This window comes from Hordeum vulgare, chromosome 7H, assembly GCF_904849725.1.
Source record: "Hordeum vulgare subsp. vulgare chromosome 7H, MorexV3_pseudomolecules_assembly, whole genome shotgun sequence".
In the NCBI taxonomy this organism is placed as follows: Eukaryota; Viridiplantae; Streptophyta; class Magnoliopsida; order Poales; family Poaceae; genus Hordeum; species Hordeum vulgare.
In genome coordinates, this window is record NC_058524.1 from 4,416,063 (window position 1) to 4,486,768 (window position 70,706).

Here is a 70,706-nt window from a genome sequence, read left to right on the forward strand (position 1 = left end):
CTCCTCGAATTCCGCGGATCCGGTCGCCCCCTCGTCGGAATCGCCCGCCCCCCGCAGCTCCGATCCCCGCCGCCGGTGGCCCCCATCCCCCCCGCGAGGCGAGGCGAGGCGAGTCGGCGGTCCGTCACTCGGCCCCCCACGCGCCGTCGCCGGCTCCACGAAGGTAACCGCTTCGCTCCGTACGGGCCCGATTCAGGGGTCCGGTCGTACGAATCTCAAATTCGCGGGGTAATTTCGGCGCGGTTCGCTCAGTTACCGGCGAATTCTGTCGGAATCTCGCCGTGCTCTTCCGGGATTGCCGGCTCGCTCGCCGGATTCGCCGTCGACCGTGGAACGGCCACGGTCTTCGCGCGGTTTCGCCGCTGATCTGCTCACCTGTGTGGCCGATCTGACGAGCTTAGGTGCCGTGCCGTGTGGCAATTAGGTTGTTTTTTTTTCCTGCCCCGGATCAGCGAGTTGTAGGCTCCATCGGTGCCAACTGCGAGATCGGCTTCGGTTTCTTCCCATGCGTCTAGAGGAGTTGGGTCGATGTGATGTTGCTCGTCCAGGAATGACGGTATGTGCGTCAGTACATGTTTTGCAGTTAAACAGCATGTGAAAACCCATCCTGCTATTTGCAGGACAGATCAGCGTGCTAATCTGTCGAGCTTCCGGTCTGATTTCACCATAAATCACAACCTTCCAAGTTCAAGCTCCTGTGACGTGCATCCGACAGGCTAATTGTAACCTTCGTGGCGTGTTCTAGACTGCTAGGGAGAGTCCAGCATTTACCACGATAGGTGGCAGCCATGATCCATGCCAGGATTATTTTTTTCCTTTTCTCGTAGGTATGCAAGTGGCACACCGCATACCCTGCATCCAAATACTACATGTTAGTGCTGTTTTTTGCGGCCATTAGCACACTAATATGAGTGTTTTGTGGAACAAGCACACCGCCGCTTGCATCCCAGTGTTCCATTTATGGACAGGTTTGCACTTTTAACTTGTGTTGTAGCAAATGCTGAATTCGGCTTGTTCACTGCACAGAAAGGCCACTTTGTTCAGTGCTGTTCACTTTGCCGCTAAGTTTGGCCGTTTACTAGTGGATCAGATTTTCCTTGTTACCGTGTGCCACGTTTTAATTGGATGAAACAACATCACATCATTCATATTTTTGAATTTTTGTCTGCTCAACTATATGATGCTTTTGTCTGCTGCTGAACTATATGATGCTTTTGTTTTTCTTAGTTTTTGCATGGAACGGATCATCATTCATATTTTTGCTACAAGTTTACTTGATATACATATATATATTCCTTGTGTGCGTTGAATCTTCGTTTCTAACCTGAAGTTTCTTCTTTTCTTGATACAGGAGAAGATCCTTATGAGTTGGTTGGCTGTGAATTCATATAAATTCTGGTACTGTGAAAATGGGTCAAAAGGTGGCAGAAAGTTCGTGACGAGATTAACCATAGACGATTGATTGAGGCCTGAGTGGATTTAGGTAGGCTTAAGTGGCTCTTCAACTTGAAGAAGTTGCTGTTGCCTTAGTATATGCTCTTTACAATGAGGAGTACAGCCACACACTCTTAGATTTGTATTTTTTCTTAATTGGATTAGTACAGGAAGATCAGATACAGTGAAAAGGGAGCGCAGTCGTGATGGATAGAGCTGGAGGCAACCAAGCAGGCCAAGTGTCGAAGAAAGGGAAGAAGAAGCACGCAAAAGACGAGTCGGACCGGCAGAAGCAGGCTGAGAAGAAGAGGCGCCGGCTGGAGAAAGCACTCGCAAACTCCGCAGCGATCATCTCGGAGCTGGAGAAGAAGCGGCAGCAGAAACAGGAGGAGCAGAGGAGGCTGGACGACGAAGGGGCCGCAATAGCCGAGGCGGTCGCTCTTCATGTCCTCATAGGCGAAGACTGCGATGAACCCCGTCAGCTGATGTGGAACGGCCATAGAGGCCGCGGCCATCGGGACGATTTCGTGGATCACGAACGGGCTCCAGGCGCGCAGCGAGCAGGAGGAGATGCCTATCCATGTGGAAGCCGGTCACCGCTGGCACGGGCCTCTCGTTCCCACATGCCCCAGTGGAGGCTCACCGACTGCGGCATGTCTGGGCCGTTCTCGTTCTCGTCATGGGAGCGGATGGGCGATTTTGAGGGGCTATACTGCGAAGGGACACCCTGCCAGACAGACCAAGATACTTACTGCCACGGCGGCCTCGTAGCAGCAACCCAGGCCGTCTCGCCATTCGGATACGTGTCGGAGGATCCATTCCCTGCCCATGGAACAGAGGGGGCTTCCTCCATCAACATCATGCTGGGCGGCACCTGCAGCAACAGCCTGAACATCTACAGAAGACAATTCTAGACCATAGTTACTTTCTTCCTTCTTACACCAAAGGTCATCTTTTCATTTTGTTGTGATACTTAGCTTTTGCGTCGAGGAACCGAAAAGTGGATATAGGATATATAGGAGGGGGGCCGTCTTACTGTCGAGTCGAAGAAGAAGAAGAAGGGTGTGTATTTGGCGTCAGTTGCAGACAGTGGGTTTTTGTGATGAATTATTAATACATTTTTTTTCGCTTTTACCTGAGGTTGATGTGCATGTGTAGCTCAATTTGCACCGGATGGACATGGGATTTGGTTTTTGGGTGGTGCAGGCCGGTCACAAGCTGTTCTGGGTTTGGCTGGTCGGCACCTCGGTGTGGTGGCATTATTAATGTTGTTGTTCTTTTTGCAGTGTGAGATTTGCATGGTGTGAGTGTGTGTGTGGTGCCACTTGATCTTGATCTTCTTTTTGCCCACCTTTCTGTGGATTATCCCATTGTGGATTGGATGGGGTCTCCCCAAACTTGGCACTAGGATCATGAGCATGCATGCATGAAAAGTAAGTTGTGTCGCGCGTGTGTAGGACGAGCTGGAGTTGCATGCATATCCGAATCTTATTGAGCATGCACAGCATTACCAGTAGGCCATGGGGTTTGATATTTCTGAATTTTGTCTATTTTTCCTGATTTTTTTTTGTGTGTGTAGGTTGGAAAAAAGTGTGTTTGTCTTGTCTGCTCGATATTCTAAATTTTCTTTTTTCTCTTTTGGTTTTGGTTCTGCTGGTACAATGCATCATGTGTTGTTCATGTGTAGTGCAAGTTATGTTTTGCCAAGATCATCTACACTTTGGAAAGACATTCCCTCTGTCCTAAAATAAATGTCTTAACTTTAATGTAACTTTGTACTAAACTTAGACAACTTCTCGGTCCATATTGAATAAAAAAGATGGAGGGTAGAATTCCTATAAGAAACTTGTGCATGGTGCCTATTGCAAAAAAGAAAAGAAGAAAGACGGAGGGTAGAATTCCTATAAGAAACTCAGACACCATTTTGTTTTTCTTTTCTTTGTTGTAGCTATGAAAGGAACAAATGTATCAAAACCTGTCTCGTATATAGGAGAGAATTGACGGATTAAATAATTGAGAAGGTAGGAAGGAACAATACAAGATGCTTTCATCTTTACTGTTAATATGTTTTGAGCTTGAGAATCAGCAAAAGGGTTAAGCAGTTATACATTAAATTCATAATTAGTCTTTTTTTTTTCTTTCTTGAAATAACATGATAATTAGATATATATTTATTTTTGGTTCGAGACAAGCATGATGATTATAGTATTAAATTGAATTAAATTAGCGCTGGGTGGGTGTTTGAAGGAGCGGGCCGGTGCCGGTGGCCTTGTGAAAAAGAGCATGTTCACTATGACGGGCGTGCAGTGAGCCAGTGACCTTGTGAAACAAACAGAGTTTCAGATTACACTAGATTAGATGATATAAGAATATACTCCTCTGTTTTAAAATAAATGAAACAAATTTGTTATAACTTTTAATTTAAAACTTTACACTAAAATTAGTACAATATAAAATTAAAACAATTATTTTAGGAGGGAGGGTAGTTTGGACAACTCCAGCAGTAATGGACCGATGCGCTGCGCTCCTCGTGAGTGGCATCGCCAGCAAAACGTGCCGGGCCCACAACACAACAAGTCACCCGTGAAGTTGAAGCCGAACCAAACTCCGGCATGCGTCCGTGACCACTGCCTATACTTGGCTTTGGCTCCATGCGTCTGTGTTTTACACATAACCAGCCGGGCGAGCGAATACAACCCCGGCTCCTCTTCCCCCGTGATTCCTAAAAAAAAACCCGGCCCAAATGACCGCCGGTCAATGATCGGTCACCAAAAAAAATGAAACGATTAAGAGAGGAGCCTCAAATGATAGAACTGACCTTCAAATCTCTCCTTCCTCATCACGAGTCCCATGGAGTATGAGTCCCATCATGACCGGTGTGCCCGTCGTGGGAAGTAAAGGACAAGTGCCGCCAAGGCACGACTCGCTGCTGACATGACGATGGCGGAGGCGGTTGATGCTGCGGTGCGGACAATCGCAAAACAGGAAGCCGTCCGCGTCCGCATTCCGAAGAAGCGACAGAGGAGGATCACGCACGCCCTTGCAGAAAACAGAATCGAAAAGTCCGTGAAATGGGCGGACTTCCACCAATGAAGGAGAAGGAGGACATCGACGGTGAGGATAATTCGAGCAACGAGCAGATCCGGTTCGATCCGTACTGCGTCTTTGATCGGTACTTCCGCGAGAAGGACGACAATGGTGCGAGGAAGGGCGAGGGCAAGCGGGGATCATCGTCTTCATCACAGCCAAACATGTCAAATTTTGATAGTCCGATGGCATGTTGTACGTAGTAGCCGGACGACATGTATGCGTCATTGACGTAGTTGCATGAGATTATATGAATTTGAGGTATGCTAACTGAGGTGTCTGGTTGTGAGAAGAGAAATTTGAGGTGTGATTGATCAGTGCCCGCGGACGCGTCCGGACCAACATTTCTCGTCACGTCGTCGAACCCGGCCCACGCTGGCCCATCCAACCCCACATATATTCCTCTTCATCCGTTCGTCGGACCAAACTCTAGCCACTTCACCCTCCTTTTCAGTCTGCTTCGCCACCCGAGCTCACATCCGGTGATCTTCGGCCTTTCCCGGCATGACAAACAGTGGATCTGACTCTGACTAATCTGGATCCATTGACCGAGGTGTCATCCCGTGCAGGTTGGAGGAGGCAATGGTCGTCTGCATTGCACTATGCCGCTCTGAGGAGGACATCGCCCTATCGACAGCAGGACCTGTCCGACGCGACTCCATAGCGTCGGCTCAACGACGCTCGGATCCTCTGGGGGCAGGATAATCTTGGGTCGGCGGCCTTCAAATCTCTCCTTCCGCATCATCAGTCGGGCGGAGTACGAGTCCCACCGGGACCGGTGTGCCCGTTATGGGAAGGAGAGGATAAGTGTCGTCGAGGCCCGACTCGCTGCCGACATGGCGGCAGAGGAGGAAGCCATCCGCGCTCGCATTCGGAAGAAGGGGCAGCGGAGGAAGACATGCGCCCTCACCCGGAAGTAGAATCAACGGTCCGTGAAATGGATGGACTGCCACCAATCGAGAAGGAGGACAACGACGATGAGGACAACTCCGGCGACGAGCATATCCGGTTCGATCTGTACTGCGTCTTTGATCGGTACTTATGCGAGAAGGATGACAATGGTGCCAGGAAGGGCAAGGGAAGCCGGGGATGATATTCTCCACCATGACCAAACATGCCAAAATTTATGAGTAGTCTATTGGCATGTTTCATGTAGTAATCGGACGACGTGTATACGTCGCTTACGTAGTTGCATGAGATTGTATGAATTTGAGGTATGCTAATTGAGGTGTTCGGTTGTGAGAAGGAGAATTAAAGGCTTGACCGGCCAGTGCCCGCAGACGTGCCCAGGCGAGTTCGCGGGCATTTGGGGAGCGGGATTAGCCAAGTCCGGTTGTAGATGCTTTAACCGCTGCCTAATATATATCCCTCCCCCCTCCTCTCTCGTAGCCGTCAGGGTGCGTCGTTGGGCAAAGCTTGTCTGACGCCGGGGACAGCAGGGAGGCCCAACAAGGAGGCCCTGATTGAGGGGACCTGTTTGTGTTTGTGGAGAAATTGAAGGGATGATGTCAAATGACAATGGAGATGTGTGCTCCAGTGACAGTCTTTATCAGGTGCTGCTCAATAAGGACGTTGGTGGTTTAACGCGGCGATTTTAAATGGCAGCTTGACCAGGTTAGGTCATCGAAAAAGAGGGAGTCGCTGCATGGTCCTGGGTGGTGGTGGGCTCGACATCAGACGGGAGAGGCAGTCACAAAGTTCGTGTGTATGAATAATGTTCCCCCTCTTCTTTCTCGCTTCGTTGTTGTGTTTGTCGCCGACGGAGGGCATGTCCGTGACAGTCGTTTTTTCGGTCTCTGACATTTCTACATGTTGTTATCAGCTTACTCTTCTTGTGAGAAGCGATTTGCTTCGCAGATCGCGACTCCCGATATTTCTTAGTCTGCATTAATAACTTCTCGGTTGTTGCTTTTACATACTTCTAGGATTTAAAATGTTTTGTCTGCAGAGGTGGAGTCGAAAGGCGGCATTAAGCTATACTCAGGGCGCACTGAGAGGGATGCGGGAGAAAGAAGAGTTCCCCATCCTAAGGATATAAATATAATTTTGGTTTTTCTTATGTTTGTAAGAATTCACGGTCCTTAATATATGCTCTTAGGCATTTTCAATGCTGACCCATAAATTTGTTCCAGTTTTCGTCCACGGACAGTGGAGGACCAGTCCGCGAACACTGATGCCCTTTGTCGAAGCGTATTAGGTTTGCGGCTCTGACTGTTCGGGCGGGAAGCGCTCGTAGGAGAGGGATGACTTTGTCTTTGATTTCTAGGAAAAAGTGCGTCAGCATCGTCAAGTAAACCGATACATGGCTGCATTGGATGACTTCAGGGATCCGAACGTATGAGACGGTTTGAGTGCCGGTGTTAGGCCCTTTTGAAAGAAAAAAAGATAATAGTGGAGGAATTCAATTAATGTCAGCAATATATAGTCCATAAATAGCATATAAATACATTAATGACACCATTTTGTAAAGACTCTTTTGTAAAGTGCAATTAGTGCATTGAGATAGTGCCTCTAACTCAACACCACCAAGGCGGGCACAGATCTCCTCCTATAAATAGAAGAAGGAGAGGTGGATCTTAACATCACAACCCAATCCATTCCTCCAAACAACACAACATAGACGACGGAGACAGAGAGATCGAGGGGAGCAGCAGCGATGGCGTCGGCGCAGGTTCCTCCTCCTCCTCCTCCATGAATGTTTTGTGCCCTACCACCGCAACCAGCCTCGCCTCTGCTTTTCATGGCCGCCGTCCATTCATTCATGGCTTCCTTCTTCCTTTCCCCCCTTTCCGTTTCTCGTACGCAGCACCGCCGTCCGGTCCTGCAATTAAAAGCTTCAGTATGAGCAGTTACCAGTGCAGTGCAGTGCATTTCTTCCTTGATTTCCATACATTTCCCCCTTGTTCTTCTTCCTTTCTCCATCGACGGCTTGGTCCTGATGATGTGCTCTAATGGCCATGAAAATACAAGGGGAAAACGACATCTTTTCTGCTCCACAGGCACACAGAATTGTCCATGCTTCCAGTTCACTGTCTGCTCAGCAGATAGTATTATAGTTGTACATCAGTACAGAAGACATGTTGTACTTACATGCTTTCAGAACTAATCTTCCCTGCTTGATTGTATTTATTTACACTCCATTTTGTTCATCTCTCCACCGAATCAGCAGCAAGTTCTTAGCTGATTGTTTTGTTCCCTATTTGTCTTGCTGCATTTCGTTCCTGTTTCAATTCAATTCATTTCAATCCAACACTTAGTCGCAGATCTCTGACGGAGCTCCCCTCCCTCCTCCCGTGCAATCACTTGCAGATCCTCTGCTTCGCCGTCCTCCTCCTCCTGGCCACGACGGCCGTGTCCGCGCGCCGCCACGCGCCGCCGCAGGCGGGCCCGGCGGGGCAGAGCACGTACATGGCGCCCAACTGCCGGGAGCACACGGCGTCGCTGACGGACTTCGGCGGGGTGGGCGACGGCAACACGTCCAACACGGCGGCGTTCCGCAAGGCGGTGGAGCACCTGTCGCAGTACTCGGGCGAGGGCGGCGGCGGCGGCATGCTCTACGTCCCCGCCGGCCGGTGGCTCACCGCGCCCTTCAACCTCACCAGCCACTTCACGCTCTTCCTCCACGCCGACGCCGTCATCCTCGGGACGCAGGACGTGGCCCAGTGGCCGGTCATCGACCCGCTGCCCTCCTACGGCCGCGGCCGGGACCACGCCGGCGGCCGGTACGCGAGCCTCGTCTCCGGGAGCAACCTCACGGACGTCGTCATCACGGGGAACAACGGCACCATCGACGGGCAGGGCGCCACGTGGTGGTCCAAGTACAAGTCCGGCAAGCTCAAGTACACCCGCGGGTACCTCATCGAGCTGATGCACACCGACGGCGTCTTCATCTCCAACGTCACGCTGCTCAACTCGCCGGCGTGGAACATCCACCCGGTGTACAGCCGCAACATCGTGGTGAGCGGGGTGACCATCCTGGCGCCCGTCAAGTCGCCCAACACGGACGGCATCAACCCGGACTCGTGCTCCCAGGTGCGCATCGAGGACTGCTACGTCGTCTCCGGCGACGACTGCGTGGCCGTCAAGAGCGGCTGGGACGAGTACGGCATCGCCGTCGGCATGCCCAGCGAGCACATCTCGGTGCGCCGCCTCACCTGCGTGTCCCCGACCAGCGCGGTGATCGCGCTCGGCAGCGAGATGTCGGGCGGCATACGGGACGTGCGCGCCGAGGACATCACCGCCATCGGGACCGAGTCGGCGGTGCGGATCAAGACGGCCGTCGGCCGCGGCGCGTACGTGCGCGACGTCTACGCGCGCCGGATGAGGCTCGACGGCATGAAGCGCGTCTTCTGGATGACCGGCGACTACAAGTCCCACCCCGACGACGGCTACGACAAGGCCGCCGTGCCCGTCGTGGAGAACATCAGCTACCAGGACGTGGTGGCCACCGGCGTGTGGAAGGAGGCGGCGAGGATGCAGGGCATCCAGGGCGCGCCATTCAAGGGGATATGCATGGCCAACGTCACCATGGAGATGACCAAGGAGAGGAAGGTGTCGTGGAACTGCGCCGATGTCGAGGGCGTGTCGGCCGGCGTCACACCGGCGCCATGCACGCCTCTGCAGGGCACCCACGGCGGCGCCTGCCCATTCCCCACCGACACGCTCGCCGTCGACCAGATCACGGTGCAGCAGTGCTCCTACTCTGTCAGTAGTACTCCTGCATCCTCTGCTTCTTCAGCAGCATCAGGGACAGCCAACTAGCAGCTAGTCTGCCTAGTCAAGCTTATCAGCTGCTTCTTGATCATGTAGTAATGTATTGCTGATGATGTGGCCAGCCAAATGTTTGCAAAGTAAGTAAGCAAGCAGTAGATCATTGGAGACTACTCTCCAAGGAAATGAAATACAACAAGAATAACAATCTTCCAGCTCAAACTGTATCTGTATGCCAACTTGGTGTTTCAACACCTCTTTGCAAAGTTGTTTGATGTTCAGGTGTTCAGAGTCATAGATTCAGTGAACTGATAAAATCGATAAAATTGACCCCTAGACGAAACAAATTCATAAACTGAACTGCGTTAAAAAAAATTCACTCAACTAACCCTTTTATATGGCGTCCGAGAGCCGGACGTCACAGTACACTATGTAGCGTCTAGCATATGGGCGTTACACTTCTGACCAGCGTGGCACCCGGGGCCATATTCCTGGTTGTGTGGCGTCTAAGAGAAATGAGGCGCGTAACTGAAAGGAGCCATGCTACCTTATATTAAAACTGATGTAACTCTAAATCCGTACATCCGATAATAACGTGACTTATATGAATATTGTGTATTTTTCTGTGTTCTACGCAATGGTGACATTTTCAGCTATATTAGGACAACTGTTTTGATGAAAATTCTGTTACATAAATGCATCATAATATAACTGGCCGAATTTGTTAAGACTCACAAACTTGGCATGATGATAGCCATTGACCTATAGCTCCTATGCATTTGCATATTGCATGAGTTTTGCGTTACATGATGTATACGTCCATGTCATGTCAATGCTTTTCATGTTAATCATCTTTAACATGTTCATCTCTTGCATCTAAGTGACTAACATGATATAAATGAAATTATGTGACAGAAAGCCGCGTTTTATAAAATCCATAGTAAAAGTGACTAACATGATATAAAAAAAATCTTACGGAAAATTACATAACATGATATGAAGAATGGTTGATTTATCATGCATTTTACAAAATGCAAAGTTATGTTGACATCCAAGAACTTGGTGATTTTAACGAGTGCCAATATCGCGGAACATTGCCATCGATACTTTAATGTCTTAAAACATAGTGACACAGATATTTAATGGGTATGAAAATGACATTAATTTAAAGTAGACATAATATTTTCCAACTTTAATAATTATATAATAATCATAGATGCCATGATTATAGCATGTGCTAAAAAGTTGAGTTGGTCCAGTTTGTACACGAAATGCATTAATTTTTTTGCGGTGATCCTCTCAATTTTTTAGCATATGCTATGTGGTTGAAATGATGATACCATCCCAAGTTTCAGCCTTTTTAGAGTTCATTTGTAGTGATTTTCAATTTCACGGTCATTTAGTTCTAAAAAATCATTAAATGCATGAAATATTGCAAATGAAGTCAGAAAGGGTTGAAAATTGTTGACGTGGCTTTGAATGGTGCATGTTGAAAGCACAACGAGTGTGGAGTTAAAGTAAGTTTAAAAAAAATGGAATATCTCTGTAAACCTAAGTTTTTGTCTGAAACCCTGATAATTCGAAAGATTGTCCAGTTTGTACACGAAGTGCATCCAGTTTTTGCCGTAACCCTCTCAACTTTTTAGCACAAGCTATATGGGTGAAATAATGATACAATGCCAACTTTTAACCTTTTCAGAGTTCATTTGTAGTAATTTTCAATTTCACGGTCATTTAGCTTAAAAAATCATTAAATGCATGAAATATTAAAATGAAGTCAGAAAGGGTTGAAAATTGATGAAGTGACTTTGAATGGTGCATATGAAAAACCCAAAAAGTGTGGAGTTAAAATAAGTTTAAAAAAATAAAATATCTCTGTAAAGCTAAGTTTTCGTCCCAAACCCTGATATTTCGAAAGAGATTGTCAAGTTTGTACACGAAGTGCATTCATTTTTTGCCGTAACCTTGTCAACTTTTTCGCACAAGCTATGTGGACGAAATGATGATAACATGTCAGGTTTCAGCCTTTTCAGAGTTCATTCGTAGTGCTTTTCAATTTCACGATCATTTAGCTAAAAAAATTAATATACCATAATGTTCAACACTAAATATTGGTTCCTATGGCAACCATGGTAGGCTGTTTTGTAAAATTTTAGAATCCTCAAATTCTGAAAGGAAAAAACAGTTATCCTTAAATTTAGTTTTTTTTTAATTTTTGATCAAACTACTTATACAATAAATATTAGTGTTACTAAATTATTATTATTATTTAGAATAATAGTTTCAAACTCAAATGGTGAAACGTGTGACATCATGCTCAAGGACTTAATAGGATTGATATGATACATATAACATAAGTTAATTGAATAATTAGTTTATTTTTTAAAACATTTTAAATTCTTTTAGATTTATGAAATTCTAAAAGAATAAAATTCAGATTTATAAATTATTATTATTTAAATAAATGATGTCATATTTGTATTCCTCACATTTTTCTGATAATAAAGGATATATTATTTGTTGAACTTAGATTTATAGATTTAAAGTTATTAATGATGCCATATTAAATGAATAAATTATTTATTTTTTATGCTTTTTGGGAATTATTTGAGTTTTTAAATTTGTTGTCCTTTTTGAAGTTTTTTTGAGTTTTTAATTAATTATTGTTGTTTATTTTAATAATTAATTGAAATTTAAAAAATTAAATCATGTGACATCAAGACATAAAGGTTAATAGGATTGATAGCTTACTATTGTGAGGAAAACAATAACTACAGACTTGGAAAGTAGTGAAGATAGAACTCGAAAGTTAAGCGTGCTTGGGCTGGAGCAGTGAGATTGGGTTATCCACCGGGAAGGAAATTAGACAATTTTTTTTTCAAATAAAATCATTTTTTTGATGGAGATTAAATTGTTAAATAATTCATTTTTTAAAATCGGACTAAAGGTCCTATTGTATAATTCAATTTTGTTTGAAAATCGGACTAAAGGTCCTCCAGCCCCAGCAACCACGTGGACGACCTTTAGTCCCAGTTCGTAACACAACCGAGACTAAAAGTTTCGACATTTTGTCCCGATTGTTTTGTTCTGCTTGGAAAACCGGGACTAAAGGTCCGTTTTCCACTAAGACACTCCTATCAGCCATAAAAAACGCCACCATGTGATACTATAGCACGAATTTAGTACATGCAACCAACGCTGGAAAAATATCCCCACATGAATATGGGTTGATTAGCGGATAACACATAATCACACCGCGAAGGACCGACCAAATAACCTCATTAAAAATAAACGTAGAACATACTCCATCGTCTCCCCCACCTGCCAAACTAAATACTCCATCAATGTAAAAATATAAGGCTTATTAGTTTTTTGGAAAGTCAAATTTCTTTAATTTTGACCAAATTCAGAGCCAAAAATATCAACAACCATAATATTAATAAAAAATATGAAAATTCATTTCATGGTGAATGTAACACTGATTTGATATTATAAATTATGGTATATTTTGTTGGGAACGTCGAATGGGAATCAAAAAAATTCCTACGCTCACCAATATCAATCTATGGAGATCAACAACTACGAGAAGGTAGTGCATCTACATACCCTTGTAGATTGCTAAGTGAAAGCATTAATTAAGAAACGCGGTTGATGTAGTCAAACGTCTTCATGATTCAATCATGATCCGTCCCGTGATCCAATCACGACTGTCCGATCAAGTGTCAACGGACGACACCTCTGCGTTCAACACACATGCAAGTTGATGACGTTTTCAACACACGTAACAATAAGGAGTGTGTTGCCATTGGTTATGCCTTGGTAAACTAGAAATCAAGTTGTTGTGAGTAACTTATTGTTTCAGCATATACAAATTCAGAATTGTCACTCTGCACTAATCACTAGTGTTTATCCTAGGTCTTGCAAGACAGACTACCAAGTCACTACTACCTAGGTTTCAAAATAATTGAAGTTCTGGATTTGTCTTAAGTCAAATTTGTTTAAGTTTGACCAAGTGTATAGCAAAATATATTTTTTATGAAATATAAATTCATACAATTATATAGTTGGTTAAACGTAAACTAGTTGGACTTAGGGCAAACCTAAAAACATCTATTTTGAAACGAAGGGAGTCCTTTGTTACCGTATTATCAAAGAAGAAAAGCAGATGCATAAAAAGATAAAACATAAGAACCACTAAACCAGACCAAACTCGACCTCACTACAGCTGCCTTGATAGTACAAAGAGAAATAGCCGTACTAAAAGTAAGCAAATCAACCTTTAATGGGCATAATTGTCATAAACATGAAATGCGACAAAATAGTTATAAAAGATGATATACCACATCCGAATCATAAACCAGACGAGGACCGACGGGGACGGATATCAAGATCATGGCACTATGTATAACAGACAATCATACAAGTAAGAAAACTATCTAAATCATACAAATAAGAATTTTTTATAAAAAGTATAAGAACAAGAGGCTCACCAAGGTGGTGCCGGCGACGGGACGGTGCGGCCAATCGACGATGGTTAGGACGGGGACATGAAGGCACTAAGTAAATCATACCTACACATTGCATATAAATAATAAACTACCATAAAATTACTTCCAATGTAAAACCCACAAATCACTATACTTAAGAACATTGCACGAGCTAATCTAGCAATGAGAGATGAAAGGGCACAGTAGCTAAACTTTGTGAACACTTGGAGAGATGAGGTATATCAAATCTTGAAAAAAAAATGGAGGATGATCTCGAGCTAAGGGGAAGAACAGAAAGGGAAATGGAGAAAACGGAAAAATGGTTTATATAATCATCCGGGACTAGATATGGCACCGGAGGGCGCTGGGGGCGAGGTTGGTACAAGCATGCCACCACCCCTTTAGTACCGGTTTGTATCACAAACCGGGACTAGATATGGAAAAATGAGGCCCAAGCGGCCAGGAAGTGCAACGGCCCGTTATCCTTCCACCACCGTTGGTAGTGGGCACTTGTCGCTGCTCTGTGAAGCCAGCCTCACGGGCGGGCCAGCAAACCAAGCCCGCAGCGCTACAACAACGTCCACATCATCTTAATGCCCCCACTCAAGTTACAAGTTCTCGCTACTGAGCTCGGCGAGTGAATAGAGTGGAGACGGGTATTTAAGCTGGTCGAATGCCTCGTCGGTTGGCAAGATGGGACTAAAGATGGAGGGGGGCTGTGCTTCCTGCTGCGATTCAGCGTGGGCTTTTGCAGTTTGGGCAGTTGTCGTTTTGGGCTCATGAAAAAGGGTTTGGGCAGCCCATTCGTGGATTTTATTAGTGCTAATTAGCATAGTGAACTTGCTTAGCAGAAACGGAAACAGTCTAAAAGTGCAGCACGGTTTAAACTGGGACTAATAAGGAATATTTTACTTGTTAGAATCCCAAACGCATGTCCATTGGGAAAATATTATACAGTCTCTATGTCATGCATGCTTGGGTTATAAGATTATTATTAGGCCAGCTAATAAAAAGTCCTACGTGGAAGGTTTTTTTTAACATCTCAACAGCCCTTTATTAGCTACCAAGTCACTACTACGTTGATTTCGAAATAAACATAAACTAGTTTGGCTTAGGGCAAACCTAAAAACACCTATTTTGAACCGAAGGGAGTCCTCTGTTACCATATTATCAAAGAAGAAAAGCAGATGCATAACAAGATAGAACATATGAATCACTAAACCAGACCAAATTCGGTCTCACCACAAACTGCCTTGATAGTACAAAAAGAAATAGCCATACTAAGAGTAACCAAATTAACCTTTTATGTGTAGTAAAATTTTGAAAAAAGTAATGGTTCGCTGGAGTAGGCTGCGAGGCCCAAGCGGTCAAGGAGTGCAGCGGTCCGTTATCCTTCCACCGTTGGAAGCGGGCAGTTGTCGCTGCTCTGTGAAGCCAGCCTCACGCTGTGCCTGCCACATTATGGACCTTGAGGCCCAGCTTTCGCATGGGCCCCAGGCCGTCCACTACGCAACTTGGAACGGGTGGGCCTGCAGTAGCACACCCAAACCAGGCCCGCAGCGCTACAACAGCGTCCACATCACCTTAATGCCCCCACTCGGGTTACAAGCTCTCGCTACTGAGCTCGGCAAGTGAAGAGAGTGGAGGCGCGTATTTAAGCTGGTTGAACGGCTCCTCGGTTGGCGAGGTGGGACTAAACAAGGAGGAGTGGAGTGCTTCATGCTGTGACTGAGAGATGTTTTCAGCGTGGGCTTTTGGCATTTGTCGTTTTGGGCTAATTAGTAAACGTGGCCATGTGGACGTGGTTTGGGCAGCCCATTCGTTGATTTCAGTGCTAATACGGATAGTGAACCTGCTTTGCACAAATGGAAACAGTATAAAAGTGCAGCAAGATCAAAGCATGGGACTAAGATTTTACTTTTACGGCATGTAAAGCTGCCTCCACATATACTATATGAATGATGCATCGTCAAGTACACCATCGGATGCAGGTGGCTCAACAGGCACTTCTCTTTTCGAGGGGACGTTTATCACAAGCATTTTTGGCATCAGCGTGAAGCCATCGAGGAGTCTCATGAACTATGCATCGTCAAGTTGAGACGATTAAACATTAGACAATGAGAGCGAATCGTGTGATAAATAACCCGGTGATGATCAAAATAAGGACCAAAGGGTAAAGGGATCCAAGACAAGAAGAAGATCAAAGCACGAAAAGCAAGAACGAACCACACCATCATCATCATCTATGAAGCCCACACCATGATGTGCACAGGGTAGACGGTTTACAACAAATCCTAACATGTACAGAGTCGCTGACATTTACTTGTGACCCAGAACAGGAAGCTGCGATGTAGTCCTGAGGAGCGCCGAAGCGACGATGTGCGCAATCCTCAGCTTTATTTGCCCACGACGTGGCGCTGGCCGAACCCCGCTCTGCCTTTCACCCTTGTAGACACTGATGAGATCGCCGGCGCAAACTTTCTCGCCCATGGTGGAGAAGGAGATGTCTGTCTCTGTGAGCTTCCTTGCTTGGTTGGTTGGTTGCTTGCACCTATGCTTGATGTCTGCTCCCTACATGGTCTCGTCTATTTATAAGGCTTCAAGCTGCTTTATCTGGATGGAAAGAGATGACAGCTAATTCTTGCTCCTTTGTCGTATCAATGGAGGGGCGCTCCATTGATTCAATGTATTTGGATGACGTTCTTTTCTTACAAGTAGTGTCTGTTGGTATGACAAGCTTCTGTTTTGTCCCAGCCATGGCTTGGGGCTGTTTGTTCCTGTGTTATCTGAACAAATCTTTGACCCTTAAACATACACTGTGTGCACCTGTTAGATTAAATGATTTGCCAAATCTTGGACAGGTGTGGTGTCTGGTACTACATGTTTGTGAAGAGCAAAAAATGGTTGCCAACCTGTGATGTCCCTAGATCCACAGCATTAGTAATCTACCTATGAAGAAGCATCTGTGGTTATGCTTGTTAATTAGAAGGTTCCTCGCAGCACTTTGTTGCTAATCATTTGCATTAATTGTCCAGTCTGATGATGCAGCTGCTGCAGTCTAGTGGTTGGCCTTGACTGGTCTTGGTATGGACACCTGTATGTATGTACCCCTGCCCACATGGAAGACATTTTGGTCAACCTTTTTGTTGATAAATTAATACATGCTTCTCTCTACATTTTGTTGTGGTGGCACTTTTTTTTCGAAAAAGAGGCCTCGTCCCGGCCTCTACATCAAGTGATGCATACAACCATTTATTTTGTTGTGGTGGCACTTTCCTGCTAATCATTTGCATTCCCTGAATCAACAAAGTAAAGTCTGGCTAGACATATCGGTTAACCTTTTGTTGATAGATTGATACTGTTAGAATGATCTTCTCCCGAGTAGGCCCACCGTCCCACCGGACCCTTAGATCTGCGCCCTGATCGGGGGCGCTCAATCCACTAATGTTTTTTTTTTGGAAAAGGAGGTTAAGACCCCCGGTCTCTGCATCAATCGATGCATACAACCATCTTTATTACTTATTCAATAAAAGTGTGTCAAGACCATACATCAAGCCACCTGAAGCCTCCACTCACACCTAGAAAACGCGATAATGTGGAGTGCTCTCACTCCCCATATCTAAAACCGGTGTTGTCATCGATCCATCCACATAATGTATCGAAACTAACAGCCGGTGCAACAAATCTAAAGCGTACACCACACGCACACGTTTTAGAAGCCGCCATCATCATCGAACCGCTGACCCGTCTTCAGGAGAGAAATCTGCATCATCCATGCCAGTCCGGCCATCCGTCGACGCCACCATGGCGTCCAACGGTGCCATCTCCCTGCGCTCATCCATCCAGACGCGAAGACTCTGTAAGATCTGTCGTGCGTTGCACCTGCCGAACAGGCATGACAAAGCGTAGCACCTCTCGGTCAGGCATGACCTGACATCACCACCGAAGCTCCGTGCAGGACGAAGACGCTCCACCTCCTGCCTCAGTCTTCCAACGCTTCTCCACAAAGGATGCTCCCTAGAGAGGAACGACGCTGCAATACCGTCATCGTCCGATCTGGAAAACCAGATCCTAGGGGTTCCCCTGGAGCAGCACGAGTGGATCGACCTCCCTGCGCTCATCCATCCAGACGCGAAGACTTGTAAGATCTATCGTGCGTAGCACCTGCCGAACAGGCATGACAAAGCGTAGCACCTGTCGGCCAGGCGTGACCTGACATCACCACCGAAGCTCTGTGTAGGACGAAAACGCTCCACCTCCTGCCTCTGTCTTCCAGCGCTGCTCCACAAACGATGCTCCCTAGAGAGGAACGACACCGCAGTACCGTCATCGTCCGATCTGAAAAACCAGATCCTAGGGTTTCCCCTGGAGCAGCATGAGTGGATCGACAATAGTTACAGGACGAAGCCTTCATCAAGGTAACGACGCAGAACACCGCCATCGTCCGCGGCCGGCTCGGTTTTCACCGGCAACTATGTCTCCCCGACTCACAACCAGTACCAAATCCTGCGACGAGCCCGGTCACGGGATCCCAAGATCCGCCGTCACTGGTGCCGCCGCAGAGACCCACCACCTGGCCCATCATCCCCGGCGGAGGGGACTCTGCCACCACCATGGTCGGATCCGGTTAGCCGTCGCCGTCGCCACCGCCAAGACCGGATCCGGGCTGAACGCCGCCGCTGCCATCGCCACCGGCCACGCCCAGCTCCACCTTCATCTTCTAGCCACGTCCAGCCGACCGGCACGCCACGCCCAGCCAATCTCCACCCGCGCCGCCACGCGCCGCCGTCGGGAGCTGCTGCGCCGCCGTGCCTTGGATCCGCATGACGACGTCGCCGAAGCTGTCGTCCCGCGCCGCACGACATCGAACGAGGAGAAGGGAAATCCCCGCCGCTGCCTACGCCGACCGGATGGGCGGCGCCGGCCAGGCTTTGCCCGGCCGCGTCCTTAGGCGGCGGCCAGGAAGGAGGGAGGGAGAGGAGGCTGTTGGAGGTGGCGGCTGGGGAGCCCTCCCCGTCGCCCACGGGAGCGACGTGGAAGGGTCAGATGCGATCCGAACCCACTAATGGTTGACGTGCCAATTATATACTCTCCCGTTCTACAATATAAGAGTGTTTTTTAAACTAGATTTTATATTATGAGATAGTGGGAGTAGTATTCAGCTTCTTGCTGTACCAAGTGATTAGGCTGTTGGATCTCCAAGTTAGGACATTAACAATAAGGAGCGTCTTGTCCATTGGCTATGCCTTGGTAAACTAGAAATCAAGTTGTTTTCAGTAACTTACTGTTTCAGCCTATACAAATTAAGAATTGTCGCTCTGCAGTAATCACCAGTGTTTATCCTAGGTCTTGCAAGACAGACTACCAAGTCACTACTACCTAGATTTTGAAATAATTGAAGTTCTGGATTTGTCTTAAGTGTAAGTTGTTTAAGTATGACCAAGTGTATAGCAAAATATATTACCATGTAGAACATCACATTAGTCCCATGATTTTTTTTATGAAATATAAATTCATACTACTCCCTCCGTTCCTTAATATAAGTCTTTTTAGAGGTTTCATTAGGATACTACATAGGGATGTATATAGTCATACTTTAGAGTGAAATTCACTCATTTTGTTTTGTATATAGCCCCCTAATGAAATCTGTAAAACTACTTATATTTAGAAACGGATGAAAGTATTATATAGTTGGTTAAACATAAACTAGTTTAATTTAGGACAAACCTAAAAAACAATTATTTTGAAACAAAGGGAGTCCTTTGTTACCGTATTATGAAAGAAGAAAAGAAGATGCATAAAAAGATAAAGCAAAAGAACCGCTAAACCAGACCAAACTCGGCCTCACCACTGCCTTGATAGTACAAAGAGAAACAGCGTAGTAAGAGTAAGCAAGCCCACCTTTTATGTGTAGTAAAATTGTAAAAAAAGTGATGGTTCATTGGAGTAGGCTGCGAGGCCCAAGAGTAGTAAGAGTAAGCAAGCCCACCTTTTATGTGTAGTAAAATTGTAAAAAAAGTGATGGTTCATTGGAGTAGGCTGCGAGGCCCAAGAGTAGTAAGAGTAAGCAAGCCCACCTTTTATGTGTAGTAAAATTGTAAAAAAAGTGATGGTTCATTGGAGTAGGCTGCGAGGCCCAAGAGTAGTAAGAGTAAGCAAGCCCACCTTTTATGTGTAGTAAAATTGTAAAAAAAGTGATGGTTCATTGGAGTAGGCTGCGAGGCCCAAGAGTAGTAAGAGTAAGCAAGCCCACCTTTTATGTGTAGTAAAATTGTAAAAAAAGTGATGGTTCATTGGAGTAGGCTGCGAGGCCCAAGAGTAGTAAGAGTAAGCAAGCCCACCTTTTATGTGTAGTAAAATTGTAAAAAAAGTGATGGTTCATTGGAGTAGGCTGCGAGGCCCAAGAGTAGTAAGAGTAAGCAAGCCCACCTTTTATGTGTAGTAAAATTGTAAAAAAAGTGAAGTGATGGTTCATTGGAGTAGGCTGCGAGGCCCAAGAGTAGTAAGAGTAAGCAAGCCCACCTTTTATGTGTAGTAAAATTGTAAAAAAAGTGATGGTTCATTGGAGTAGGCTGCGAGGCCCAAGAGTAGTAAGAGTAAGCAAGCCCACCTTTTATGTGTAGTAAAATTGTAAAAAAAGTGATGGTTCATTGGAGTAGGCTGCGAGGCCCAAGAGTAGTAAGAGCAAGCAAGCCCACCTTTTATGTGTAGTAAAATTGTAAAAAAAGTGATGGTTCATTGGAGTAGGCTGCGAGGCCCAAGAGTAGTAAGAGCAAGCAAGCCCACCTTTTATGTGTAGTAAAATTGTAAAAAAAGTGATGGTTCATTGGAGTAGGCTGCGAGGCCCAAGAGTAGTAAGAGTAAGCAAGCCCACCTTTTATGTGTAGTAAAATTGTAAAAAAAGTGATGGTTCATTGGAGTAGGCTGCGAGGCCCAAGAGTAGTAAGAGTAAGCAAGCCCACCTTTTATGTGTAGTAAAATTGTAAAAAAAGTGATGGTTCATTGGAGTAGGCTGCGAGGCCCAAGAGTAGTAAGAGTAAGCAAGCCCACCTTTTATGTGTAGTAAAATTGTAAAAAAAGTGATGGTTCATTGGAGTAGGCTGCGAGGCCCAAGAGTAGTAAGAGTAAGCAAGCCCACCTTTTATGTGTAGTAAAATTGTAAAAAAAGTGATGGTTCATTGGAGTAGGCTGCGAGGCCCAAAAGTAGTAAGAGTAAGCAAGCCCACCTTTTATGTGTAGTAAAATTGTAAAAAAAGTGATGGTTCATTGGAGTAGGCTGCGAGGCCCAAGAGTAGTAAGAGTAAGCAAGCCCACCTTTTATGTGTAGTAAAATTGTAAAAAAAGTGATGATTCATTGGAGTAGGCTGCGAGGCCCAAGAGTAGTAAGAGTAAGCAAGCCCACCTTTTATGTGTAGTAAAATTGTAAAAAAAAGTGATGGTTCATTGGAGTAGGCTGCGAGGCCCAAGAGTAGTAAGAGTAAGCAAGCCCACCTTTTATGTGTAGTAAAATTGTAAAAAAAGTGATGGTTCATTGGAGTAGGCTGCGAGGCCCAAGAGTAGTAAGAGTAAGCAAGCCCACCTTTTATGTGTAGTAAAATTGTAAAAAAAGTGATGGTCCGCTGGAGTAGGCTGCGAGGCCCAAGAGTAGTAAGAGTAAGCAAGCCCACCTTTTATGTGTAGTAAAATTGTAAAAAAAGTGATGGTTCATTGGAGTAGGCTGCGAGGCCCAAGAGTAGTAAGAGTAAGCAAGCCCACCTTTTATGTGTAGTAAAATTGTAAAAAAAGTGATGGTCCGCTGGAGTAGGCTGCGAGGCCCAAGAGTAGTAAGAGTAAGCAAGCCCACCTTTTATGTGTAGTAAAATTGTAAAAAAAGTGATGGTTCATTGGAGTAGGCTGCGAGGCCCAAGAGTAGTAAGAGTAAGCAAGCCCACCTTTTATGTGTAGTAAAATTGTAAAAAAAGTGATGGTCCGCTGGAGTAGGCTGCGAGGCCCAAGAGTAGTAAGAGTAAGCAAGCCCACCTTTTATGTGTAGTAAAATTGTAAAAAAAGTGATGGTTCATTGAAGTAGGCTGCGAGGCCCAAGAGTAGTAAGAGTAAGCAAGCCCACCTTTTATGTGTAGTAAAATTGTAAAAAAAAGTGATGGTTCATTGGAGTAGGCTGCGAGGCCCAAGAGTAGTAAGAGTAAGCAAGCCCACCTTTTATGTGTAGTAAAATTGTAAAAAAAGTGATGGTTCATTGGAGTAGGCTGCGAGGCCCAAGAGTAGTAAGAGTAAGCAAGCCCACCTTTTATGTGTAGTAAAATTGTAAAAAAAGTGATGGTCCGCTGGAGTAGGCTGCGAGGCCCAAGAGTAGTAAGAGTAAGCAAGCCCACCTTTTATGTGTAGTAAAATTGTAAAAAAAGTGATGGTTCATTGGAGTAGGCTGCGAGGCCCAAGAGTAGTAAGAGTAAGCAAGCCCACCTTTTATGTGTAGTAAAATTGTAAAAAAAGTGATGGTCCGCTGGAGTAGGCTGCGAGGCCCAAGAGTAGTAAGAGTAAGCAAGCCCACCTTTTATGTGTAGTAAAATTGTAAAAAAAGTGATGGTTCATTGGAGTAGGCTGCGAGGCCCAAGAGTAGTAAGAGTAAGCAAGCCCACCTTTTATGTGTAGTAAAATTGTAAAAAAAGTGATGGTTCATTGGAGTAGGCTGCAAGGCCCAAGAGTAGTAAGAGTAAGCAAGCCCACCTTTTATGTGTAGTAAAATTGTAAAAAAAATGATGGTTCATTGGAGTAGGCTGCGAGGCCCAAGAGTAGTAAGAGTAAGCAAGCCCACCTTTTATGTGTAGTAAAATTATAAAAAAAGTGATGGTTCATTGGAGTAGGCTGCGAGGCCCAAGAGTAGTAAGAGTAAGCAAGCCCACCTTTTATGTGTAGTAAAATTGTAAAAAAAGTGATGGTTCATTGGAGTAGGCTGCGAGGCCCAAGAGTAGTAAGAGTAAGCAAGCCCACCTTTTATGTGTAGTAAAATTGTAAAAAAAGTGATGGTTCATTGGAGTAGGCTGCGAGGCCCAAGAGTAGTAAGAGTAAGCAAGCCCACCTTTTATGTGTAGTAAAATTGTAAAAAAAGTGATGGTTCATTGGAGTAGGCTGCGAGGCCCAAGAGTAGTAAGAGTAAGCAAGCCCACCTTTTATGTGTAGTAAAATTGTAAAAAAAGTGATGGTCCGCTGGAGTAGGCTGCGAGGCCCAAGAGTAGTAAGAGTAAGCAAGCCCACCTTTTATGTGTAGTAAAATTGTAAAAAAAGTGATGGTCCGCTGGAGTAGGCTGCGAGGCCCAAGAGTAGTAAGAGTAAGCAAGCCCACCTTTTATGTGTAGTAAAATTGTAAAAAAAGTGATGGTTCATTGGAGTAAGCAAGCCAATCAACACCTCTAGGAGTACTATTCCGAAGCTGTAAACGTCGCCATGGACTGAAGCTTGGCCACTTTGGGCATACTCTACAAAAAATATTAGCAGTAAATGTTAATGTAAATAACAACTGACCATACAAAAAAGCAAGTTTGTGTATTACTCCCTCCGTTCCTAAATATAAGTCTTTTTAGACATTTCACTAGAAGGCTACATACGGAGCAAAATGAATGAATCGATAATCTAAATTATGTCTATATACATCTGTATGTAGTCCTTTTAGTGAAACCTCTTAAAAGACTTATATTTAGGAACGGAGGGAGTAGTATACATACCAGGAGCAATATACCCTATAGTTCCCTTCAGTCCGACCGAGGTATTTGAACTTGAATGTCCAACTAGGCTTGCAATGCCGAAGTCTCCAAGATAAGCATTCATATCATCGTCAAGAAGGATATTTGTTGGCTTCACATCACAATGTACAATTTGCCTTTCACAGTCGTAGTGTAAATAAGCCAATGCGTCAGCTACGCAAACAACTACAGTTGCTCTTTGAGCTAAGCTCAAACATTTCGGAGATCTATCCGAAATCTTGTGATGCAACCATGTGTCCAGATTCCCTTTAGGCATGAATTCATAGATTAGAGCTTTGAAAGCTTCACTGTTATTGTCTATTGTCGAACATGCTGTTAAGATTGGTAGAAGGCTTCGATGTCGGATGCTTCTCAAAACATCACATTCAGTTACAAAACTTCTATCTGCACATTTCAAACTGAGGTCAAAAACCTTGATAGCTACTTGTATCTTTGACTGAGTTAACTTTCCTCTGTACACTGAACCATAGCTTCCTCTTCCGATGAGGTTTGCCTCTGAGAAGTTCCCCGTTGCTCGACTTAGATCATTGTAAGAAACTCTTGGGAATTTCTTACCAAAAGAGAGAAAAAGCAATTTTCTCCTTTGTGATCTTTTCTTCCCGAAAATTGTAATATAAGCTAGCATTGTGATTGACATGAAGCCAAATAATGGAATCAAAGCTCTAATCAAATAGTACTCTATTTCTGATCTCCGGGAAACAGCATGACACAAGGGCATGTGGAGACTCGCTACTCCTCCACAGAGTCCCCAATTGCCACCGAGATAAGTAGATGCGGCATTTTCAAATACTCCATTTCTTGGTATTTCTCCTTCAAGATGATTGTATGAAAGATCTAGCTCGCTGAGCTGTAGCTCATTTAGTGATACCGGGATGGCTCCTGACAAGCTGTTATGGGAAAGGTTTAGCATGCTCAGGCTCTGTAGCATGCGGAAAGATATGGGAATGGTCCCTACAAGAAGGTTTTGGGCCATTTGCATGGTTTGTATGTTTTGACATTTGGACAGAGTATCAGGAATTTTCCCGGTAAGCTTGTTTGATGAAAGATCTAGACTAACGAGTGTTGTAAGGCTCCCAATCTGAGTAGGTATGTTAGCCTGAAGGTTGTTCTGATTAAGGTTCAAAAGCGAGAGTTGTTGCAAGTTCCCTAAGGTGGGTGGTATAGGGCCTTCAAATATATTGTTTCCTAGATTGAGTTCTGTCAACTGAGTAAGCTGGCCAAGGGATGATGGTAACGACCCAATGAAGCTGTTCACTTGGAGATTAAGACCTTGTAACTTTGTTAGCTTCCCGGTCCATTCTTCAATCGTACCCGTTAAATTGTTATATTCAAGTCCTAGAAAATATAAGCTCCCAAGGTTCCCTACACTTGTCCGAACCATGCCTGAAAGCTTGTTTCCACCAAGATATATTTCAGTGAGGCTACTAGAGAAGTTACCTATCGTATTGGGTATAGTTCCCTGTAGCTGATTGCCAGCCAATGACAACACTTCAAGACTGGTACAGTTTGTTAACCCATTGAAGAATTCCCAGCTCTGTTTGTCAACAGCTTCAAGATTGTTTTGCTGAAGGTTTAAATAATAAAGGTTTGAAAGTTTCCCTAAAGAGCTGGTAATTTCGCCAGTTAAATAGTTGGTTCCTAATTCTAACCTTTCCAGCCCTAAAGCATTTCCTAGTGAAGCCGGTATTTGACCTTCAAACATGTTGTGATTCAAATAAAGCACTTGGAGATTTGGTAGATCATCTCCTATGTTAGATGGTAGTTTGTTGCTTAGCATATTCGACTCCAAGCCTAATATTTGAAGAGATTTAGAAATATTGAAGAGACACTGTGGGAATCCACCTGACAACCTATTTCCTCCCAGGCTCAACCTCGACATATTTGTCAGTTTCCCAAACTCATGAGGAATACTCCCAGTTAGACTATTGTAGGAAAGGATAAGTTTTTCCATGCTAGTTATGTTGGCGAGGATTGGCGGGATGGCTCCTGTGAGGTTGTTGAAAGAAAGGCGCAAAACTGAGAGGTTGGGGAGGAGTCCTACTTTTGGAGGAATTTCACCTATTAGGAAGTTTTTAGCGAGGTCTACTTTCCTTAAGTTGGAGCAGTTGCTAATTGCATATGGGATGCTCCCATGCAGCTGGTTCATGCTCAGATCCAGGACTTGGAGTTTCTGCAGATGGTCCAGAGGAGGTAACTGGCCAGAGAAACCATTTGTGGATAGGTTCAAAGTTGTGAGGAACGTAAGGTTCCCAATGGAGGAGCTTATCTGGCCAGCCAGGTTCAGACCAAAGAGTTGAAGCGCCACCACGCGCCCTGGATGTGTTGGGCTGCACTTGACTCCCGGCCACAGGCAGTGGCTGGAGCTGGAGTTCCAAGAGCTCAACCATCCAGAGGGATCGGAAATGATCTCATGCTTGAAAGCCTCCAGCCAGAGCACATCTGTGCTGTTGTCAGGGAGCGGTGCAGAGCTGATTTTGATAGCACCCAAAGAAAGCAGCAATAATGTCGGAAATATAAGCGTGGTGGGTTTCCCGAGTCGCCTTGGACGCATTGAGGCCATTGTTGCCTGCAAAATATATGAAATGTAAACATCATGGCGTAGCGCGACGGAGGCACGGTGCTAAGTAAGTGGAAGGAAAGCTTACGGGCACTAACTGATGCACATGCCGGGGGGTTACCCTCTCTTCGCGAAAAAAAAAGGGGGTTATTTCAAATCAAGCTTTCTTGAGTTTGACCAAGTGTAGGAAAACATACCAACATGTACAACACTAAATTGGTTCAATTAGATTTATCATATCAACACATTTTTATATATTAACATGTATGTACAACACCAATTAATATGTGATATTGTGGATACACACATTTTTCCTTGTTTTAATGGAGGCAAAGTAGTTAAAATGGTCTTTGGCGTGCATGTTTCTTACATGGCTTCATTTGTTTTTCCTGTAGTGTTCATTTTGAATAAGATAGAAGAATACAAAGAGTTCAATGAGTTACAGGAATTAGGACAAAACTAGAATTTCAAATAAATTGGAGTAATTTTGTCGTGTTCGACTTTGCTTCATGCAAACGATGGCTAATCGTTACCAACAATTACGTAAGTATAGAACTGGATGATGATAGACATTTACATAGTACAATAAGCTTAACTTTATGAAAGTCGCTCTTGATTTGGAATAAGCCAATAAGCATACCGCTCGATCAGTAATACAATAGTACTATGGAGAAGAGAGGAAAGTACCGTTGTTTGTGGCCGGACCGCAGAAGAGAACGCGGCCGCCTTTTCTGGTCCGAAGTGCAGTGTTGGATGGTGCTCGGCTAGCTGAATACCCACAGGTTTAAAAGCACATATATACACAGCAACCTCACATCCACACACTTGCATCTCATCTCAAATCCTCGTGCCTTATCTTGGCAAGACCTTTCAACCGGAACCGGGCAGAGACATTCTGCGTTGATGTGGAACGGTTTACTGGTATGAGATTCTCATTTTTTTTATTTTTTGCGATGACCGTGCTTTCACAAGGTATTGTGTGGATATATATGGATTAGGGGTCAAGTAAACGTACATGTACCTATCCGATATGGACGGTGATGGTGCCTTGCCTGCCACGTGCAAATGCCGCAGCTTCCACGAAGGTAACCTTGACGGTGGACGTGAGAAAATATCCGGAGAAACCAAATTATGGGAAACAAGGATAAAATCTAAGTTATAATTTATGTTTCAGAATTCTAAAAACTCCACAGAAATACCGTATGTTTGGGAGTGACATTTACAAACATATAAAAACTTCAAATTCAAGCCAAATTCATTTAAGAGGCACGGAAAAAACAAATTCAGCAAATGAATACCGACACACAATACAAACACAACCATCCATCCATGTTTTTTTTTCTTACATCCCAAATGTATATGAGTTTAAACTTCAAATTTCACATGCTTACAGAACTTCACCTTTCTCTAGTATTGCTTATTTTTGTTACAAGAAAAAATGAAAATACCAAACTTAGCTGCCACGGAATTTTTTAACTTAGATTAAGTGTGTGGCCTACAGACACAGGTTGTACAAATCAAGCTGGAAGTGACGATGGACGACTCGATTGTGGATAAATGGTAATGAAGGAAGTAGCATCTTCACAAGGTTCCCCTAACAAGTTGTAATCATATACAGTATAGTCATGTTTCGACATGTAAAAGCTAGCACTAATACAAATCATGCTGCTGCTGCTACTGCTGCATGGATGGATGGGCTGTAACTAATTTGTAAATAAATTTATTTAGAACACCAAGGCAAGGTAGAGGTGATGACAAGAAAAGCAAGCTGGCCAGGGGACAGTTAGCGGTGGTGGTATTGAAGGTTTCAATGTATTCTCTCGCTGCACGGAGCCACCGACATTTCCAAATTAAGCTAACCTCACGCAAGTAGCCCCAAAACGGCATGCCATTAGGATGCCGTGCAGTTGCAGACCCGAATTTCTGGGACAGCGCCAAATGCTGTACTATAAGTGTTATATACATATATAATACATCAATAAATAAATAAATAAGGCACGAAATTTCAAGTACTCACTACAGTTATTGTAACGCCTGCCGACATAACTAGGTACATATTCAGTGTATGGCTATTGCAGCGACAGCACAGTACTGTCTCAGTTGATCATGGGCTGTAGCCTGTAGTGCAACCGATGAGTTCCAGGGCGAGAACTCTTTGAGTGCGGCGGGTTCTTCGAGTTTCAGGGTTGGAAACTCTAGGTTCAGAATTTATTAGCTGATGAACCAGATAACGGTGTTATTTCATACAATGATCTTTTGTTGAAGGCATTGCAGAGGCCAATCAGGTGTAACCAATATCTTCTCAATTTTAACTTATTAATATCTTTTATCAAAAAATAAAACAACACTCCCTCTGACTCCATATTAATTGTCCCTGATGTAGTACAAATCGGAGGGGGTAGACAGAATATTTCTGCTGGTAGACAGGGCCAGGTGCCAGGCTAGCTTGGCGGGTCCCATCCACGTCACCTGGTCGGTTTGCCAATCTCGGTGCAACACCGACCACAAACACACCCTCCTCCAGTTCAATAGTTAACTAATTACTGCTCCTATATATACTTAGCTAGAGCCGAGGGAGAGATTAGCAATAGCTTTCATAATCCATTGAGATGGTTCCTTGATTTGATGGTGGGTGTTTGCGGGCGTGGCATCATCAAGATTCACATCCGTCGCATCCAGGGATCACTCTGTTTCCGAAACGAAACAGCAATCGGCATGTAGATGCGCATGGGAATCTTGATGATGCTGCATCCGCACACAAGCGCCTTGGCCTTTGGCCTTGCCTCCTTCATCCATCTTCATACATGACATGGTCAGGTGAGACATATATATCAAGAATGCAGGGTTAATTACCGGCCTACTCTAGCTTTGATTCATTCTGTTTCCTACCGCTTCCTGCCCTCCTAAATATGGTTCTACACTTTCCGCTACTGATCGATTTCTACCATCTTGTGTAATAAGGTTCCACTGATGTACTTACTGCATATATGTATATAATCATTATAATGTACTTGCTGCATATGTGTATCGGTATGTGAATTGTGTAGTGAGCACGGGTGGCTGGAGGTTGCTGGCATGGGTGAAGCGGAATGTCAGTACCTTGGGACCTTCTCCGTGAGGCCTCACCGCCACGCTTCATCTTGGCAAGGCAAGCGTTTTCTCTTTGCTCTGAGCCCGCCGTCCCAACTGTACTGCTTCATTTGTTAGTTGGTTCGCTTCCAGTTCAGATCGTGTCTGGACATACAGCTCCAATTTGCCCGTGTACAGCTTAAGCTTCCTGTTCTTGTTCTGCATACGGATGATGTTCGTACATGCTGCATTCAGCAAGTCCTGTGAGTGTGATATCACAAGTAGACGGTCAAATTTCGTCACAAATAATAACTGCAAGCATTATATTATGCGATGGAGGGAGTAGTTCACAAAAGCAATTTCTTTTGCCTCAGAGATCGCTTACCAGGTACTGTATGTATCCCAGTAAGCGTCAACTCAAACATGTCTCGTTCACAGAAAACAGACACATAGCAGCTAGGCAGTAATCATGCTATTTATTTACAAACATTACTCAAAATGATAGAAACAAATATTTTATCTCAGTGGAAGATGAGAACATGAAGGGATAAAAGCAAATACTTACCTCAGTGGAAGATGAGGACATGTAGGCCTACAGTTGAATCAAAGAAATGTTAGCTGCAGCGGGGAAGAAATACATATTCTAGTGTAAATATCAGTAGAATCTCATCATGTGGAGCCGGCCCAATGTATGTGACTTACATAAAGATGCAACATCTGACACAATCCTATCAGTTAATTAATTAATTTTATACGGCCCAATGTATGCTTCCAAGGTTGTATCTGCCCACATCTGCTGACTGCATCTCAGCAGTTTTTAGAGGGTGACTTGATTTGCTGTTCTTGTTTTGCATAAGGCACCTGTTTATTATATCAGAATGTGAAAATCGAGATACGGGTAGAAATGTATGTGTTAGAAATACACATAATAAGATGCATACATTGTATTTGACCTCAACTGAGTGAACTTGGCAAATTGTCTATTTGCACTAGTTGTCGACAATCGTCAAATACACATAATAAGATGCATACATACGCATAAAAGTAGCCAAAAAAAGAGTCAAGAATAGAATTTCAGCAAGAAAAAAATCAGGCATCCAGTGGGTTGATGGCTTGACAAAGGAAGATGCCAAACTTGAATGACGGATTGAGAATAAAATGGCAAAGGAAAGCATAAACACCCATACAAAGCATCCACAATGGTAACTACTCCCTCCGTCCGGAATTACTTGTCACAAAAATGATATAAATGGATGTATCTAGAACTAAAATACATCTAGATACATCAATTCCTACGACAAGTATTTTCGGACGGAGGGAGTACTAAAAGAGCAAATAAATACCTGGTAAGGTATTTTTATTTATATAAAAAAGAAATACCCTAACCGTTGAAAAGAAAAGAAACAAAAAATGTACATCTGCCTGTGATATTCCTCCCTTCTTTAGCAGATTCTGACAATGGATAAGGAGAAAACAGATACATGTGCATGCAGCTCTTAATGATGATTTCTGGAACAAAATACTTTCCATCAAGAAACCTGAAATAAGTGCAAAATTAGCAGCAAGTTGCACGATGTTCAGATGTCCAAAGCAATGAGTTTCTCCATCTTATCTGAAGTTATATATAGGGGGAGATAGAACCAAACATTTACTTACATATTTGGACTAAACACATACTGTGTGTACACTGCTGGATTACATTTCTTATCGATATTCAGTCAGATGAGCTGTTGTGGTGAACCCAACAAGTTCATCATGCCTTGACCAGATGTATGATAGGAAGTAATCTACTTTACAAAAGACACAATGATTCACACGGTACATACAGCCGAATGTATGTATGATTTATCCAAACTTCATATGCTGAGCGCCTGACAGCTAACAAGTTCGGCGGCTGCAAATTTCTTTGAGCCCACCATTCTCCAAACATCAGTGCCTTGCTCCCAAGGCCCAGAGACATCTGGGTTTTGGCATGTCGAGCCAGTCGCGTCCATAGGCCTTAGAGCGTCCGTTTGCAGGATGCTGATCATGTTGTTCATATCTTTGATGACCAAATGGAGCTTCCCAAGAAGCCCTGCAAGCAAGTAGGGACTTTTCGACTCCGCAAAGTCACCAACGGGTACCTCGCTAACAACAGCCTTCCATGTATCCTCCTTAGGATCATATATCTTTATCTTTCCTCCATCAGAACAAGTCGGTGGCTCCAGAGCATACAGGTCCCCGTCCACAACAGCACTTAATTTTGTCCCGGCTTGCCTCCCAGGCCAACCCTCGCTCAGGCCTACAGGCATGTCTGACCATGAGCACGTCTCGGGATCAAACACCTCGCCTCCAACATCAACAAAGAATGGCCAGGAATATAAACTCTGGGGCACATATAGCTTGCCTCCAAATGTGGTCATCCCTGTAGCAACTGGCTTCAGTAAGTCGGCCAAGAAAGCAGTTGGCAGAGTTTGTGCTTTGGAGAAGGGCATGTTTGGCACATCTGCCCAGATTCCTGTGGCTGGGTCAAACACTTCAGCAGATTGGAGTGGAGCCAATCCAGTTTCTTCTCTGATGACACCGCCAACAACATACAGCTTGTTGTTCAACAGGCCAGTCCTGCCAAACGCTCGAGCGGTGCTCATCGAGCTTACTTCCTGCCACAAATTTATAGACGGATCATACTTGCACACAGTTTTGATTGCTGTGGCTCTGGAGAACCCACCCAGAACATAGAGGCATCCATCGACCGCTCCAACGGCGCAAGCACAAAAGGGAATCTTGTCTAACCAATCCTCCTGACCAAGCAATCCTCTAATGACACCAGAGATCCTAAACCCAGCACTCACCAAACCGCCCAAACGGCTCCCCCCACGAGCAACTCCGGGCATGAGCGGCAGCCTCTGCCATCGGCTGCTAAGTGGATCAAAAGCGTGCCACGACAGCTTGCCATCGGCTCCCTTGCTCAGTATGTAAATCCATTCTTCATCCACACGGAGCTCCTTCCTCACCCGATACAGCTCAGATCCAGTGATGGCGGCCTTCCAGCTCCGTGAAACCATCTTTCTGCTAAGATACGACATCCTCGGCATCCTCGCGAGGATCTGCAGGGAGATCTCATCCGGGAGGTCGGGAATCAGCCTTGGGTGGTAATGACCGGGGCGCAGCTTCTTCGAGGAACCTGGTTTCGACGCCTCCGACGTCTGCTTCCCGTTGCTGGGGGAGCTGAGAGATGCCCCCATTTGAGCACTTGTTTGCAACTTCCTGTACCTACAAAAAGACCCAAAAGAAAAAGTCAATATCAGCATGGAGTTCACCCATACGAAGCTCCATAGCTACCTTGTAAATCTGTACTCCATCTCTCAAGTCTGATGGTGGACAACAATTCAATTAAACTGAGCTAGCTAATGTGTACTATTCAATTAAACTGATACGGACTGAAGGGAGTTGTTATTTCATATAAAGTCACAGTAGAAACTGAGCTAGCTAATGTGTAGTATTCCCTACGTTCCAAATTACAAGATGTTGTAACTTTCTCCTGATTCGGATGTGTACGGACGCATTTCAGTGTATGCGTTCACTCATTTCAGTCCGTATATGTAGTCCATATTGAAGCATTCAAGACATCCTACAATTCGGAACAGAGGTGGTGCTCGACTAGATCTAAGTTTCAGCCATTTTCAGCATGTGAGAGGCCATGAGGACCTTCCATGGAATTTATCCAGTAATCACAGCAAATTGTAGTCGAGCAAGAGTGGGCGGTGATAGTTTGGTAAGCACACAGGGCGACGAAACTATTCTTCTATCACCCTCACAGCTGGGATAATAGCAAGGAAATCCTAACTGCAAGAAAATCTCGTCCCAAGTTGGAACCCAACAACGGATTGGCCACGGTCAATTTCTTCCTCTTACTTAACAAGAATTTTGCGCGCCTAGTTTTTACCTGGATATTTACTGCTGCTGCGCTGCAGGGGCGGAGGAAGGGGCGCCGCCGGTGGAGAGGACGAGGACGGCGTGGGTCTTGCAGGGGGACTTGAGGTGGCGGCCGAGGACGGTGAGGTCGGCGAGGTGGTAGCCCTCTGCGGCGGCGGAGCTAGGGTTCGGGGAGACGGCGGGCGCCGCTGGGCGGTGGAAAGGGGGTAGGGGGGAGGCCGCGGGAGACGAGAGGAGGGGGCGGTTGGGTGCGCGGCTTCGGGGCTGGAGCATGGCGGCGCGACGGCGACGGCGCCGGCGGCGGCGACCGGTCGGCTGGCGCGAGCGCGGAGGGAGAGGGGGGAGGGCGGAGTTGGGTTGCGTGGCTCTGGTTCGAGTTTGATCCTCGTGAGTCCTGACCAAGTAACCATCGACTTCTTTATTTATTTATTTATTTAACTATCTTGGGCTCTTTTTCTCCCTTTCTCTTTCATTATTATTATAATTATAATCCTTTCAATAAAATAAAATAAAATAAATTGTTTTTGTTTTTCCAGGTTAAGCAAAATGGGCACCATAGAAATCATCTACAGAAAATCACCGTGGTAGTATGTGTAAAATACACCTAGAGGGGATCCTAGGGTCAATCAATTTTAGCTGGTAGGATTCCTCGTCACGTGACGAGATTTGATGTCAAAGTGCTTCATATCTATGCAAGGGTTTAACGGTGAAACAAAGGCTTCACGACACTGGTTCTTCAGGTCACGCGCACGAAAACTTTTCAGCTATCATCGACAAGGTCGAGCCGAATGGTGAAGCCAGCTCCGGCAAAGGAGCAAAGATATCGGTGTATTACGACGGCTCGTTCTGATTCGGTTCTCTTGGAATCTTAAATCCCACAAAACAAAAAACAGCGCGAGAAGGCTTTGAATTTGAAGCATTAGTCTTTCATGATTGAGATGCTCACGTACGCCAAGAGGATGAAAAGATCAAGTCGATAAATCTTAAGATCGCACCGTAACAAGCGATCAAGAAGTCGATAAATCTTATGATCATACCATAGCAAGCGACTCGGTAGACTATAATAAAATCCAGAAAAAAACATACAAGCCTAAGACTTCAACCCGCATGCAAAGCTTCATGACAAGGAACCTACTCTCCCCTCCCCAAGTAAGTGTATCAATTTTGTTTTAACTTTAGTACAAAGTTTTATTAAGATTGAGACATTTTTTTAGACGAAAGAAGTATAAGCGAGTAAGTTGCGCCACCCGCCGCCAGTTTATTTAACTTGATTCGGTACACCTGAACTGATAAGTTATATCTGTGTCAATGTGAAATAGTAGCAGGCAAGGCATCTTTTCCTTTGTGTGCTCCAATGTGTTCAGACTCAGACTTGTGTGAACCTAAGAAAAAACACGAGATGCCGTGCATTATTCATCTGCCCGCCTTGTGCACACGGCACCAGATTCATGCCCTGTTTTAATAAATATTCAAATCTAAGTACTTGAAGTCATCAACCTTTAGGTTAACAACACCAACAATTTTAGATGATCAAAGATTACCTGACAAAGGTTATTTTCCCCAAGTTTAGATGATATCAACATGACATAGCATGATCAACGATCATGTGGCAAAGGTTAATTGATGATCAATGATCAACTTGACATGATCAAAGGTTATTTTCCCCAAGTTTACATGACCACTATGGTCAACATGACATACCATGATCCCTCTCAGGCTTTGGCCAACAATTTCCTCAGGTACAAGAAAAAGTAATCTAGGCTTTGCTTGGATGGAGGATGGGAATGGGCATTCTAGAATAATCACATCCAGCTAAAATGCAACCACGATAAAAACTCTAGATGGACAACCATCAACAAACAGCTAAAAAGATTGTGGATGCATAACCAAATAATTTAGATGCTTAGCCAAATAATTTAACAATAGAAAACACAGCAGCACATTCATGTCCTGTTTTAACCTCAAATACCTTAAAGTCTTCAGCCTTTAGGGGTAGATAAGCGTCGTACCGATTCTCTCGGCGACAATATGTTGCAGGATAATAGAGATAACATGTTCCATAGCACATCCCTAATTAACTCCACTACAAAATTCAGTCTAGAAGAAGTTCAAAATCACAACAACGACAACACAAAGACGATGAAACACGGCAGGCAGAAACACAGCTTCTGGGACAATTTTTTGCTCTCTACTCCTCCTTGATGGCGCCCTTGTCGCTGACGTAGATACCATCCAAGAACTTCCTGATATCCTTGTTCTTGACGTGGCATTTCTGTGCAGCAGCAAACAAAAGGAGGACACATGTTAGCAGTATGAATGGAGAATCAAAAACAACTCGAAACAGAGATGGATGTCCCTCAGCACATGTGTTGTGCAAGTCAGATGAATAGATCACTGAAAACAACTGTGCAACAGCAATGCACATGTCTCAGCAGCCATCCATAGATCATATTAACTTGAATGAATAATTCAAGTGGAACAGACCAAATGCACTGCTACAGGAACCAAAATGGAACGATAACCATTTTGGCACCCGTAGAAACAGCAATCACCTTGAAAACAGCAAACATCATTTTGGTTATTACGATAACATGAAACAACCAATAAAGCCTGTGCACTACAAAAGTGACCCAAACTCAGGATCTTAGTCATCATTTCGGTTATTACAGTAACATGAAACAACCAATAAAATCTATGAGCTACAAAAGAAAACTTAACTCATGAACTGGGCCAATGAGCAAGTGTTGCAGCAGGGAAGTACATTTCGACCACGTTTATACCAAAATCATACAGATGGGACATCATTACAAACAGATGAGCTTATCAGATTTAACTAGTAGCGAATAACAGTACAAACTCTGCAAGATGGCCGCTGTGAATAGAATGACCAATCATGGAGTGCGAACTAGCATCTAATCATGCAGCACAACGCTCAACAAACAGCAAGACAGCACAAGTATCATACCAGGAGCATAAGCAAACATGTTGAACGGCACAAGACGTGTATGCATCACAGGCAAAGAACACTCAGGCATCCGACTTCTGAAGACATTGCAATGATTTCAAAGCACATCTATATCACACTAGGAGCATAAGCAGAGACATAATCTATGGTCATTTGCATCACATCAACCAAAAAGTATTCAGGCAGCATCAGCATGCACATGAGAAAAGACAGGATTTGTATCCTGTTTGATTCACCTGGTTGATGAGGGCGGCGGAGCGGGAGACGAGCTCGATGTCGTTGCCGTCGAGGACGATCTCATCCTTGACCTTCTCGGACCGCAAGATGGTGACCCCGTCGAGCATGTCCACCTTCCTCACCTGCAACCACACCAGAAATCAGTCAACCACACGCACGGAGAAAGCTAGATCCGCGCATCAAACCCGCAGCACATCACCAGCAGAGGGAGAAAAGCCAAAAAGCGGCTACCTTCTTCTCGCCGAGGAAGTTGCGGATCTCGATGCCCCGGTTGGCGGCGGTGATGGAGGCGTTGATGGGGAAGTGAGCGTAGACGAAGCGCATCTTGTAGCGGAAGCCCTTGGTGACGCCGGTGATGAGGTTCTGGACGTGGGAGATGGCGGTGCGGATGGCGGCCATGGTGCGGCGGGTGCCGAACCAGGCGTCCACCTTGAGCTTGCGCCCGCCGTCCTGCAGCTGGAAGTCGAGGTTGAGGTGCTTGAAGTTGCGGGTCAGGGTGCCGCGCGGCCCCGTCACCGAGATCATCTTGGCCGACACCTTCACCGTCACCTCCTCCGGGATGTCCATCGTCTCCGACGCCAGGATGGTCTTCATCTTCGCCGGTGAGGGGGTGGGCTGGGGCGAGGTGGCGGCGGCGGCGGCGGCGGCGCGGAGGGGGGAGGAGGCGAGGGTTTGATCGAGGGAGGGTGGGGTGCGGACTGAGGGTTAGCTGTTTATAGGCTGGGCTCTCGCGGTTGGGTGGCTGGGCCGGGCTTCTCTGGGCCGCACACAGCGGCAGCATCACGGCCTTCTTTCTCACAGAAGAAATCTTGCTCTCCATCTCACAGAAGTTTTTTTTTAACCATGTAAAGAAATTGAAGGAGACCAGACCTGAAATTTTGTTTCACGCCTCTGGTGCGGAAATTGAAAGAGACCAGACCTGAAATTGCCTAGACTAAAACCTTGTAGGTTCTGAATAGTCATATAAGTCATCTACTCCGTCCAGGTGTATAGGGCATGCGCGTTGTTCTTAAATAGCCTCCTACTAAATAGCCTCATTGTGGTATGGTATGATTGTGATATTTGTAATTCAATGAAAAAGTCAGAAATGTTGGTAAGAAAAATACACAACAAAACTGTCCTCAAATCATAGACAATCAAAACTTTCCAAATTCCACATGCGTCTGTGTCCACCGCACGCATGTTTATAATCCACCACACACATGTTTAGGATATATTCTACTTCAAAATAGATAGATATATGCTTTTTTTGTCGAGTTACAGTATCAACATCACGACATTGTGCTCTGAAAATTCCAGTCATTTATTATAAATGATTTTAAACGAAGCGACTTGGTGGAAGTTTTCGCAAGATGACTCAAGCTACACCATAACAAATTGAAGAATTTTAGTTACCATCCACTTTTAGGAAGGTGCTCTAATTTTCAGAGACAAAACTTCCAAGAATAGAGGAAACCAAATTGAAGGAGGTGTTGTGTGCGCTTCAACCTCTCTTGTTCCGCCGTCAGAGTTGACAACAACGCAATCTTAACTGACCATGGTTTTTGCTAGAATAATAATAAAAAATATCTTGGTTGGTCAGAAACCAGAGCTTCAGAATCTGAAAGTATATCAAGCAAATTGTCATTCGGTGGAAGCAACACAGGATGCAGAGATTATGAACAATTCTGAATCTGAAAGTATATCAAGCAAATTGTCATTCGGTGGAAGCAACACAAGATGCAGAGATTATGAACAATTTTGAAAATCACAAGTAGCTGCCAGTAAGAAAAAACTAGTTTATGCGACTAAAATGTGTCGTTAACTGATTATATATCTGCACGATCTGCTTCAGTAAGCCTAAAGTAAGGAATTCCGACTGAAGCAGCGTGATGATCTATCTTTACAGGATCTGTACATACTTGAGGTCTTGCATATAAAATTCCCAAGCCTTACGAAACAGACAACTTCAGGAATGCATCCAAACCGCTGTTTCCACTCAAAAAGCCTAGAGTAAAATGAACAATCACCGGTGGTGGATTCAGGCTGAAAGCAAACCATATATAAGAACCCTATCATCAACAATTAAATGAAAGAGAAAGCCAAAAAAAAAAACATCTCAAAGATATCGATGTTTGTCTTTTATAAGGCCCTAAATCTAAATGGTACCATCGACGACGCATCAGGCTTTCACATTATCATTATTGCCCAAGCCTGGTGGTATCCGAGGGGGCCTTGGTTCCTCTTTCCTGCCTTCGGTAGAGCGCTGCACAAAGAAAAGGCTGCTGATAAGCAACAGTGCAACATATACCTATTTGTTGGGTGGAAAACACAATACTAGTAGAGCAAGGGAACATCAGCAGCTACCTGGTAGCCAGGGTTGCTGGTTGCCATCTGTATTGGATTCAGCAATTGCACCAAGGATAGTTGAGGTAATAGCACTACTGTTGCCAGGACCACAAGAGGACATCCTGGCTAAATTTTGATTCCGGGGAGGAGGGAATGCATGACAGGTTTCATCTGCGTCCCAAGGGGATGGATTTGACACCTTTGGTTGGTTACCTGTTTGCTGCCGAGCGATCAAGGAAGCAATAGCAGCATCGAATGAATCGCACGTGGCTGGAATCTGCTGCTGGAAAATCGAGCTATTTTGCAAAGGCGGCTGCTGGAAAATCGAGCTATTTTGCAAAGGCGGTTGTTTGCTGTCTTGAGAGGGCACAGCTTGCGATAACAGTGCTCCAAAACTGATATTGGATATGCAGTCCATCCATGAAAGAGGTGCCACTTTGCTTTGGTTGTCATCCTAATTTTGGAAACATACAAAGAGGATCAAATCTTCTCAAGTACAAATGACATCATTGTTGAAAGAAACACATGAAATTGCATACTCACCACCACACTCTGTTCTGTGTTACACTCCACGGATGGACTGGCAAATCTACTTGGAAACTTAAAAGGATCTGAAGGTTTGTCTCCCATAGTCTTTTCTGGAGAGAGCGTTGTTGCCAAGGATGTTTTGCTGATTTGTTGCTTCAAATTAGGCTTGAACCAACCATACCTAAAGTAAACAAATGGGAATTAGCTGAATTTTGTTGTATTCTCTTCATATCCATAGCATGCTGTTTGACATGACGACTCTTCCAAAACTGAACCGTCATTTCTAATTTTCTTCTATGAAATGTTGTTAATAAATACAAATCATGATCATATGTAAGTACCTTAAATTAATCTAGTGAGTACTAAAAAAGAGCCATTATATATGTATATCACAATAAAGGTAACCATTTCTGGGTAAAAAGTTGAACCTTAAACGGAATGTTGAAGGGCTGCCAACAGCGACATAAACATCAGCAGCAGTGCAAGAATCATTAAGAGTCCATCTTTTACTGCTGGCTATGCTATCCGGTCTAGCACTGTATGGGAAGAGCATGAGGTCGCCTTTTGCACAACTAGAACGACCCCATTTTGTGTTGAGATGTTGCACAATTGAGGACATCTTCTTTCGAGGAGCCAAAGTCAACTCCAGGTAAGGATTGTGTTTCTCCTGTTACATAAGTGGTGGAATAAACCCAAAGAAGGCAAGAAATGTGAGCTTGAAAGAACATCATATGCAGTACTTATATGAATCTCTCTTGCTAAAAAATGAGATAACCACCTGCTGTAGAACCTTTTGAATCGTCTCATCTATTGGAAAAAACTGAAGCTTCATTTTTCCAGAATAATTTGGTGGTTGAGCAGACACGTTTGTCAAGTTGAGAAATGGTACTTCCATAGAGCTACCACCCTTCAATGCAATCTTACTGCCAGTAAACGATTGATCATCTCCTGTTGTGCATTTAGCCCCAACATTGCCTGAAAATTAATATGGTCAAGAACCTGACAGGGACATACAGTCGTTACAGTTCAAATGTAGCTCCTAACGAGCATTTATTTTTTGACTTCAGTTGTTGATCCACCTGATATGAAGTTTAGTACAACTGCAGTACTAAAAGAAATTAAGAACAGGGCACCAACGCATCACCTGGTGATATGTGGGTATATTTGCCTGGCTTCAGGCAATGCATCTTATTAACACCAAGTTTGACATTTGCTTCTGTGTCAGTTGGTTTAAGGTGCTGCTGAGGAGCTTTCATGATTCAATGGTATTCGTCAGCAGTAACAGCAATCAGGTTAAATAGTGATCCAGCCCTAGGAATCTTCCACCTTTCCTGCAGGTAACAAACTGTGGTAACAGTTATCGAATCTACATCTGGACTTTAGTTTATAACAACTATCTTCAATATAACAAAGGGAAAATACAAGATCTGTATCGGATCAGAGAATCTGCGAGTATCGAACTAATGAAATAAACATGTTTTAATTTGATTTAGCGAGAATTCCTTTTATTGCATTTGATAATCAATATATGATGAATTAACACAAACTTAGCAAGCAAAAAGTGAGAAACTCACTACTGTTTTATGCATTAACATAAAAAAAAGGATGCTATTTGTTCCAGTTAGGGTTGAAAAAATATATTTGTTCCAGAGAATTTCAGGTCACCGTTCATCACAAGTTGACAAATGTATTGCCAATAATAAACCAAGCAACTGATCCCTAATTGTGATTGCTACCAACCACACAGTGATGCAACAACAAGATATGCACAACCTCGATTTACTGGACTCATACACCAGCAGTGCATCATTCCTATTCGAATTCCATCCACACGTCAAACCCTCGAGTCAATCCCCCTCCGTCAGTTATAATCAATTAACCTAGGGTTTCCACGCTTGGACCGAGAACGAGAGGAAATCAAGCCGGAATCGCGGGAGGGGGAGGGGGAGAGGGATTACCCTGCCTTGGGGCGGCACCGGAGGATGGCGACCGGGGGAACGCGGGGCGGAGCCGGCCGGATGCAGGAGCTCCACTCGTCGCGGGCGCGGTTGGGGCGGCGGAGAATACGGCTCGAAGTGCCTCTCCCTTCCCGCCTGGGTGCGGATTGGGGCGAGGCAGAGCTGGGTGGCGGGGAAGACGGGGAGGAGGAGGAGACAGCGGAGTCCGGCGCGGTGTCCGTCGCCGGAGAGAGCGGTCGGGGGAGGGTGAGGGACAGAAAAGGTCGTTTTTTTCTGAGGGGATAACAGAAGAGGTTGTGGGGGCGGGCTGAAGAAGGCGACGCTGAAGGGAGACCCATTGCTCCGGCCCAATCCTGACGAGAGTCTGTTTTCATTTCCATTTTTTTTTATTGAAAGATGTTTCAAATTTCAGAAAAAATATTCGGGGTTTTCAAGGAAAAACGCCCATGAATTTTAAAAATGATCCTGATCTCAAAAAACTGGTTCCAAGTTTTATAAAAATGTTCAAAAAATTTAAAAAGTGTTTCATGTTTTACGAAAGTTCTGAATTTTGAAAATGCTTATGAATTTTCAAAATAATTTCCGGTGTGATATGTTGGTTGGATATTTAAAAAAATATCTATATTTTAGAAAAAGGTACATTTGTGTATGGGAGCTGCTACGCGTCTGCTGGCGGATTCTTTGAAAAGATCCACCGCCTCCTAAGTCGTCGGATCTCACGAATCGAGTGGCCGAGCGTCATCATGTATTACTGCAACATAGGTTGTGTTGCGGAAACACGGGTCATGTTGCAGAAATTTTTACGACATAGATCAAGTTGCAGATTTTTTTATTGCAACAAAGGTCTTGCTATAATTTTTTCTTGCAACAACAATCTTGTCAAAGAAATTTCTGTAACAAAAGTCTTGTTATAGAAACTTCAGATGTCAGAAAATTTGCAGAAACATTTTGCAACAAAGGTCTTGCTGCAGAATTATTCTGCAACTAAGGTCTTGTTGCAGAAATTTGTATCCTTTCCATAATTGATGTCCGTGCGAACCATGGCCCTGTTCCTGAATAAGATGAAGATGTATCTAAGAAAGGAAAGGTGGACACGTGGTAGACGATGGAGGCGGTTGACGTCTAGGAGCAATCCGCCGGTAGATACTAATCATTTTCCTTTGTGTATTAAAGACATGTTCAACGTGTATTGCAAAATGTTAATCATCGTTTATTAAAGAATCATTTATCATATGATTTTTTTGGAAATAAATAAATAATATGATTTGAAAGGACTCTTTTTAAACGTTAACATCTCCTTTCTCATATATTTAAAAAATATAATAGTGTTCCCATGCCACTTCATCTTTTCTCTGATTTCCACCTAGGTACGACCCTGCCTCCCACCCTCCTTCTCCGCACCTATTTTACCCCCCCCCCCACCTAGTTTTTCACCGAACTTTTTTTGATTATTTCCTTTCTGATTTTTCTTATTTCTTCTGCCTTCCCGATTTTCTTTCGTTTCTATGTCGTCTCCTCCAGTCGCACACCCCGCCTTGCATGCCTGGCCCGCCTGGGCGACGCGCTTGTAAGTCGCCATCTCACGTCTCGTACACGAGGCCATCTAATATTTTTGATCTGCGTTGGATTTTTTGTGGAGAGGAACGGGTTATCGCATCACATTACGGGTAAGTATTTTTCCTCAGTTATGAAACGAAGGTTTATTGAACCAAGAGAAATATCAACCACAACCGCCTACAATGGCTGCACACATAAAAACAAACAACTTGCATCCAACGCGGGTAAAAGGGTTATCAATCCCCTTGTACTTGTTATTTGCAAGCGAGTGAGGTGTGTAGATAATTGTAGATAGCAAGATAAAATAAAAACAAGTAAATGGCAGCAAGGTATTGAAGGTTTTGTAAGTATGTTGTGAATAGACCCGGGGATCATAGTTTTTCCTAATGGCATCCCTCATGAAAAATAGCATAATTGGGTAAACAAGTTACGTGTGACAGCCCGATGCCGACGTTTCAGAAGATTCCCCTTCTATTCCGTTTTCGTCGTGTGGTTATTTTAATTTGTTGCATCATCATCGCATCATGCGCATCATCAGCATTGCATCGGCATCCCTGTAAGGATCGATATGGTTGGCTAGAGGGGGGGTGAATAGACAACGACAACTTTTTAATTAATCTTAGCAAGTTAAGGTAAACACTATACGGGTTCACAAATAATATGACAAAGAGGTGACCCCTATAGAAGCTATCAACAAGACCTATTAAGACAAGTAAGATATAGTCACAAGTAAAAGCAAATACAAAGTAAAGGTTAGAGATAACCACAAGTGGAACCGATGGAGACGAGGATGTGTTACCGAAGTTCCCTCCCTTTGACAGGAAGTACGTCTCCGTTGGAGCGGTGTGGAGGCACAATGCTCCCCAAAAAGCCACTAAGGCCACCGTATTCTCCTCACGCCCTCGCACGATGCAAGGTACCGTGATTCCACTATAGGTGCCCTTGAAGGCGGCGACCGAACCTTTACAAACAAGGTTGGGGCAACTCCACACAAAGCTTGGAGGCTCCCAACAAGACCACGAAGCTTCACCACAATGGAATATGGCTTCGAGGTGACCTCAACCGTCTAGGATGCTCAAACACCCAAGAGTAACAAGATCCGCAAGGGATTGGTGGGGGAATCAACTTTTCTCTTGGTGGAAGTGTGGATCTAGGCCTTCTCAACCAATCCCTAAAGAATCAACAAGTTTGATTGGCTAGGGAGAGAGATCGGGCACTTTTAAGCTTGTGGAGCAACAATGGAGCTTAGAGAGGTAAGAGATAAGGTTCCTCAGCTAGAAGAACACTTTATATAGTGGGGGAAAAATTCAGACCGTTTTCCCACTCTCTGCCTGAGATCCAGCGGTACTACCACTGGGAAGGAGCGGTACTACCGCTGGGAGCAGCGGTACTACCGCTGGCCCTTGGTAGTGCAAAAGCACTACTACCGCCGAGAAAGTCTTCGCAAAAGGGTCCGTCCACGAACTACCGCTAGGTAGGTGGAACAGGGCACCTGGAGCGGTACTACCGCCAGCCAGGGCGGTACTACCGTCAGCCTGGCGGTACTACCGCTGACCAGGGGCGGTACTACCGCCAGCCAGCGGTACTACCGCTGGGACCATTTTGCCGAGACGCAAAGAACAAAACCGCGAGGGCCGCTCCAAGGATAAAGGAAAGGGAGAAAATAGAGGTGTGCGTGTGCAAAGATGGATTCCACCCAAACCTTTCCACTACGGATCCCCTCTTAATAGTACGACTTTCCTATGACTCAAATGAAGAGAATCTAGGATAGCGCCATGCTTCCGTTCCCGAAGAGTGTCGTCTTGTGCCGTTGACGAATGTTGCCTGAAACCTTGACACACACGATTAGTCCTGTACGGTACTGTCATCAATCACCAAAATTACTTAGGCATAAATTATGCCTCAACAATCTCCCCCTTTTTGGTGGATTGATGACAATACCGGATTTGCATGGATAATAATATGAGGGTAAAAAGATAGAGATATATGACATATGACTCACAGCATATGATGGAAATAAATCTAACCTCACATAGGAAATATCATGTCTCACACAAGATAGCAAACGAAGCAAACCAAGTTCAAAGCAAATAAGGTAAAGCAATGCAAGATCGAATGAAATCAAATTCCTAGACTCTCTCCCCCTTTGGCACAAGACACCAAAAAGGGGGCACACCTAATGTCACAGGTAGCTACTCCTCGTCCTCAGGATCACCAGACTCGTCGGTCCCCTCCTGGTCAGTCTCCTCCTCATCTTGCGCCTCATCACCCGACCACTGGTACCCCTGAGCCTGCATCCACGTGGCCTCAGGCGTGATGTCGTCCTCTGAGCCACTGGAGATGTCCACATCCAAGGTCCTGAGAACACGCTTATGTCTCTGGCGGCTCTGCTTCTGAGCCACGTGTGTCTGATACTGACCCTTGGCCTGCATACAGAAGAGAGTCTTCATCTTGTCCTGCAACTTGATAGCCCAAGATGGCATGGCAGACGAGCGGGACTGAGAGGCAGGTCCTCTACCAGCAGCTGTCTCTGTATCATTGTCCATGTGCTGAGAAGATGAAGATGGGTTGGCCCACTTGTCCTTGACGCGCAGCTTGATTGGGTCATGCACAATGTAGTCAGACTGTGCGTAGAGCACCTCATCCGGAAATGCCTGTTGCCACTTATGGCAGATGTATGCAAACAGGTAAGGCCCGTAGATAGGGACCTTACGGTTGATGATGCAGTTCCATAGTTCTGTGAACATCACATCTGCAATATCCAGTTGAGCAGACTCCATAGACATAGCCTCCTCACACAGTAACAACATCTCAGCCAAGGAGCCATGGACCTCATCGAAGTTACCACTCCGAGGGAAGAGGGTGTTCCGAAAGATGCGGTGCATGATGTCCAGGTGCTTGGGAAGCACCCCCTTCCTCAGATACAGTGTCTGTAGTCTGTCCTTTGCGAGGCCCTTATCAGTGGGGGCTGGAGCGTGAGGACGCAGCCCAAGAGGGGTGTCAGCACCCTGAAAATCAACGTGCAGGAACTGCATGAACTCTGTCCAGGAACCAGTCATCTTCTGTGGCCCAGTCATCCATATCATGGAGCGCTGTTCATCAGGGGAGAAGTGAACTGTGACATAGAACTGAGCAACTGCCGTGGGGTCAAAATCCGTCTTGAAGGAGATGATGTTTTTGAGGCCCATCTTGTCAATCAAAGCAAGGGCATCACCAAAGTACTCTGTGTGCCGCTAAAGGTGTGCCAGATCAATCCACTGGACAGAGACATAGTTCTTCTTGAAGTTTGCAATGACATCTCGATATATCCTGCAATGGTCCTTAACCCAGACATTTTCAACACCATCGATCTTCTCCCTCTCCTGCAGATAGTGGTTCTTGGTGCGAAATTGCAGAAAATCCTTGGGAGACATTGTGCGGATATTCACCCTCTTGTCCTTGTGAGCGACCTTCTTAAAGGACTTCTTCTTAGGGGGAAGACCGGACGTGGCAGACCCCTCGGGCGCCTCTGTGTTGCGAAACTGTTTGGATGCCGTGTCCCGTGGGGGGTTCGAACGGCGAGCAGAGCCACCTGTGACACAGACCACAAAGCGAAAAAGAGGCGACAAGAAAAGTCAAGGCAATGGATCTTGAAAGAGAAGAAAACGAAAACATGCATTGCTAAGCAAAAGAGAAAATACACCGTGAATGCTTCTGGCGGTAGTACCGCCACCCCCGGCGGTAGTACCTCTGGGGCCTGGCGGTAGTACCGCCAGTCCTGGCGGTAGTACCGCTGGGGGTCATAGCGGTAGTACCGCTACCCCTGGCGGTAGTACCGCTGGGTCCTAGCGGTAGTACCGCTACCCCTGGCGGTAGTACCGCTGGGTCCTAGCGGTAGTACCGCTACCCCCTGGCGGTAGTACCGCTGGGTCCTAGCGGTAGTACCGCTACCCCCTGGCGGTAGTACCGCTGGGGGTTTGACTTTCAGATTACACATGTAAAACTCGTTTTCGAGGGCATGGACAGAATATGAACATTAAGTCGTACACCCCAGCCCTAATGACAAGAGGAACACATAGTAATACGAGGTGCAAACATGTCTAGGCAAGAGAGAGCACGTTTCATATCTAATCCAAAAGTTCAAATATTCGATCTAAGACGGTGAAATCCTAAACCATGGCAGCAATCATAACAACAACCATTGGACCTATACTCCCCTCAAAAGTTCCTTCATGCCATCCAATAACTAACCATAGGATCAACAAGGTGAATCCAATCCCCAATGCTCCTAACCCTAGAACACGAAGAACAACAAAATAGAAGAGGGGAGGAGCTTTTGTTACCGGGATTCATGGCTTTGGAAGAGGAAGAAGAAGTGAGGCAGCCTTTCCACACCAACGGGGAGAAAGAGCTCCACGAAGTGAGATTCAATCGGGGGGGTTTTCGGGGTAGGGGAGGGAGGAGCCGCGAGGAAGAAGAAACAGATTGAAAATCGGGCTCCCCCTCCCTTTATATAGCCCAAGGGGTACGGACAGCGGTAGTACCGCTGGGGTGCAGCGGTAGTACCGCTGACCTGGCGGTAGTACCGCTCCCCCTGGCGGTAGTACCGCTGGAGTGCAGCGGTAGTACCGCTCCCCCTGGCGGTAGTACCGATCCCCCTCGAAACCCTAGAAATATTCCAGCCGGTCGAGTTAGATTTTGAGCTCTGGCGGTAGTACCGCTACCACTGGCGGTAGTACCGCTGGGGTCCTGGCGGTAGTACCGCTATCCACTGGCGGTAGTACCGCTACACCTGGCGGTAGTACCGCTGGGGTCCTGGCGGTAGTACCGCTACCCTGGCGGTAGTACCGCTGCAAATGTTGCAGCGCGGCTTTAAGAAAATAGAGGGACTTGGCATATGACAAGAGAGTAAGAAGGGATGACTTCCAAGAAAATGTACTGAAAATGTACTGACTTGTCATTGTATATCCTCTCCTTTATACGCACGAGAGGATGGAGGGGCGGTGGCCGTGGCCACCTATGTCTGAGACAATGGTATGACACCGCGAAGAATTATCCTTGGGTTCATGACCAATGCTCGTCTTTGAAGCACAAGTACCATTTGACAATGGCTAAAGTGAAAGACTAGATTGATTTACGCATAATAGGGGGAGGGAGAGTTTATTGAGAGAACAACACTCCCCCTATGTCCATGCCTACATCTAGACCAAGATGGAATGTGAAGTGAGGTGCAATATGCCTAGTTTCAATCCACATTACTTGAATCAATGATATTTAGCTCATGCCTTAACTCCCGGAACCTTGCTTCATCAAGTGGCTTGGTGAAAATATCTGCAAGTTGCTCTTCAGTGTGAATGAAGTGAACCTCAATATCACCTAGCTTGATATGTTCACGGATGAAGTGATGACGAATATCAATATGTTTGGTTTTGCTATGTTGCACTGGGTTGAGGGAAATCTTGATGGCGCTTTGATTGTCACATAGAAGAGGCACTTTGTCACAAGTGACACCATAATCCTTTAAAGTTTGCCTCATCCATAGCAATTGTGCACAACAACTTGCAGCTGCCACATACTCAGCTTCGGTGGATGATAATGAGACACAGTTCTGCTTCTTTGAAGACCAACTTACCAAAGAGCGACCAAGGAATTGGCACCCTCCAGATGTTGACTTCCTCTCCACACAATCTCCAGCCCAATCTGAGTCAGAATAGCCAACTAGATTGAAGTTTGCTCCTTTGGGATACCAGAGGCCAAAGTTTGGGGTATGAGCCAAATATCGAAAGATTCGTTTGACAGCCATGTAATGACTTTCTTTTGGTGCGGATTGAAACCGTGCACATATCCCTACACTCAACATAATATCCGGTCTAGATGCACAAAGGTAAAGGAGGGATCCAATCATGGAGCGGTATACCTTTTGATCCACTGCTTTACCATTGGGATCACTGTCAAGCTTGCATCTAGTTGGCATGGGAAACTTGACCGGTTTGACATCTTCGAGCTCGAACCGTTTGAGCATGTCTTGAGTGTACTTGGCTTGTTTGATGAATGTCCCTTCTAGACCTTGTTTAATCTCGAATCCGAGGAAAAACTTCAACTCTCCCATCATGGACATCTCAAACTTCTCAGTCATTAGCGCAGCAAATTCTTCATTGAATGAAATGTTAGGAGAGCCAAAGATAATATCATCAACATATAGTTGGCATATGAACAAATCCCCTTTTACCCTCTTAGTAAAAAGAGTGGGATCAATCTTCCCAATTTCAAACCCACGATCTTGTAACAACTCAGTAAGGTACTCATACCACGCGCGTGGGGCTTGTTTAAGACCATAGAGTGCCTTATTGAGTTTGTACACATGATTGGGGAGCTTGGGATGTTCGAATCCCGGGGGTTGTTTGACATATACCAACTCATTTAAAGGACCATTAAGAAATGCACTTTTCACATCCATTTGCTGTAATTTGAAGTTATGATGAGAGGCAAAAGCAAGTAGCATGCGAATAGATTCTAGACGAGCGACAGGGGCAAAGGTTTCACCGTAGTCGATACCCTCGACTTGGGAGTAGCCTTGAGCCACCAATCTTGCCTTGTTTCGAATCACAATTCCATTTGCATCTTGCTTGTTCTTGAATATCCATTTGGTCCCGATGACATTATGTTCCTTCGTTGGTCGTGGCACTAGATCCCATACTTGGTTGCGCTCGAAGTTGTTAAGTTCTTCGTGCATGGACATAAGCCAATCCTCATCATCGAGCGCTTCCTGTACCTGTTGAGGTTCACAATACGAGACAAACGCGTGATGCTCACAATAATTCCAAAGCTGTTGACGGGTAGATACTCCCTTTTTTAAACTACCAAGAACATTCTTCATAAGATGTGACTTGGCTTTCAGCTTGTTCGCATTCTTGGCTGCTCGACGCTCCAAGAGTTCTTCATTAGATAACAGGGGAGCATCGACTTGTATCTTTTGTTTGCCCTTGCGTCTTGAGCCGGTTGTTGGAGCTCCAGAAGGGAATTGTGAGACAGTCTCTTGATCACTTTGTCCTTCGACTTGAGCAGGTTCACTAGTTTGATCTTGTATTAGTGGTTGCTCTTGATCTTGATCTCGTGTTGGTTCAAGGTTTTGGGGTAGTGCTTGAGTGGGCATATCACCATTGTTAGGCAATTGATCTTGACCGAGAGCTTGATCAACTTGTTGAGAGTCTTCTCTTTGTTCATCGGAAGCGTGTGGGGCTTGTGGGGGTGATGGCTCCACTTGAGTAGAGCATTGTCCTTCTCCTTCGGCCACAAGGGGTTCCTCAATGGGGAGTATTTGACCAATCCCCATTCTTCTTATGGCTTCGGGAGGAATTTCATCACCTATATCACAAAGACCACTTTGCTCCACTTGGGAGCCATTATTTTCGTCAAACTCCACGTTACACGTCTCCTCAATTAGTCCGGTGGACTTGTTGAGGACACGGTAAGCATGAGAGTTTGTAGCATAACCAACAAAGATACCCTCATGTGCTCTAGAGTCAAATTTAGCTAACCGAGCTCCCTTTTTAAGAATGAAACACTTACAACCGAATACCCGGAAGTACTTGAGATTGGGTTTGTTTCCAGTTAGAATCTCATACGGAGTCTTGTTCAAGCCTTTGCGGATGTAGAGCCGATTGGACGCATGACATGCTGTGTTGATGGCCTCTGCCCAGAAGTTGTATGGAGATTTGAATTCTGCCATCATTGTTCTTGCAGCGTCTATCAAGGTCCGGTTCTTCCTTTCTGCCACGCCGTTTTGCTGAGGGGTATATGGTGCAGAATATTGGTGCTTTATTCCCTCATCACCTAGAAACTCATCTAGGGTATAGTTCTTGAACTCGGTGTCGTTGTCACTCCTAATCATCAAGATCTTTGCTTCATGTTGACGTTGCGCTTCATTGGCAAAGTTGATGACCGTTTGTTGAGTTTCACTCTTCCTTTTGAAGAAATATACCCAGGTATATCTTGAGTAATCGTCAACAATGACTAAGCAATACTTTCTGCCTCCAAGACTATCAAATGTTGGAGGACCAAACAGATCCATGTGAAGAAGTTCCAATGGCCTCTTAGTGTAGATAAGAGTTATTGGACGATGAGCAGTTTCATGAATCTTTCCTTCAATGCAAGCACTGCAAACACGATCTTTAGCAAAGCTCACATTTGTTAGTCCACGAACATGGTCCCCTGTCAGAAGACTTTGCAAAGACCTCATATTGACATGAGCTAAACGGCGATGCCAAAGCCAGCCCACGTCAACTTTAGCCATTAGACATGTCGCAGTCTTAGTGGGTCGCTTTGAAAAGTTTACCACATAGAGACCATTTTCGACATGTCCAACATAGGCTACTTTAAGAGTATTGCTCCTTAGGAGGACCACAGTGTCAATATTAAAGAATGTGGAAAAACCCATGATTGCAAGTTGACGAACGGAAAGTAAATTGTAGGCAAGAGACTCAACAAGCATGACCTTCTCAATAGACAAATCTTGAGAGACGACCACCTTACCAAATCCCAATACCTTTGACGAGGATGCATCAGCGAATTGGACATGGGTGGGCATAGATGGAGAAGGATGCACATCCACCACTAAGTCCTTGCTTCCGGTCATATGATTTGTTGCTCCACTATCGAGCAACCATGACACCCCACCGGAAGCAAATTCCTGCAATAGATCAAGGCTTGGTTTTAGGTACCCATTTTTTAATGGGTCCTTTCATGTTAGAGACAAGGGTCTTAGGAACCCAGATAGCCCATTCAATATCTTCATTGTAGGAACCAATAAATCTGGCATAAACATGCCCATCACTAGCACAACATAACACATAAGAGGAATTGAGTTTGCCGGCTGTGCTAGTAGTAGCGGCTTTGCCCTTCTTGAGGTTCCCATAGTCCACCTTGTTCCTGTTCACCTTCTGAGTCCCCTCACCCTCCTTGACAAAGATGTCCATGAGGGTGAGAGATTGTTTGCTCTTGTTCTTTCTTTTACCTTTTGACTTGGAGGTAAGTCCAAGTCCTTCCTTTCCTACAACACCTTTTTGAGTGCTCAAGAGGTCGTTCAGATTCTTCTCACCTTGTCTGCATGACACAAGGCCCTTCTCAAGTTTCTCCTTTAACTTGGCATTTTCTTCCACAAGATGAACATGCTCACAACAGGGGTTAGTTGCACAAGTATTATCAATTAGCACAAAGGGAGGACAAGTAGAGATCTCCTTGGTAAGCTTTGCTTGGAGTTGATCATGAGACTCTTTCAGAGCGAAATGAGTACCTTTCAAGGCTTTGTGGGCCTTGTCAAGTATGTCAAACTCTTCTTTGAGTCTGTCACGGCCAACCTCAAGAGCATACTTTTCAGATTTAAGCATGCGAGTAAGAACAACATCATGATCTAGTTTCTTTTGCATTTTAGTACAGTCATTGTTATATGACTCCTCAAGAGCCAAACGAAGAGTGCGCTCTTCTTCTAGAGTACTAGATAATTCGGCAATTTCATCGGCATAGTCACGACTATGTCCATGAAACTCGGAGATGGTTTCCTCATGAGACTCAATAAGGTCAGTGGCCTCACCCAGTTGTTCCAAGAGAGCAACAAAATGCTTCTTGGTTTCTCCCTTAATAGTGCATAGAAACTTATCAAGATCATGCTCATTAAGTTCTCCAACATCACTATCTTCTACACAATTTAACAATGAAGGAGCAGAATTAATGTTGGTCTTAATGATAGAAGTTACCTGATTGGTACCTTTTGCCATGAGGCACTTGGTGATGTGGTTCTCGTTGGGGGCGTTGAAGAGAGACACCTTCTGGGGCGGGGTAGTGGCTATAGCAACAGTTGCCGTTGCCACTGTATCATCATCATCATCATCATCAGAAGGATACTCCTCCAGGGCCACCATTCCTTTTGGGTGAGGTTTCTTCACAAAGTTGTTCTTGATTGGAAATGATTTGGTTTTGTCTTTGCGAATGAGTTTGCCTCCATTGTCTTCTCTCTTCTCATATGGACATTCTGCCACGAAGTGACTCACGTTGCCACAGTTATAACATGTCCTTACTCGTTGTTTGGGTTTGAAACCACTTGAGTTGTTCTTGTTGAAGGTTGGTCTTGAGTTCCTTTTATTTCCCCAGAATTGCCTTGATGCAAGAGCCATGTGCTCATGATAGGCATACTTTGTGTCTTCCGGGCAGCTCTCCTCTTCCTCATCTTCTTCTTCTTCTTCAAGCATTACTCTTGCTTTCAACGCAAGTTTGGGTGAAGTGTTTTTTGATCGGACACGAGCAAGTGCATTGTCGGCTGTTTCGTTCATGATTGACATTGCAATGAACTCATCCAACACTTCACTGGAAGACAAAGAGTGAAAGTCTGGCCGCTGACGAATGACAGATGACATGGCTTTGTTGAAAGGCATGATGGCTTTGAGAAACTTGCGTTTGACCCAAGTGTCATCCACATCCTTACTTCCATGATCCTTTAGTGCCACAACAATAGCAGTCACCCTCCGATAGAGATCACGAGGGTCCTCTTCTTCCTTCATCACAAACTCATCGGCCTGATCAAGTATCACTTCATAGTTAGATCGTTGAATACTTGAGCTTCCCTTGTACAACACCATAATATGCTCCCAACAATCCTTGGACAATGTGAAGGGACATAAGTGGGGAAGATCTTCAGGTGGCACAGCAGACTGAAGGATAAACAGCGCAGAGTGATTATATTGATTGTCTGCATCTTCTCTTGGAGTGAGGTTGCTTGGGTCATGGGGGTAATATCCTTGCTCGATAATTCTCCACAAGTTTGTTGAGCTGTGATTCAAATGAGACTTAATAGAAAATACCCAGTTAGCAAAGTCACCTTTCACAAGTTTAGGAGGAGGACCAACAGGATTAAGACGAGGTGCGAGAACGGGTCCTCCATAAGTCATGGGAGGTGGAACAGAGGCATGTGTTCCCGTCCCATCCTTTTCGTGAGGTGAAGCAGGTTGCATACCTTTAGCCGCTTTCTTAGAGGAGTTGGCCTCCGAATCGGAAATGGTGGGTTTAACCACTAAAGCCGGTTCGGGTGAACTTTTAAGACCATCAATTAATTCCTTAAGCATGGTTTTGACTTCGCTCGTCAAGGACGTCTTGAGGGCTGCCATAGCCGTATTCAAGTCGTCCCTTGTGACCGAAGTCAAGTCCATGCCCTCGTGTTGCCCATGGTTCACTTCCTCTTCGCCTTCCATACTCTTCGGGTGGTTAAACCCTTAATAAAGAGACGTGGCTCTGATACCAATTGTAAGGATCGATATGGTTGGCTAGAGGGGGGGGGTGAATAGACAACGACAACTTTTTAATTAATCTTAGCAAGTTAAGGTAAACACTATACGGGTTCACAAATAATATGACAAAGAGGTGACCCCTATAGAAGCTATCAACAAGACCTATTAAGACAAGTAAGATATAGTCACAAGTAAAAGCAAATACAAAGTAAAGGTTAGAGATAACCACAAGTGGAACCGATGGAGACGAGGATGTGTTACCGAAGTTCCTTCCCTTTGACAGGAAGTACGTCTCCGTTGGAGCGGTGTGGAGGCACAATGCTCCCCAAAAAGCCACTAAGGCCACCGTATTCTCCTCACGCCCTCGCACGATGCAAGGTACCGTGATTCCACTATAGGTGCCCTTGAAGGCGGCGACCGAACCTTTACAAACAAGGTTGGGGCAACTCCACACAAAGCTTGGAGGCTCCCAACAAGACCACGAAGCTTCACCACAATGGAATATGGCTTCGAGGTGACCTCAACCGTCTAGGATGCTCAAACACCCAAGAGTAACAAGATCCGCAAGGGATTGGTGGGGGAATCAACTTTTCTCTTGGTGGAAGTGTGGATCTAGGCCTTCTCAACCAATCCCTAAAGAATCAACAAGTTTGATTGGCTAGGGAGAGAGATCGGGCACTTTTAAGCTTGTGGAGCAACAATGGAGCTTAGAGAGGTAAGAGATAAGGTTCCTCAGCTAGAAGAACACTTTATATAGTGGGGGAAAAATTCAGACCGTTTTCCCACTCTCTGCCCGAGATCCAGCGGTACTACCGCTGGGAAGGAGCGGTACTACCGCTGCCTGGCGGTACTACCGCTGGGAGCAGCGGTACTACCGCTGGGGCTTCCAGCGGTACTACCGCTGGCCCTTGGTAGTGCAAAAGCACTACTACCGCCGAGAAAGTCTTCGCAAAAGGGTCCGTCCACGAACTACCGCTAGGTAGGTGGAACAGGGCACCTGGAGCGGTACTACCGCCAGCCAGGGCGGTACTACCGTCAGCCTGGCGGTACTACCGCTGACCAGGGGCGGTACTACCGCCAGCCAGCGGTACTACCGCTGGCAGTCCAGCGGTACTACCGCTGGGACCAGCGGTACTACCGCTGGGACCATTTTGCCGAGACGCAAAGAACAAAACCGCGAGGGCCGCTCCAAGGATAAAGGAAAGGGAGAAAATAGAGGTGTGCGTGTGCAAAGATGGATTCCACCCAAACCTTTCCACTACGGATCCCCTCTTAATAGTACGGCTTTCCTATGACTCAAATGAAGAGAATCTAGGATAGCGCCATGCTTCCGTTCCCGAAGAGTGTCGTCTTGTGCCATTGACGAATGTTGCCTGAAACCTTGACACACACGATTAGTCCTGTACGGTACTGTCATCAATCACCAAAATTACTTAGGCATAAATTATGCCTCAACAATCCCGTTGCCGCCCGTTTTCAAAACTTGCATCCGTTGTTAGTTGCCGGTTCTCGTCGTTGTCCGTTCTGAGCCCGACCGCACTCGCACGCGCCCGCGACACCTTTCTTATGTTGGGTAACGTAGCATAAATTTAAAATTTTCCTACGCATATTCAGATCTTCCTATGGAGAGACCAGCAACGAGAGAGGGGTAAGAGCATCTTCATACCTTTGAAGATCGCTAAGCGGAAGCGTTGCTAGAACGCGGTTGATGGAGTCGTACTCGCAGCGATTCCGATCTAGTGTCGAACTACGGCACCTCCGCGTTCAACACATGTGCAGCCCGGTGACGTCTCCCGCACCTTGATCCAGCAAGGAGGAGGGAGAGGTTGGGGAAGAACTCCAGCAGCACGACGGCGTGGTGTCGATGGAGAGACGAGGTCTCCCGGCAGGGCTTCGCCAAGCACCGGCAGAGAGGAGGAGAAAGAAGAGCAGGGTTGTGCCGAGGGAGAGGGAAAAGTGTGTCTCTCAATGGCCAAAAGTGCCCGATATATATAGGGGAAGGGGAGAGGGGGTGCCACCCCTAGGGTTCCCACCCTAGGGGGTGCGGCGGCCAGAGGGGGGAGGAGGGGGTGGCGCACCATCTGGTGGGCCTTAGGCCCACCTGGCTTAGGGTTTGCCCCCCCCTTTTCTCTCCCCTGCGCATTGGGCTGAGTGGGGAGGCGCACCATCCCACCTAGGGGCTGGTTCCCACCCCCACTTGGCCCAACTTACCTCCCGGGGTCGTTGCCCCCCTTCGATGGTCCCCCGGGGCCACCTCCGGTGGTCCCGGTGGTCCCGGTACGTTACCGGTGATGCCCGAAACACTTCCGGTATCCGAAACCATCCGTCCTATATATCAATCTTTACCTCCGGACCATTCCGGAGCTCCTCGTGACGTCCAGGATCTCATCCGGGAGTCCGAACATCTTTCGGTAACCTCGTATAACAATTCCCTATAACCCTAGCGTCATCGAACCTTAAGTGTGTAGACCCTATGGGTTCGGGAGACAGGCAGACATGACCGAGACACCTCTCTGGCCAATAACCATCAGCGGGGTCTGGATACCCATGGTGGCTCCCACATGCTCCACGATGATCTCATCGGATGAACCACGATGTCAAGGATTCAATCAATCCTGTATACGATTCCCTTTGTCTGTCGGTATAGAACTTGCCCGAGTTTCGATCGTCGGTATACCTATACTTTGTTCAATCTCGTTACCGGTAAGTCTCTTTACTCGTTCCGTAGCACGTCATCGTGTGACTAACTCCTTAGTCACATTGAGCTCATGATGATGTTCTACCGAGTGGGCCCAGAGATACCTCTCCGTCACACGGAGTGACAAATCCCGATCTCGATTCGTACCAACCCAACAGACACTTTCGGAGGTACCCGTAGTGCACCTTTATAGTCACCCAGTTATGTTGTGACGTTTGATACACCCAAAGCACTACTACGGTATCCGGGAGTTGCACAATCTCACGGTCGAAGGAAAAGATACTTGACATTAGAAAAGCTTTAGCATACGAACAATACGATCTAGTGCTATGCTTAGGATTGGGTCTTGTCCATCACATCATTCTCCCAATGATGTGATCCCGTTATCAATGACATCTAATGCCCATGATCAGGAAACCATGAACATCTATTGACTAACGAACTAGCCAACTAGAGGCTTGCTAGGGACACATTGTGATCTATCTATTCACACATGTATTACTGTTTCCTGTTAATACAATTATAGCATGAACAATAGACGATTATCATGAACAAGGAAATATGATAATAACCATTTTATTATTGCCTCTAGGGCATATTACCAACAGTCTCCCACTTGCACTAGAGTCAATAATCTAGTTACATTGTGATGTATCGAACACCCATAGCATTATGGTGTTGATCATGTTTTGCTCGTGGAAGAGGTTTAGTCAACGGGTCTGCATATTCAGATCCGTGTGTACTTTACAAATATCTATCACTCCACTCTGGACATGGTCCTGGATGGAGTTGTAGCGGCGTTTGATGTGCTTCGTCTTCCGGTGAAACCTGGGCTCCTTGGCTATGGCAATGGCCCCAGTGTTATCACAGAAGAGTGTCATTGGACCCGACGCGCTTGGAACCACTCCAAGGTCGGTGATGAGCTCCTTCATCCAAATTCCTTCATGAGTTGCTTCTGAAGCAGCTATGTACTCCGCTTCACATGTAGATGCTGCCACGACTTCTTGCTTGCTGCTGCACCAGCTCACTGCCCCACCATTCAACACATATATGTATCCGGTCTGTGACTTAGAGTCATCCAGATCTATTTCGAAGCTAGCGTCGACGTAACCCTTTACGACGAGCTCTTCGTCACCTCCATAAACGAGAAACATTTCCTTAGTCCTTTTCAGGTACTTAAGGATATTCTTGACCGCTGTCCAGTGTTCCATACCGGGATCACTTTGGTACCTCCCTACCAAACTTATGGCAAGGTTTATATCAGGTCTGGTACACAACATGGCATACATTAGAGAGCCCACGGCTGAAGCGTAGGGGACAGAACTCATCTTCTCTCTATCTGCTGCCGTGGTCGGCGACTGAGTCTTACTCAATCTCATACCTTGCAAAACTAGCAAGAACCCTTTCTTTGAGTTTTCCATATTGAACTTCTTCAATATCTTGTCAAGGTATGTACTTTGCGAAAGACCTATGAGGCGTCTCGATCTATCTCTATAGATCTTGATGCCTAATATGTATGCAGCTTCTCCAAGGTCCTTCATTGAAAAACTCTTGTTCAAATAGGCCTTTATGCTCTCCAACATCTCTATATCATTCCCCATTAATAATATGTCATCCACATAGAGTACGAGGAAAGCTACAGAGCTCCCACTCACTTTCTTGTACAGACAGGCTTCTCCGTAAACCTGTATGAACCCAAACGCTTTAATCACCTCATTAAAGCGAATGTTCCAACTCCGAGATGCTTGCACCAGCCCATAGATGGAGCGCTGGAGCTTGCATACTTTGTTAGCACCTTTAGGATCGACAAAACCTTCTGGTTGCATCATATACAACTCTTCCTTAAGATTCCCGTTAAGGAACGCTGTTTTGACGTCCATTTGCCAAATTTCATAATCATAAAAGGCGGCAATTGCTAACATGATTCGGACTGATTTCAGCTTCGCTACGGGAGAGAAAGTCTCTTCGTAGTCAATTCCTTGAATTTGTCGAAAACCCTTTGCGACAAGTCGAGCTTTGTAAACGGTTACATTACCGTTTGCATCAGTCTTCTTTTTGAAGATCCATTTATTTTCTATGGCTCGCCGGTCATCGGGCAAGTCCACCAAAGTCCATACTTTGTTCTCATACATGGATCCTATCTCGGATTTCATAGCCTCAAGCCATTTGTTGGAATCCGGGCCCGCCATCGCTTCTTCATAGTTCGAAGGTTCACCATTGTCTAACAACATGATTTCATCACAGGGTTGTCGTACCACTCTGGTGCGGAGCGTGCCCTTGTGGACCTTCGTGGTTCAATAGTAACTTGATCCGAAGCTTCATGATCATCGTCATTAACTTCCTCTTCAGTCGGTGTAGGCGCCACAGGAACAACTTCCCGCGCTGCGCCGGTATCCTGTTCGAGAGGGGGTGTAATTACCTCATCAAGTTCTACCTTCCTCCCACTTACTTCTTTCGAGAGAAACTCTTTCTCTAGAAAGGATCCGTTCTTGGCAACAAAGGTTTTACCTTCGGATCTAAGATAGAAGGTATACCCAATAGTTTCCTTAGGGTATCCTATGAATACACATTTCTCCGCTTTGGGTTCGAGCTTTTCTGGTTGAAGTTTCTTCACATAAGCATCGCAGCCCCAAACTTTAAGAAACGATAACTTAGGTTTCTTGCCAAACCATAGTTCATACGGTGTCGTCTCAACGGATTTAGACGGTGCCCTATTTAAAGTGAATGCTGCAGTTTCTAATGCGTATCCCCAAAATGATAGCGGTAAGTCGGTAAGAGACATCATAGATCGTACCATATCTAATAAAGTGTGATTACGACGTTCAGACACTCCGTTGCGTTGCGGTGTGCCAGGCGGCGTCAGTTGTGAAACGATTCCACACTTCCTTAGGTGTGTGCCAAACTCGTGACTCAAATATTCTCCTCCACGATCAGATCGTAGACATTTAATTTTTCTGTCACGTTGATTTTCAACCTCACTCTGAAATTCCTTGAACTTTTCAAACGTCTCAGATTTGTGCTTCATCAATTAGATATACCCATACCTACTCAAATCATCGGTGAGAGTGAGAACATAACGATAACCACCGCGAGCTTCAACGTTCATTGGACCACACACATCAGTATGTATTATTTCCAATAAGTCGGTTGCTCTCTCCATTATTCCTGAGAATGGAGTCTTAGTCATCTTGCCCATGAGGCACGGTTCGCATGTGTCAAATGATTCAAAGTCAAGAGACTCTAATAGTCCATCAGTATGGAGCTTCTTCATGCGCTTAACGCCGATATGACCAAGGCGGCAGTGCCACAAGTATGCGGGACTATCATTATCAACTTTACATCTTTTGGTACTCACACTATGAATATGTGTAACATCACGATCGAGATTCATCAAGAATAAACCATTCACCAGCGGAGCATGACCATAAAACATATCACTCATATAAATAGAACAACCATTATTCTCTGACTTAAATGAGTAGCCGTCTCGCATTAAGCAAGACCCTGATACAATGTTCATGCTTAAAGCTGGTACTAAATAACAATTATTAAGGTTTAAAACTAATCCCGATGGTAGATGTAGAGGTAGCGTGCCGACGACGATCACATCAACCTTTGAACCATTCCCGACGCGCATCGTCACCTCGTCCTTGGCCAGTCTCCGCTTATTCCGCAGTTCCTGCTTTGAGTTGCAAATGTGAGCAACAACACCGGTATCAAATACCCAGGAGCTACTACGAGCGCTGGTAAGGTACACATCAATAACATGTATATCACATATACCTTTAATGTTGCCGGCCTTCTTGTCCGCTAAGTATTTGGGGCAGTTCCACTTCCAGTGACCTTTTGTTGGAATTATGCCCTAGAGGCAATAATAAATGTATAGTTATTATTATAATTCCTGTATCAAGATAATAGTTTATTATCCATGCTATAATTGTATTGAATGAAGACTCATTTACATGTGTGGATACATAGACAAAACACCGTCCCTAGCATGCCTCTAGTTGGCTAGCCAGTTGATCGATGATAGTCAGTGTCTTCTGATTATGAACAAAGTGTTGTTGCTTGATAACTGGATCACGTCATTAGGAGAATCACGTGATGGACTAGACCCAAACTAATAGACGTAGCATGTTGATCGTGTCATTTTGTTGCTACTGTTTTCTGCGTGTCAAGTATTTATTCCTATGACCATGAGATCATATAACTCACTGACACCGGAGGAATGCTTTGTGTGTATCAAACGTCGCAACGTAACTGGGTGACTATAAAGATGCTCTACAGGTATCTCCGAAGGTGTTAGTTGAGTTAGTATGGATCAAGACTGGGATTTGTCACTCCGTGTGACGGAGAGGTATCTCGGGGCCCACTCGGTAATACAACATCACACACAAGCCTTGCAAGCAATGTGACTTAGTGTAAGTTGCGGGATCTTGTGTTACGGAACGAGTAAAGAGACTTGCCGGTAAACGAGATTGAAATAGGTATGCGGATACCGACGATCGAATCTCGGGCAAGTAACATACCGAAGGACAAAGGGAATGACATACGGGATTATACGAATCCTTGGCACTGAGGTTCAAACGATAAAGATCTTCGTAGAATATGTAGGATCCAATATGGGCATCCAGGTCCCGCTGTTGGATATTGACCGAGGAGTCTCTCGGGTCATGTCTACATAGTTCTCGAACCCGCAGGGTCTGCACACTTAAGGTTCGACGTTGTTTTATGCGTATTTGAGTTATATGGTTGGTTACCGAATGTTGTTCGGAGTCCCGGATGAGATCACGGACATCACGAGGGTTTCCGGAATGGTCCGGAAACGAAGATTGATATATAGGATGACCTCATTTGATTACCGGAAGGTTTCCGGAGTTACCGGGAATGTACCGGGAATGACGAATGGGTTCCGGGAGTTCACCGGAGGGGGGCAACCCACTCCGGGGAAGCCCATAGGCTTTTGGGGGACGCACCAGCCCTTAGTGGGCTGGTGGGACAGCCCCAAAGGGGCCTATGCGCCAAGATAAGAAAATCAAAGGAAAAGAAAAAAAAGAGGGAAGAAGTGGGAAGGGAGGGGGACTCCTCCCACCAAACCAAGTCCAACTCGGTTTGGGGGGGGGGGTCCTCCCCCCCTTGGCTCGGCCGACCCCTTGGGAGTCCCTTGGACCCCAAGGCAAGGTCTCCCTCCCTCCTCCTATATATATGGGGCTTTTAGGGCAGATTTGAGACGACTTTCTCACGGCTGCCCGACCACATACCTCCATAGTTTTTCCTCTAGATCGTGTTTCTGCGGAGCTCGGGCGGAGCCCTGCTGAGACAAGATCATCACCAACCTCCGGAGCGCCGTCACGCTGCCGGAGAACTCTTCTACCTCTCCGTCTCTCTTGCTAGATCAAGAACGCCGAGATCATCGTCGAGCTGTACGTGTGCTGAACGCGGAGGTGCCGTCCGTTTGGTACTAGATCGTGGGACTGATCGCGGGATTGTTCGCGGGGCGGATCGAGGGACGTGAGGACGTTCCACTACATCAACCGCGTTCTCTAACGCTTCTGCTGTACGATCTACAAGGGTACGTAGATGTCACGCCCAAGATGCGACCCTATCCTCAATTTGGCACGAGGGCCTCGTCAGGGATAGAAGCGCATCTCGTCGTGTCGCAAGAATGGATATCGTTACAAGTACATGTACTGAAAAGAAGAGACATATAGAATTGGCTTACACTCGCCACAAGCTACATCAGAGTCACATCAGTACAATTACGTAAACATCAAGAGCAAGAGCAGGGTCCGACTACGGACGAAAAACGAACGACAAAAGAAGAACGACGTCCATCCTTGCTATCCCAGGCTGCCGGCCTGGAACCCATCCTAGATCGATGAAGAAGAAGCAGAAGAAGCAACTCCAAATGAGCAAACAACGCGCTCGCGTCACGTAGCCTTTACATGTACCTGCAACTGGTGTTGTAGTAATCTGTGAGCCACAGGGGACTCAGCAATCTCATTTCCAAAGGTATCAAGACTAGCAAAGCTTAATGGGTGAGGCATGGTTAAGTGGTGAGGTTGCAGCAGCGGCTAAGCTTATATTTGGTGGCTAACTTACGAGTACCAGAAAATAAGAGGGGGAAGAACTACGCATAGCGGACGTGAACTACAGATGACCAAAAGAATGATCCTGAACGCCTACCTGCGTCAGACATAACCCCACCGTGTCCTCGATCGGAGAAGGAACTCACGAAAGAGACAGTCACGGTTACGCACACAGTTGGCATGTTTTAATTAAGTTAACTTCAAGTTATCTAGAACCAGTGTTAAACAAAGCTTCCACGTTGCCACATAACCGCGGGCACGGCTTTCCGAAAGATTTAACCCTGCAGGGGTGCTCCAACTAGTCCATCACAAATTACCACAAGCCGCATAGAAATCCTCAATCACGAAGCTCGCGATCCCGTCGGATTCCCTAGTGGAAAACCTCAACTCTGAGTTTACCCAAAGCATCACCGGAATCCCGATGCACAAGATATCTCGTCAAAGGTAAAACTAATCCAGCAAGGCCGCCCGACGTGTCGACGATCCCGATAGGAGTCGCGTACCTCGTTCTCAGGACACGGCGGATGAGCTAGACGTCGGGATCGCTAAACCTCCGGGTGACCAGAGGGGCGCCGGACATCGCTCAGGTGGGACCAACACTCATGAGGAGCACTGGCCCGGGGGTTGATTAAATTATCCTCGGGGTCCGGAAAGTCCCTATGCAATTTATTAGGTGTTTAGGCAAATGTAGTACCAAAGTTGGGCCTTGCCAGACCAGCTTTAATCTAAAACGATTTATCAAGGGGGTCCCCATAACAACCCCGATCGTGTTAGGAGCGCTCAATTATGGAACATAACACCGGTAGCCGGAACTAAGGGGGCAAAGGTGGAACAAAACACCAGGCTAGAAAGGCCGAGCCTTCCACCTTTTACCAAGTATATAGGTGCATTAAATTAAATAGCAGTTAATAGGGTGGTATAACAAGGAACCCATGTTGTCACATGGAAGCAACTGCACCTGCAACTAGCAACGCTAACAACAGGGTTAAGCAAGCAGCAACATAGCCAAACAGTGGTTTGCTAGGTCGAACAGGTTGAGGGTAATCATGGCATTGTTGAGAGGCTGATATTTAACAAGTGGTAGGCAACGAGACGTAAACGATAGCAACGGTAAAACTAGCATGGCAATGATAGTAATGGTATCTGGGGAAATGATCATCTTGCCTGAGATCCCACTTGGAAGAAGAATGCCTCCGTGAAGCAGACGAACCGACGTAGTCGAACGGGTCCTCACATCCGACACACTTGCGGAACTCTACCGAGACGGGGAAACCGGAAACAAGCATCAACACACGATATTCACCACACGATGCACAACACATGTGATGCAAGAGCTACTGAATACATGCAAGTCACGGCATGACAATTCACACAATCAAACACTACACATTAAGTGAAGTTCAATATGCACGAGTTGCATATTGACGAAACTCCACGTCAATTATTTACTTCACTCCCGATTATTTACACGCCAATGTTAATGTTGTCAAACATGCAAGAGGTGAAGCGGAAATTAATCTACCTATCTAGGCATTTTAAGTGAGGTCGGAAATGTCATATAGCACCTCCGAAACGACCTCACATGTTAATTTACAATTCTGTCCAGATCTGACCTAATGCATTTAATTGGTTGTTAAACAGCGAAACAAACAGGTTCACGTGATCCTACGCGTCAAGGCAAGCAACCTACACGTAAAGAACATCTCCAACGGAGCTACGGTTCAAAAGATACAAGCACCGCAAGATATGATGGCATGAATGCAAAATGTGTGCAACGGCGGCTACGAGCACATCAACACAAACAACCAGCAAGAGGAAATGAATCTACACAAGATTCTAAGCAAGTCTCATGTAGGACACGATCAACACGGGGCTACGATTCGAAAACTACGAGCAAAACGAGAAAACACTACAAACTGCCAAAACAGCTACATAGCAACTTCTACGCCTCACAACTCCGGCTACACAACTCCGATGAGCTCAAGCAAGGCATGGCGTGAAAGAGGGCAAGACACACTACTACAAACAACTAACAACTACTAGCATGACAGCAAGGAGCACTAGGAAAAGAAGACACAAAATGGCACCTCACGCACTATGTCAGACTTAGTGAAAATATCACCTCCTGAAAGTGCAGTTTTCAGCCTGAAGGCATATTGACAGCAGCAAAACCTATAGCTACAGGACTCCAAATGGCACGAAACTTAACAACATGCTAGAGAAACATAAGGGGAACAACTAACTCCATTGGGCCAACCTCAAAAGAGCTACAGATCACAAGATACAAGCAAGACAAGACAGCAACTAAATAATAACAGATTCCAGACTTAGAAATATTTCAGCTCCTCTGAAACAGCACTATTCAAGCAACTCGAGGGCACTCAAACAACACCTAAACATGCATTTCTATTGCCACCAAAAATACCAGAGGCTATACAAAACATCCAAGCACAACTTCCTAGTTGACAACTCCGTCAAACGACGCACGGAACAAATCCTACGAATTAAACAAAAGGGCACCACGATACAATATCTCGCGGACTAACTTCCTTAAAAGCTAAAACTAATTGCACAGAAAAATCCACGAGATTTTTCTACCCCGGAAACATATATAATATGTGGGGTTTGCGACGCAAAATAAAGCCACACATTAATGCGAGAAAATACCTCTAAACGGGAAAATAAACTACCGGCAAAACCCTACACGGAAAAATACGAGTGAACGCTCTAAAATACGTAGAAATATGATCCCTAAAACATGGACATTAAACCTATGGCATACGGGCAAAACAAACACGCGAGGAAAATAAATGCGGGCACCTACTTACGAAGACAGCACGTAAAACGAGGCATTAGGCACTCTAAACAGCGTTAAATAAATATGCATGTTGGATAATCGCGTTCTACTCGCGAAGCTACCCCAAAACGATATATAACACGCGTCATTCCGACTTACGGTTTAGAAACTACGGACGTTCTAAGATATACCTATTTTCCGGAGTATAAACAATTCCGAAAACTATCTAAAATGCTTAATGGGCCGAACCGGCGCAAAATGGTTAAACCACGCACAAGGCGCTGGTGAGAGGGCTCACCTCAGGCCGAATTGGGCCGGCCTGGAGAGGCGGACTGGGCCGGCCTCGGCTGCTGAGGAAGATGGGTCGGCGCGGGGCCCATGCGCGGGCCAACGGCGCGGCGGCTCCTTCCGTCGGGCTCCTCCCGAGCGGGAGCCGAGGGTGGCGGCGGCGCCGGTCGCCAGCGACGGCGCGGCGGCGCTCGGGTCGCGGGGCGAGGGGCCCCCAGCCCGGCCTGGATCGGGCCGGCGGCGGGCGGCGTGGAGGAGCGGGGAGGCGGCGAGCGCTGGCGGCGGCCGGCGGTGGCCCTGAGGACAAGGGGAAGGCGCGGGGCGGCGACTCCTTGACGGCGGCGGCGCGGCTGGCGGCGGGCGGAGGCGCGCGCGGGCAGGCGGCGGGCGGCGAGGGCTCCGGCGAGGGGCGGCGCGCGCACGGGGAAGCTAGGGCGGCGCGCAGGGAGGAGCTCGGGGCACCGAGCTCGAACGGGGCGGCGGCGGCGGCTCGGGCTCGGGCGGGCCCCGGATGGGCTTCGCGGGCCCGGCGGCGCGGCAGGAGAGAGAGAGGTGGGGCGGCGGCTAGGGTTTGCGCGGAAAACGAGGAAGAGAGAGAGAGGTTGCCCGGAAATAAAGGAGGAGGGGGGGTATTTATAAAGAAAAGGGGGCTCGGTTAACCGGAATCGCGATCCGGATCCAACCGCGGGGTTGGATTCGGACGATTCCGAACGCGGGACGTGCTACGGGGCCGTGTTGTGTAGACATTCGGAGACGAGGGGGAGAGCGGGCGGCGCGGCACGAGTTTTAAAACACCGACAGACGTCCGACGATATACCGAAGACGGTACCGCTACGGGCGACCGTTCGGGTACGAGACGGTCTCCGATCACGACGAAATTCGACAGGCGGCCTAGCTACATCTAATCGCGACCGCGTGCGAAGTTCCACCTCGAACAGAGAGAGTTTTTAAACGCACATTAAAAACAGGGTTTCGATGGTGCCGCGGCGCGTGCGTGTGCGGTCGGGCTCAGAACGGACGACGACGAGAACCGGCAACTACTAACGAATGCAAGTTTTGAAAACGGGCGGCAACGGAGAAGCCGATGCAATGCAGATGATGCGCATGATGCGATGATGATGCGGCAACTGAAAATACCCACACGACGAAAACGGAAAGAAAAGGGGAAGCTTCTGGAACGTCGGTCTCGGGCTGTCACAACACTCCTACACTACAAGAGGATCTCGCCCCGAGATCCAAGAATGAAAGGGGGAGAGGATGAGAAAGCAAGAGGTAAAAATTTAGTCGCTTCTTTGACAAACGAGTGAAACCAACGATCCTTGAAGGTTGCAAAGAGATGAGGACTGATATGAGAGACGAGCAAGAATTCACGGAAAATTTCGGCAGCACTTCGGTAGGAAAATGGGACAAAAAATTCAATAAGAAGAGAGAATTAGACAATATTCACAAAAAACAAGTAAATAGAGCAAGGGAACACCATGATCTTGATAGAACAACAAGATTGACCCAAAAGAGCAACAACACAATGCCTCCGGAACAAGAGAATAGAAACTAGCTCATACGGAAGAAGAGAATGAAGAGAGAATGACAACTACTAACTCCAATGAACTTGACAAGCATCCTTGCAAGAAGAATTGGACGAAGTTGTTGGGAAAAACAACAATGAAAAGAACAAGATAGTAGTGGGCTTATGAAAATCATCTCAACAAATATGAGGTGACAACCAACAACTACAAGAACCAGGGATAGATTGGGAACCACAAGATAAGAACAACTCTAACACGAAAAGGATACATTGAGAACTGGGATTAAAGACAAGCACCACGATAGCACAATCCCTAGGAAAAGCTTTAGGTGCAATCCAAACCAAAATAGCTCAATGAAGAAATCATGGGTAGAAAATATCTCATGATCATAGAATTGGTGGGTTTAATTATCTCATTCTTAAAAGGAAAACTCTCTGAGGCTCCTACACTAACAAGAAGGCTATAATACCACCTCAAAGGATCAAGGAAGAAGAAATGCACTTGAAAATGCAAGAGAACGGATACTTGAGGTTCTCCACAAAGAGTCTTGAAGAACACTTGAGAAAGAATTGAAACCTTGATGAACCACCATGACGGACCTCCGTGTAGAATGAATGATGCAAAGATATCAAGGTAGAAAAGACTAAGATTATGACCTTGCAAAGTCTTCGATGAAGCTTCACGAAGAGAAACTTGAGAAAACTTGGCATTCCAGAAAGAAAAGATAAGAACACTTGAGAAAAAAAAGGAATTGATATCATGAGCCACTCCAGAAGAAAGATTCAGATTACAACGAACAAGGGTAAGAATTATGTTATGCTTATCCTTCATCAAGTTAAATTGACGACAATCGACGGATTTAGCATAGCACTTATTCTTCTAGAAATGATTAAGGAGAGATATGAGCACAAACTAGAAGAAATCTTAAACGAGGCACCGGTGAGAATTGAAATGAATGAGCCAACCCTGAATGACTGGAGATACATGAGAAAGAAGAGATCATGAGCCACCTTAGAGAAAACTAGAACAAGGCACCGGATAAACGAGAGACACGAAGAGACAACAATTGAGAAGAATTGAGGATGAAAGCTGAAAGCTGAGAACGAAGAATCTTCTAAAATGATGGCCTTCGGAGAATCGAGAATGAAACAATTCAGAATGCACCGGATAGCAAGTAGGGATATTCATGATTGGAACAATTAAGATGATGGCACCAGACTGAATGACAACTCTCCAAGAGAATGAACCAAGATTTGAGAAAAACACCCCTTCGAATTGCAAGCTGAGAACGATGACGAGGAACAACACCAAGAATACCTGAGACGCTCCGGAATAAGAAGAATGCAAGGTTGAACCATTATGAGAATTAATTCAAATTGATCTTGAAGAAGGAATATGACTGATGAAAATCATACTTACATCATAGTTGAAAAGAATTAATGATCTCCGGGAAAAGATTAAAAGAGCCAGGAAAGATCCTGCGAAGAACCTGTGGGTTATGAGCCCACTCAAAGAAAAACATCGTTGAAACAATAGCTAGAACGAGAGATATTGCACCGGAATAAGAAAAACTAGATGAGGTTGAGAACCTCGAAATAAAGAAAGAATTGAAAACAAGAAATCTGAGATAACTTCAACACTCCGGATGGAATAGTGATAACTGAATAAACAAGATAGGGTGAAACGAATCTCCAACATAGGAAGAATTACAAGGACGAAAAAGGATATGATGAGCACGGACAACTGAATTGAATTCACCGGAAAAGATGACAAGAATGAATAAGGATGAACATGAAGCTCCTGAGAATCCTCACGGTGAATCACCGGCTACGAAAGGAAGAAGAGATAGCGGAAGCACAATGAAATTAATGCGCTTGGATGAAATCCAATCACCGAAGAAAAAGGGCGGGAGGGTGGGGAAAAACAAAGACGACATGGGACAGATGAGATGAACTCCGGATGAAATGAGAGAACGATCTTACAAAATTGGAGAGGATTGAATCCACTTGGAGAGAAACACATCGATGGAAAAGACTTGATACGATGACTCCGGTTGACAAGAATTGATAAGACAACTGATTAAGCAAAAGGATTTGCATTCTCACATAAAAATATGAGAACACAGATTAGGAAAGATCTGAAATCACCACTTGACATCGAAGCAACACGAATTACCACAATCAACAAAACAAAGGGATGAGGCTTACGAAACAAGCCAGAACAAACTCATGAGGAAGATTTCCGTTCGATATTTTCGTGGACAGGATCGCACGAGCACGATTTACAGTAGCCACCAAGTGCAAGGCAGTGCACCTGACATACGAAGCGTCCCCGAGTCGTAGCAAGCTACAAGGACTCTTTAAGACACAACGTGTACCGCTGTAAGTCGACCGTGAACAAACGAATCCACTAGATGTCGAACCCCAACCTAACATCATGCATTTGTTGGAAGATTGTCCTATAAGCAACTACTTGAATTCCCACCTATGAATTCCCGAAATATCTGGTCATGCAATCTGGTACACGGATACAAGGAGTAATAACACACAACTCCTATACTAACCCGTCACCTGTATCACATCCGTCAACACACGACCAGAATCTCGGACATTCATCTACAACAGACCCTCGTGATCACAACGATACAAAGTATGGCAGTACTCCCGAACAATCTGCACCAGTACTGGGGACATCAGGGTTATCTCGCCACTACTAGTATTGAAGCAATTACGAACATCCTTCGTCCTGAGATACTAAGAAATCTGAATGATAATGATGTGCTCAAGAATCCCCTGGAGCTCAACTCCCCGGAAGAAAATCAAGTCAGACAGGAGGCACCAAGACAGAACTCCGTCACATCGGCATCATATAGATTCCAAAAATATCCGCGTGATCCTAAATTTTTTTGAGTGGGAAGAGGAGTAGAGTAAATTATTACGTCAAGATTCCTCACCAGAGCATAGAAGAGGAGAAAAAAGAGTCCTACTCTCCGATATATAACTAGACTCAAATAGTGTTTTTCACTAGACTCGACTCGTCCAAGTTCGGTCAATCAAGGGGGCTCCTAGGTCGGTACGACTCTGATACCAACTTGTCACGCCCAAGATGCGACCCTATCCTCAATTTGGCACGAGGGCCTCGTCAGGGATAGAAGCGCATCTCGTCGTGTCGCAAGAATGGATATCGTTACAAGTACATGTACTGAAAAGAAGAGACATATAGAATTGGCTTACACTCGCCACAAGCTACATCAGAGTCACATCAGTACAATTACGTAAACATCAAGAGCAAGAGCAGGGTCCGACTACGGACGAAAAACGAACGACAAAAGAAGAACGACGTCCATCCTTGCTATCCCAGGCTGCCGGCCTGGAACCCATCCTAGATCGATGAAGAAGAAGCAGAAGAAGCAACTCCAAATGAGCAAACAACGCGCTCGCGTCACGTAGCCTTTACATGTACC

At 45.5% G+C, this 70,706-nt stretch overlaps 6 protein-coding genes across 9 annotated transcripts in view; 2 read left to right on the top strand and 4 right to left on the bottom strand.

Moving 5' to 3' along the window:
- The window catches only part of LOC123413603, a 2,665-nt gene extending 97 nt beyond the window's left edge, over positions 1-2,568 (top strand). The window contains exons 1-3 of one of the 2 annotated variants that reach the window (XM_045106539.1): positions 1-163; positions 1,352-1,483; positions 1,605-2,568. The exon at positions 1-163 is cut by the window's left edge and continues 97 nt beyond it. In XM_045106539.1, the coding sequence (XP_044962474.1) occupies positions 1,641-2,348 (708 nt within the window). In that variant the 5' untranslated portion in view covers positions 1-163; positions 1,352-1,483; positions 1,605-1,640 and the 3' untranslated portion in view covers positions 2,349-2,568. Of the gene's footprint in view, positions 164-1,351; positions 1,484-1,599 lie in introns of both variants that reach the window. The other variant, XM_045106540.1, reaches the window with a different exon arrangement.
- Positions 2,569-7,091: 4,523 nt separating this feature from the next.
- LOC123413604 (probable polygalacturonase) lies at positions 7,092-9,512 on the top strand. Its single transcript, XM_045106541.1, has 2 exons — positions 7,092-7,192; positions 7,831-9,512. The coding sequence occupies exons 1-2, from the start codon at positions 7,178-7,180 to the stop codon at positions 9,280-9,282; spliced, it is 1,467 nt and encodes a 488-aa protein (XP_044962476.1). The 5' UTR covers positions 7,092-7,177; the 3' UTR covers positions 9,283-9,512.
- Positions 9,513-22,599: 13,087 nt separating this feature from the next.
- On the bottom strand, positions 22,600-26,880 carry LOC123413605 (receptor kinase-like protein Xa21). The gene is made up of 3 exons (XM_045106542.1): positions 26,721-26,880; positions 23,438-26,042; positions 22,600-23,191 (listed from the first exon to the last, which is right to left on the bottom strand). The coding sequence occupies exons 1-3, from the start codon at positions 26,862-26,864 to the stop codon at positions 22,974-22,976; spliced, it is 2,967 nt and encodes a 988-aa protein (XP_044962477.1). The 5' UTR covers positions 26,865-26,880; the 3' UTR covers positions 22,600-22,973.
- A 3,804-nt stretch (positions 26,881-30,684) lies between these two features.
- Positions 30,685-33,391, bottom strand: LOC123410227 (F-box/kelch-repeat protein At1g22040-like). Its single transcript, XM_045103134.1, has 2 exons — positions 33,028-33,391; positions 30,685-32,354 (listed from the first exon to the last, which is right to left on the bottom strand). The coding sequence occupies exon 2, from the start codon at positions 32,324-32,326 to the stop codon at positions 30,959-30,961; it is 1,368 nt and encodes a 455-aa protein (XP_044959069.1). The 5' UTR covers positions 32,327-32,354; positions 33,028-33,391; the 3' UTR covers positions 30,685-30,958.
- A 1,520-nt stretch (positions 33,392-34,911) lies between these two features.
- Positions 34,912-36,902, bottom strand: LOC123410402 (60S ribosomal protein L9). Its single transcript, XM_045103342.1, has 3 exons — positions 36,451-36,902; positions 36,219-36,341; positions 34,912-35,289 (listed from the first exon to the last, which is right to left on the bottom strand). Exons 1-3 carry the CDS (start codon positions 36,811-36,813, stop codon positions 35,206-35,208), a joined length of 570 nt encoding a protein of 189 aa, XP_044959277.1. The 5' UTR covers positions 36,814-36,902; the 3' UTR covers positions 34,912-35,205.
- A 460-nt stretch (positions 36,903-37,362) lies between these two features.
- On the bottom strand, positions 37,363-41,307 carry LOC123410401 (TSL-kinase interacting protein 1-like). Of its 3 annotated transcripts, XM_045103341.1 has the most exons (8): positions 41,034-41,307; positions 40,220-40,420; positions 39,854-40,050; positions 39,504-39,742; positions 39,091-39,256; positions 38,566-39,001; positions 38,368-38,464; positions 37,363-37,819 (listed from the first exon to the last, which is right to left on the bottom strand). In XM_045103341.1, the coding sequence occupies exons 2-7, from the start codon at positions 40,329-40,331 to the stop codon at positions 38,400-38,402; spliced, it is 1,215 nt and encodes a 404-aa protein (XP_044959276.1). In that variant the 5' UTR covers positions 40,332-40,420; positions 41,034-41,307; the 3' UTR covers positions 37,363-37,819; positions 38,368-38,399. The 3 variants fall into 3 exon arrangements, with proteins under 3 accessions (XP_044959276.1, XP_044959275.1, XP_044959274.1); XM_045103340.1 differs by lacking the exon at positions 37,363-37,819 and having other exon boundaries at positions 38,002-38,464; positions 40,220-40,406; XM_045103339.1 differs by lacking the exon at positions 37,363-37,819 and having other exon boundaries at positions 38,002-38,464.
- Positions 41,308-70,706: the final 29,399 nt, after the last annotated feature.

Coding starts and splice junctions, on each gene's coding strand:
- LOC123413605 (XM_045106542.1), bottom strand. CDS start 26,864: ATGCAAGTGTGTGGATGTGAGGTTGCTGTGTATATATGTGCTTTTAAA. Junction 26,043..26,720: donor CGGTCCGGCCACAAACAACG/GTACTTTCCTCT, acceptor TATATTTTGCAG/GCAACAATGGCCTCAATGCG. Junction 23,192..23,437: donor TATAGGGTATATTGCTCCTG/GTATGTATACTA, acceptor TATTTTTTGTAG/AGTATGCCCAAAGTGGCCAA.
- LOC123410227 (XM_045103134.1), bottom strand. CDS start 32,326: ATGGGGGCATCTCTCAGCTCCCCCAGCAACGGGAAGCAGACGTCGGAG.
- LOC123410402 (XM_045103342.1), bottom strand. CDS start 36,813: ATGAAGACCATCCTGGCGTCGGAGACGATGGACATCCCGGAGGAGGTG. Junction 36,342..36,450: donor ACTTCCTCGGCGAGAAGAAG/GTAGCCGCTTTT, acceptor GTGTGGTTGCAG/GTGAGGAAGGTGGACATGCT. Junction 35,290..36,218: donor CCGCCGCCCTCATCAACCAG/GTGAATCAAACA, acceptor GCTGCTGCACAG/AAATGCCACGTCAAGAACAA.
- LOC123410401 (XM_045103341.1), bottom strand. CDS start 40,331: ATGAAAGCTCCTCAGCAGCACCTTAAACCAACTGACACAGAAGCAAAT. Junction 40,051..40,219: donor ATATACCCACATATCACCAG/GTGATGCGTTGG, acceptor ATTAATTTTCAG/GCAATGTTGGGGCTAAATGC. Junction 39,743..39,853: donor TTCAAAAGGTTCTACAGCAG/GTGGTTATCTCA, acceptor CTTATGTAACAG/GAGAAACACAATCCTTACCT.